The 66,976-nt window shown below is 53.2% G+C and overlaps 5 protein-coding genes across 12 annotated transcripts in view; 4 read left to right on the forward strand and 1 right to left on the reverse strand.

Annotated features, from left to right (window-relative positions):
* The first annotated feature begins 13,094 nt into the window (after positions 1-13,094).
* Positions 13,095-28,368, forward strand: DDR1 (discoidin domain receptor tyrosine kinase 1). 7 transcript variants are annotated; one of them, XM_033102547.1, is made up of 20 exons: positions 13,095-13,189; positions 14,607-14,768; positions 15,605-15,660; positions 17,286-17,415; positions 17,508-17,610; positions 17,804-18,032; positions 19,402-19,549; positions 19,802-19,910; positions 20,352-20,538; positions 20,649-20,895; positions 21,435-21,530; positions 21,651-21,802; positions 22,632-22,797; positions 23,621-23,731; positions 24,828-25,072; positions 25,242-25,369; positions 25,604-25,822; positions 26,315-26,549; positions 27,126-27,275; positions 27,395-28,368. In XM_033102547.1, the coding sequence occupies exons 4-20, from the start codon at positions 17,328-17,330 to the stop codon at positions 27,533-27,535; spliced, it is 2,754 nt and encodes a 917-aa protein (XP_032958438.1). In that variant the 5' UTR covers positions 13,095-13,189; positions 14,607-14,768; positions 15,605-15,660; positions 17,286-17,327; the 3' UTR covers positions 27,536-28,368. The 7 variants fall into 7 exon arrangements, with proteins under 7 accessions (XP_032958438.1, XP_032958439.1, XP_032958441.1 ...); XM_033102550.1 differs by lacking the exon at positions 13,095-13,189 and adding an exon at positions 13,426-13,448; XM_033102549.1 differs by lacking the exon at positions 13,095-13,189 and adding an exon at positions 13,782-14,002.
* Positions 28,369-32,496: 4,128 nt separating this feature from the next.
* Positions 32,497-38,920, forward strand: GTF2H4 (general transcription factor IIH subunit 4). The gene is made up of 14 exons (XM_033102572.1): positions 32,497-32,702; positions 33,341-33,483; positions 33,754-33,858; positions 34,201-34,332; positions 34,560-34,656; positions 34,746-34,834; positions 35,049-35,160; positions 35,294-35,362; positions 35,555-35,638; positions 35,886-36,018; positions 37,128-37,258; positions 37,893-37,940; positions 38,101-38,179; positions 38,638-38,920. Exons 2-14 carry the CDS (start codon positions 33,344-33,346, stop codon positions 38,808-38,810), a joined length of 1,392 nt encoding a protein of 463 aa, XP_032958463.1. The 5' UTR covers positions 32,497-32,702; positions 33,341-33,343; the 3' UTR covers positions 38,811-38,920.
* Positions 38,921-39,021: 101 nt separating this feature from the next.
* On the forward strand, positions 39,022-50,217 carry VARS2 (valyl-tRNA synthetase 2, mitochondrial). 2 transcript variants are annotated; one of them, XM_033102543.1, is made up of 30 exons: positions 39,022-39,144; positions 39,642-39,869; positions 40,005-40,086; positions 40,200-40,300; positions 40,582-40,703; positions 40,794-40,860; positions 40,955-41,052; positions 41,766-41,847; positions 42,015-42,134; positions 42,588-42,699; positions 43,382-43,470; positions 43,947-44,037; positions 44,259-44,386; positions 44,504-44,607; positions 44,776-44,857; positions 45,164-45,240; positions 45,347-45,434; positions 45,683-45,788; positions 45,933-46,003; positions 46,123-46,248; positions 46,437-46,541; positions 46,665-46,733; positions 46,828-46,906; positions 47,009-47,136; positions 47,238-47,390; positions 48,169-48,375; positions 49,056-49,167; positions 49,323-49,498; positions 49,641-49,769; positions 49,871-50,217. In XM_033102543.1, the coding sequence occupies exons 2-30, from the start codon at positions 39,669-39,671 to the stop codon at positions 49,964-49,966; spliced, it is 3,201 nt and encodes a 1,066-aa protein (XP_032958434.1). In that variant the 5' UTR covers positions 39,022-39,144; positions 39,642-39,668; the 3' UTR covers positions 49,967-50,217. The 2 variants fall into 2 exon arrangements, with proteins under 2 accessions (XP_032958434.1, XP_032958435.1); XM_033102544.1 differs by lacking the exon at positions 39,022-39,144 and having other exon boundaries at positions 39,248-39,869.
* A 1,864-nt stretch (positions 50,218-52,081) lies between these two features.
* Positions 52,082-54,255, reverse strand: SFTA2 (surfactant associated 2). The gene is made up of 3 exons (XM_033102633.1): positions 53,929-54,255; positions 53,604-53,692; positions 52,082-53,468 (listed from the first exon to the last, which is right to left on the reverse strand). Exons 1-3 carry the CDS (start codon positions 53,987-53,989, stop codon positions 53,382-53,384), a joined length of 237 nt encoding a protein of 78 aa, XP_032958524.1. The 5' UTR covers positions 53,990-54,255; the 3' UTR covers positions 52,082-53,381.
* A 9,294-nt stretch (positions 54,256-63,549) lies between these two features.
* Positions 63,550-66,976, forward strand: part of MUCL3 (mucin like 3) — an 11,516-nt gene continuing 8,089 nt past the window's right edge. Inside the window, exon 1 of the mRNA XM_033099581.1 lies at positions 63,550-63,712. Within this exon, the coding sequence (XP_032955472.1) occupies positions 63,550-63,712 (163 nt within the window). The remainder of the gene's footprint in view (positions 63,713-66,976) is intronic.

A 66,976-nucleotide genomic window follows, 5' to 3' on the forward strand; every position in this document is an offset into this window, starting at 1 on the left:
GTGGGCTCTGCATTATTTCTGGCAAGACAGCATGTAAATTAGGAGGGCTGATAGAGGAGATGGAAAGACATTTCTATATCTGAGAAATAATTAGGGAGTGAAATCCACAGAAACTGGTGATGGTTTGGATATGGGAATAAAAGAGAGAAAGATGTCAAGGCAACTCTAAGAAACCGGGCTTGTTAGTTGCTTGGTGATGGCCAACTTTCTGAGAGAAGGAACACAGAAGAGGTCCAGTTTGGGTAGCAAGGAGAAGAGGTAGAATTTGATGTGCAAATTATTTTTTTTTTAAGGGGCCGGCTCGGTGGCTCAGGCGGTTAGAGCTCCATGCTCCTAACTCTGAAGGCTGCCGGTTCGATTCCCACATGGGCCAGGGGCTCTCAACCACAAGGTTGCCAGTTCAATTCCTCGACTCCCTCAAGGGATGGTGGGCTCCGTCCCCTGCAACTAAGATTGAACACGGCACCTTGAGCTGAGCTGCCGCCGAGCTCCTGAATGGCTGTTGGTTGGAGTGCATCCTCTCAACCACAAGGTTGACAGTTCACCTCCCGCAAGGGATGGTGGGCTGTGCCCCCTGCAACTAGCAATGGCAACTGGACCTGGAGCTGAGCTGCACCCGACACAACTAAGACTGAAAGGACAACAACTTGGAGCTGAACGGCACCCTCCACAACTAAGATTGAAAGGACAACAACTTGACTTGGAAAACAGGCCTGGAAGTACACACTGTTCCCCAATAAAGTCCTGTTCCCTTTCCCCAATAAAATCTTAAAAAAAAAAAATTATTATTTTTTAAAACTTCAAGAATAATAAATTATTGCTTTTGTGTGTGTATATGTGTGAGAGAATAATTGTTTATTATTGTTTTAAGCTATTAACTTTTGGGGTAATTTGTCACACAGCAATAGGTAAATAACACAATGGATTTTTACCAAATTGGAAGCTTTTGTTTGATAAAATATGATTTAAAATATTAGGTTGGTGCAAAAGTAATTGCAGTTTTGGACTGTGAATTTTAAATCATTATAACTAGGTTCAAACATATCTTTATTAATCAAAATAGGAACCATTACAATCAACACATTTTTGTCAATGAGAAATAAATTTGTTTATTCTTGTAGCATAAAAATCCATGCTTTGGGATTCGACGAACTCTTGGAAAGCATTTTCTGCATCCTGCTGGTTGTGAAAGTATTTTCCCTGCAAAAAGTTGTCGAGATGCTTGAAGAAGTGGTAGTCAGTTGGCGAGAGGTCAGGTGAATATGGCGGATGAGGCAAAACCTCGTAGCCCAATTTGTTCAACTTTTGAAGCATTGGTTGTGCGACGTGTGGTTGGGCATTGTCGTGGAGAAGAATTGGGCCCTTTCTGTTGACGAATGCTGGCTGCAGGTGTTGCAGTTTTCTGTGCAGCTCATCGATTTGCTGGGCATACTTCTCAGATGTAATGGTTTTGCCAGGATTCAGAAAGCTGTAGTGGATCAGATCGGCTGCAGACCACCAAACAGTGACTATGGTCTTTTTTTTTGGTGCAAGTTTGGCTTTGGGAAGTGCTTTGGAGCTTCTTCTTGGTCCAACCACTGAGCTGGTCATCGCCAGTTGTCATATAAAATCCACGTTTCATCGCATGTCACAATCTGATCGAGAAATGGTTCGTTGTTGTTGCATAGAATAGAGAAGACGACACTTCAAAACAACGATTTTTTTTGATTTGCGGTCAGCTCAAGAGGCACCCACTTATCGAGCTTTTTCACCTTTCCAATTTGCTTCAAATGCCGAACGTCAATCGGCCATTGTCAAATTCCGATGGCTAGCCACTATGCTCCTCATCTTCAAGGCTCTCCTCTCCTTTGCAAAACTTTTTGAGCCACCATTGCATGGTACGTTCATTAGCAGTTCCTGGGCCAAATGTGTTATTGATGTTGCGAGTTGTCTCCGCTGCTTTAAGACCCATTTTGAACTCGAATAAGAAAATTGCTTAAATTTCCTTTTTGTCTAACATCATTTCCATAGTCTAAAATAAATATAAAATAAACAGCAAGTAATAAGTCATTAGCAACAGAAACATAAAGCAAGAAATGCGCATTAAAATGATGTATAACACAACCACATTTATTTAAGAACGTATTCCAATATCAATTGGCAAATTTCAACAATGCCTAAATTTCAACAAAAAGCCTAATATGTTATGTGCAAAAAACCTAATATGTTATGTGGCATATACTGTATCTAATTTAGTGAGCTTATTGTGTTACTTCAAAAAATTGGCAGTCATCCACTAAAGCAGATTAAATTTATGTACAACAAGAGGCCTAAAGAAGACATTCTAAGCCTTCTAAGATGCTGTAGACAAAGAAAACTAACTAATATGTCGTGTCCCACGCGATGAGAGTTGTGGGGAGCAAGGAGGGAGGCACAGGGTTAAGAAAAGACAGTAGCCAATAATAGATTATAAGCAGGGCCAAAGGACCCCCAGTCTCAAGGACTGGATACCCCGAATCAGGCCTATGCATTAGCTTTTATTAGTTAGGTCGGGAAGTAAAGGAGATACAGCTTGTCAATCTCAAGATCTGTGAATCCCATGCATCATAATAGGAAACTGATTCAAGCCAATCACCCTTGCCTGCAGGCAGCAGAACCGTAAGTCTCAGGATGTATGTACTTCCCTGAGGTACAAAACCTATATGCATATGACTAGATGGAGAGCACTTCATTGAGTCACTTCCTTTGCAGGTTTTGGGAAGGAATGCAGCCACAGAGGCAGAGGCTTTCCTTAGCCTGGGGAAGGTGGGGGGCTGTGCCCACCTCTATGAACCCTGTGGGTTCTCCTGTTGGTCCCCACTCGACTGAGCCTGGCTTGAGTTGTCCCCCCTGTGGGGAATCTTACTCGTCATTGGCTGACCAGCCATCTTTTGGGGGCCAGACAGGGAGACATGAGGTGCAAGCACAAAGGTGAAGCAAAGTCCCTGAAAAGATCCGTCTCACAGAATCTCCTTTCTTTAGGGGCAAGTACAATGAGACAGACGGGTAGGCTGCTGTGTGGCAACACTAATGCAAGTAGGAACCTCAAATAGAAAGCTATAACTATAAATGCTCCAAAATTGCAGTGACTAATTTGCTGTCCAGCTGCTTTTACATAGGCAACTCCATGGAACCATGCTTCAGGTGGAGTAGGAATCTTTCTAATGCCAATTGATAATGGGGACAACATAGGGTCCAGCTAGACTCTGATATAGAAATATCATCAACTGACCTTCATAAATCATAGGTCTTTATCATGGTCAAAGGAAATAATGTAGAAAAGTTTTCAGGAAGCACAAAAGAGCTATGCAAATGTATCAGGGATTATGTATCTGTCAGGAAAAGTTAGGTTTTAGTATGGTGACAAAAACTCCAAACTCTTCCAGGCTCACAACATCTAGGGTTTATCTTTTGCTCATGCTGTATGTCTATTACATGTTGGTTGTGTCTCTGTCCCTGTCATCTCACACCAGGACCCAGAGGGAGTCATGGAGAACCACACACTGGCCTTTGAAGCTACTTCCTGGATGTAACATATGTCACCTCTGCTCACATTTCATTGGCTAGAGCAGGTCACATGGCCAAACTTGACATTAAGTAGTGAGAAAATGTATTCCTCCTATATTTTTGCTTGTTCCATTGTTCTTCCTTCCTTCCCAATGTTCCAAGATTCCTTCTTTTATTATCTCCTTTTTGTTTTAATAATTTATTTTAGTTATTCTTTTAGGGTGGGCATGCTGATGACAAGTTCTCTTAATTTTCTTCCTCTAAGAATATCTTGATTTCCTCTTCATTCCTAAAGGATATTTTAAATGAACGTGGGATTCTGGGCTGATAGTTCTTTTCCTTCAGCACATGAAAATGCTGTGCTACTTTCTTCTGGCTTCCATAGCTTTTGTCATTTGAATTGCTTTCCTCCTATAGGTAATGTGTCATTTCTTGCTGCTTTCAAGATTTTTTACCTTTGTTTTTCAAGAGTTTCATTATAATGTGCCTTAATGTGGATTCGTTTGACTTTATTCTGTTTCTGGTTTGTTCAATCTCTTGAATCTGTAGGTTTATGTCTTTTGCCAAATTTAGGAAATTTTCAGCCACTATTTTTTCAAATTCTTTTTCAGGTTACTCTCCTTCTGAGACCCCAGTGACACAAATGTTAGATCTTTTGTTATAGTCATAAGTTGTCTCCATTTTGCTGTTGAGCCCATCCAGTGAACTTTTAATTTTCATTATGGAATTTTTCAGTTCTAAAAAAGAGCCCTGTTAGAGGGGTTCTTTGCTGTTGAGCAGGGATGAAAGTCTGGAATCCTCATTTAGTCATCTTTGATCCCACCTCAGGAAGGGAGAGGAGGCCTTCCAGGGGCGTTTTGTTATAGCCAGGTACCAGAGGAAGTCTAGGTTCCTCATTCAGCCCTTGCTGATTGGAGTAGGGAGGGAGCCACATTTTTTTCCATGGTGTTTGGCTGGGATAGGGCCATTATTGTCTCAGTTTTTTTCTCTTGCTAGGTTCAAATGATTATTTTTTAAATATAAAGTTAATTAAGTTCATTATAAAAAAATTAAAATATACAGAAAAGTACAAAGTATAAAGTAAAACTTCATTTCCTTCCCCATCCCTAGGCCTCTATGATTTCCTCCAAATGTTGTTCTATAGCATTCACGTAGATCCACACACATATGTATTTATGGACACATATACAATTCTCAGGTTCCCCAGTCTCTCTGTGTCTCTGCTTGGTGGCTTTCTCTAGTGCCATGCGAGCTTGCTCAGTCATTGAAGGCAGCCTAGACGTTCCAGAGAATTAATATATGCAAGGGCAACCCCGCCCACCAATGAAAGACAAGCCTTTGTGGGAGAAATGAATGTTTGTATCCTTTCCCCCAAAATTCATATGTTGAAACCCTAATCCCAAATGTGATGGGATATGGAGGTGGGGCCTTTGGGAGTTGATTAGATTTTGATGAGATTATATGGGTAGGGGCCCCATGATGGGATTAGTGCTTTTAGAAGAAGAGGAAGAGATTTCCAGACAAGATGGTGGTGTAGGTAAATGCTGTGCTTTCATCCTCTCATGACCACATTAAAATTACAACTACCCTACTGAACAACCATCATTGAGAATCACTTGAAGTCTAGCTTAACAGAAGTCCTACAACTAGAGACACACAGAAGAAATCACTTTGAGACTGGTGGGAGGGGCAGAGACATGGAATGAGCAGATTCTACACCCACGTGTGACAGTTAAAAATCAGGAGAGATATCTCAGCTGTGGAGGTCATCTCTGAGGAGCGAGGGGTCCCAGTGCTGGGATGAGAAGTCCCAAAACTTCTGGCTGAAAAAAACCAGTGGAGATTGTGGCTGAGACAGAGGGCAGCTGGAATCCCAGGCATTCTTATTAAAGGGCTTGTGCAAGGACTTACTTGCTGATGGACTCACTTTCTCTGATTTCCAGTGCTAAAGCAGCAGCTTGAAAGGTGCCAGGGACATACAGGGAGGAACTGAATTGTCTGGCTTCAAGGTAAGGGCTATTGGGGCAGCTTTTTCCCAGACAGAAATTCTGGCAGAAGCCATAGTTTCTTTGTTGAGCCCTCCCCCTACCCAGTGTGCAGATGCAGGCAGTCATCATATCTGAGTCTTCTTCAACCTGGTGGGGTGATTCCCTGAGACCCTGTCCCACCTAACGTGCAGGCCCACTCAAGCCATTTCCAGTGGCTTTTCCATATAAATGGCCTTTCTTGGCTCATGCTGTGGACTTTCCTAAAATTTCTCAAAGGTTTGCAAACCCTAAACAAACAGCATCTGGCCTCAGCATGTCCTGTACCTCTTCCTTAGCACTAGTTGTAGCCAGCCTTAGTTCACAGCTTAGCCTCTCCTAGGCACCTCCAAGCCAAGTGTGGGTGGCAGCCATGTGTGGCTTGCTTTGTGGCTCATGCCAGGTGGCTCTTACATATGCTGTCTACAAGAGGCTCACTTCAGATTGAAAGACATACACAGATGGAAAGTAAAGGGATGGAAAAAGATATTTCATGAAATTGGAAATGAAAAATAAAAATCTGGGGTAGCAATATTTATACCAGACAAAATAGACTTTAAAACAAAGGCTATAACAAGAGACAAAGAAGGACCCAGTAATCCTACTTCTGGGTATTTACCTAAAGAAACCGAAAATGCTACTTCAAAGGGACATGTGCATCCATATGCTCATTGCAGCACTATTTACAGCAGCCAAGATGTGGAGGCAGCCTGGGTGTCCATCACTGGATGAATGGATAAAGAAGAGGTGGTGGATATATACAATGGAATATTACTCAGCCATAAAAAAGAATGAAATCTTGGGGTGGCCAGATGGCTCATTTGTTTAGAGAGCGAGCTCTGAACAACAGGGTTGCTGGTTCAATTCCCACATGGGATGGTGGGCTGTGCCCCCTTAAATTAAGATTGAAAACGGCGACTGGACTTGAAGCTGAGCTGCGCCTTCTACAACTAGATTGAAGGACAGTGACTTGGAGCTGATGGGCCCTGAAGAAACACACTGTTCCCTAATATTCCCCAGTAAAATTAAAAGGAAACACAACATTTCTTTCTTTCAGGAAGTGAAAGGACTTCTCTTATTAAAAAAAAAAAAAAAAAAAAAAAAAAGGGCTGGCCTGGTGGCTCAGGCAGTTGGAGCTCTGTGCTCCTAATGCCGAAGGCTACTAGTTCGATTCCCACATGGGCCAGTGGTCTCTCCACCACAAGGTTGCCGGTTCGACTCTTCAAATCCCACGGGGGATGGTGGACTCTGCCCCCTGCAAATAAGATTGAACACAGCACCTTGAACTGAGCTGCGGCTGAGCTCACAGATGGCTCAGTTGGTTGGAGCACAGGCTCCCAACCACAAGGTTGTCGGTTTGACTCCTCGAATCCTGCAACTAAGATTGAACATGGCACCTTGAGCTGAGCTGCTGCTGAGGTCCAGATGGCTCAGTTGGTTGGAGCGCATCCTCTCAACCACAAGGTTGCCAGTTCAACTCCCACAAGGGATGGTGGGCTGCGCCCCCTGCAACTAACAACAGCAACTGGAACTGGAGCTGAACTGCGCCCTCCACAACTACGATTGAAAGGACAACAACTTGATTTGGAAAAAATCCTGGAAATATACACTGCTCCTCAACAAAGCCCTGATTAAAAAAAAAAAATGAAAAAAAAGAAGAAAGAAATCTTGCCATCTGCAACAACATGGATGGACCTGGATTGAGGATATTGTGCTCAGTGGAGTAAGTCAGACAGAGAAAGATAACTGCCACATGACTTCCCTTATATGTGGAATCTGAAGAACAAAATAAACTAACAACCAAAGCAGAAACAAACTCATGGATACAGAGAACAAACTGATGGTTGCCAGATGGAAGGGGAGTTGAGAGGATGGGTGAAAAAGGGGAAGGAATTAAGAAGTACAATTAGTAGTTATAAAATAGTCATGGAGATGTAAAGTACAGCATATGAAATATAGTCAATAATATTGTAATAACTGTGTATAGAGTCCTGTAGATACTAGATTTATCAGGGTGATCACCTCATAAGTTATATAAACGTCTACTCACTTTGTTGACACCTGAAATTAATATAATATTGTATGTCAACTGAAATTGAAAAATACAAAAATTATTTTAAAAATATACAAATAAAAAAAGAAAGAAAGAAAGAAAAAAGAAAAAGAAGAAAAGGAAGAGACCAGAGCTCTCAAGCTCTCTCTCCCCAATATGAGGATACAGCAAGAAGGCTGTGAAGCAGGAAGATTGTTCTTATCAGACACCAGATCTGCTGGCATCTTGATCTTGAACTTCCCAGTCTCTAGAACTGTGAGAAAGAAACGTTTGCTGTGGAAGCCACCAGTTCGTGGTATTTTGCTATTGCATCCCAAACTGACTATGACAGTGGGTGAAACTTCTCCATCCCTTGGGGGGACAAGTCTGAGGAGCGTTCTATAGAGCTCCTTTGTCCCAACACTTATCAATATACACTGTATTGGCGCTTTTTCCTTCCCCATCTCACTCCTCCCAGCCCTTCACTTGTGCTTCCTGGGCTCCCCCAAATAAACTATTTTTCTCAAGTCCTTGTCTCAGGGTATGCTACTGGAGAAACGTAAATGAAAACAACCACATTTTTTTGTGGGCTATTCACCCCTATTAATGAACATTTAACTGTCTTTCTTTCCTTTTCTTTCTTTCTTTCATTTCAAACAAGGTAATGGAAACCCTGTACAAATTTTTGCAACCTGTACAAATATATCCATCAGTAGGATAAATATCTAGAGGTAGAACTGCTGGGTAAAATTATTATGCATAATTATTAGGTTGGTGCAAAAGTAATTGCGGCTTAAAAGGTTAAAAACAATAGCAAAAACAGCAATTATTTTTGCACCAACCTAATAACATTTTCATAGACACTGCCATTTCCTTAAAAAACTTGTGTATGCTTCTTTGGGGAAAATTCTACACATTCTCACCTCAATTCTTGGTTCTGTCATGTAAATTCTCCTTGGCCTTTCCCCCAGGTGCCTGCCCTAGGACCTCCTGACTTTGTGACCCCCTCCCCCATCTCAGTAACCCAGAGCCCCACTTCTAACTTCCTTGCACTGGATCTTGAGGGTGGGGAGGTTTCTGGCCTTTTACAGGGTTCCATCACCACAGGTTTCCTTGGGAGACTCCCGAAGGCCCAGGTTTAGTTTAGCCCTGCTGTGAGGGCTGGAACTTGAGTAATGTAGAAAACGTTTTAGAAGAAATACAATTCTCATGGACTTGACTTAAATTATTTTTATTACTTAAATATGTGCAAACCATGTGCAAACAAACACAGCTAACTTAAGCAGTTATAAACATAAGCAGTTATAAAACCAAAACAGAGTAGCAATAAATAACACACAAAAGTAGAAAGGCAGTTTAAACCAATAGTCATTTGACGTGATGAACAGCTGTTTTTCTGAAACGCAGTTGCCACTGGCAACATGCACACCTATGGTCTAATGCAAGTTCTTTTGAATCTAACACAATATTCCACTGTGTGCCTGGTGATGACTCAATTTTCCCCCTACTTGTTTATTCAAATTACTAAGAAATCTTTGTCAGTACATGTCCACTGGATTTCGCTTGGTAGAAATGCAACCCAGACAATTAAAGAAGTGCTAACTTGACTATTCAGAGGTAAGACGACTGAGTGCAGGCACATGCACGCAGGGCCGAGATCAGTTACACGTGATCCAGAGCAAGCTTATGATGCTTTTGAAAAACTACCAATGAAACGAAAACATGGAATTTAATAATTTTCACAGGGCACTCATGGGTCCTAAGGAGCCCAGGGACCTCAGTTTGAGAAACACTGTCCTAGCACTGGCCTTGGCCTCCAGTGTGACCTGGAGCCAATCCAATCTTTTGCCATTGTTGGCTCACTGTACATGCTTCCTACACAAACAAGAAGGATTTGGGCCACCACTACTCTTGGGAGATGATGGAAGTTAGAGGATTTTTAAGGACTAACAGGAAGGGATAAAATTTATCGTAGACCTGTAGATTTGGGAAAATAATGACAGCTATGACCCTCCAATCTAGCTTTGGCTTTGGAATCAAAAGGACTCAGGTTTGAATTCTAGATCGCCAGTTGCTGTGTGTCTGTGGGCTCATTACTGGACTTCTCTAATCCTCAGTTTATGCCCTTGTAAAAGTGGGCTTATTTTAAAATGCCACTTCACAGAGCTGCGGTGAGGGTCAAATGAGGCGATTAGGGAAAGTGCTAAGGGCACAGCCCCGCATCTAGCAATCCAGTACTCAGTTGCCATCATCAGGAAGAGGCCAAGGGCAGTTGAGAATGCCACAGGCATTTGGCAAAGGACAATAGGAAAGAGAAAGTGGAGATTCTAAGATTCTGTCTGTAAATTACAACATTTCTGATATGTGCCTATCAGGATATTTCACCTTAATGAGCCCTGTAGCTACCCTAAGCTTCCACTAAGCCTTTCTTATTTCTCCCCCTCCATCTGCCCCCCAGCGGCTCTTCCCCACCCTTCCACCACAGACCTGAATCTCCCTCCAGGCTCTCATTTCCTTCTGCAGTGGTGCCGGTCACCTGTGCAGCAAGCGCCCCCCAGTGTCTTTCCTGGTCATTGCAGGGACCATGAGGCCCACAAAAGACTGATGAAAGGTGGGGTTTGCGAGGAAGGGTAGGACTCAGGAGGCCGTTCTGTCTCCCCCTTCTAGGGAAGAGTAAGGAGGAGGGTCTAGGAGAAGTTCTGGGTGGGAAGCAGAAACTTGCCATAGATCTTTTTATGAAGTGCCCTCCCCCACCCAACTCAGAGGCCCTAGAGAGACGACCGAATGATAGGTGAAAATACCAGGAAAACACCTAGCATGTGCACAGCTTTCCTGTAGGAGCTTCCCGTTTCCTCTCGGCATTACTGGCTGAGGGGCTGGGGGAACACACCGGGCAGATGTGGACAGGATTAAGATGGATTAACTCCTCCCCCCTCAGCTGCTGCTCTGCTTTGTGCACCCAACACTGCCACCAGAAACCACTTTGAAAATAACATAAATCTAGTCACACCATTTCCCAGCGCAAACCCCAAGGCCCTTCCTGCTCACCTTCAGAATAAGCCGAACTACTAATGAGATCCCCTCACCTCACCTTTCCGGGTTTACTCACCTGGACAGACCCTGTGCTCCAGTCCACCGCACGTCTACGTAGCCGCGCTCAGGCCTCCCTGCTGCTGTCCCCTCCCATCTGCAGTTGGCGTTCTGCATCCTCTCCCCTCGGGGGCTGTGACAGGCATCCGCACTGCTCCCTCCCTGCCCCGCCCCTCCACGCCCAATCAGTCATCTTTGGCTTTGGGGGATCCTATTTTGCAAACCAAGAAATGGAGTACTTTGTCTGACAAGGACATTTATACTTCAGAGGGGACAGGTCAGAGTAGTATGTTTAAAATTGGGGCTGTTCTTGAAAACTGAAGGGGGCTTCTGGTCTCGGGTACTTTCTGTGGCCACTGGTACAATCGGGAGCAACCAACTAAGAAACTGGTATTTTGGTTCTCCCCACAGTACAAAATCCCGAAAGATGGAAGTGAATAGTTAGGGACCCAGGAGGTGAGGTCCCTAAAGGACCACCCGTCAATTCTAATCTCTCTTCTCCCACCTCATGACTGTCTGTCCCTTTTGCTTGGACCCTCCCCCTCGGCCGGACCAAACTCCCATTCCAGCACAGCTTTCCCCCTAGCTGCCTTTCTTTATCTCCCTTTGTTCGGGGGCTCTTTGTCTGCAGTCTCCCTCTGGTTCAGTTTCCCAGTCCTCGGCCTCCCCTCCCTTTCTCCCCGGCCAGACTGCTCCCTCCCTCTCTGCGGGGGCCGGGAGGCTCGGCGAGGGGAGCCGGGCTGGGTTGCCATGGTCACATTGAAGCTGGGGCAGCTGGCCCGGGCAGCTGCTCCCGGCCCCCGAAGGGCGGACAAAGCCAGGCGGCCTTGGCAGTTTCAGACTTGGAACCCCAAAGGCCTGAGACTGGGGGGCTGGGACCCAGAATTGAGCTGGAGGTGAGAAGAAGGAAGCCAGAGCTGAACTGTGAGGGCAGGAGTGGGGACTTAGCTGGGCCCTCCCCTCGAGGGAGGGACCAGGCAGTCCACGCTCTAGGTGCGGTGGGAGGAGGGGAGCTTGGCAGGCCTGGCAGGGAGGAGGGGAAGGATGGAGAATAGAGTTTCACACTGTGGGCTGAGGGTCTAGGATGTCCCCAGGGGTAGGTCTGCAGCCTCTGTGTCCTGATGCCCAGAAATAGGTTTCATTCCGTCTTTTACCTCTGTCCCCCCTCCCCCCCCCCAGGTCTGTGTCACAGTTGCCCCGTCCCTTTTTAGCCTCTTACTCTTCTCATCTCCCCGTGTCCCTGTGTTCTAACCCCTGGGTCCCAGTCTTCCTACTCTTCCCCCATCTTTCGGTTTCACTGCAAACCTTTCTTCTGTTCTCTGTCCTTGTTTCTTATACCCTCGGTCTGTCTGTTCACTGCTCAGGGATCTTCACTTTTCTGCCCTGCTCTCCAAGTGTCCCCACCCTTTCCCCTGCCTCCACTCAGTTCACTCTGCTCCGTCCAGCACTTTCCTCCGCAGACCTCGGCTTCATCTCCTTTCCCTCTCCTCTCTGAGCTCAGCTCATCCTTGACCTCACTGTATCTCCTGCCTGTCTGAGTCCTATCGCCACTGTCCCAGCTTTCTCCATGCCCCAGGCCACCCACATCTTTCAGTGGCATCTTTCTCCTCCTTCCACTCGTGGGCCTCAGTTTCCCATTTGTGCCCAGGACTGACTCATGCCCAGGGCTTTGTCTACCCTCTCACCCTGCCCACCACCAGCCAGTTCTCACACTCCCCAGCTGCTGACCCAGCTCGCTTGTCCCAGAGGCAGCTGTACTTCCAGGGAAGGGGACTGCAGCCCTTGGGGGGCTCATATGGTTCATCCTCCCTCTCACTGGTCCTGCTGGGCATCCTTGCCCTGGCCAGGTGGTCTGTAGGCCCGAAGCTATTCTCTCCTACATACCTCTCCTCACATTTTTTTCCCCACTTGTTTCCCCTCCTCTCTGGTGGAAGCCTGCATGGGAGGGCATGGATGGGGGAGGGGAGAGTCATTGGGGGCTCAGGAGGACACAGGGCCTCTGGAGTTGGGAGTGACACAGGAGATGTGGTGTGGGCTCTGGATAGGTGGGTGGACATTTGGTCTTGGTGCTGCTCTGGGGCCCTGGGATGGCTGGGGTTTCCCTCACTGGCCCCTGGGAATCTCGGCTCCGAGCCCCGCATTCCGGTCGGCTCCAGCCCCTTTCCACTGTCACTTGACTCCGCGGGGCCCCAGTCCTGCATCCCTGCCACTCCTCTAGCCCTGGGCGGGTTGAGGTGGGCATCACCGATTAGGAATTTCTCCTGGGGGCGCCATAGGGGGCAAGGGTTTCAAGATTTTATGGTTAACTCTACTATTCGTAATGGGCCCCTCTGTCTGGCACAGCCATGCCACCTGGCCCGGGTCAGCGTGGGCCTGGGGTGTGGAATCTCCCACCGGAGTGTAAGAGCTGCCCAGGTGAGGTTACTAGGGACACCCTGGCCCCACCCCCAGTATGACTCCACCCACTGCCCAGCCTCTCCCGGCCCAGATTCCCCAGCGACCATACCGTGTCCGGAGGGTAGGTGCTCTGGGGGAACCCTGGGGTTTGGTCAGAGGGGGACGATGGGAAGAGGCAATTCTCTGAGTGATCCTGGGCTGTCTGTTAGTGAGTCCCTTAGCAGGTGGGAACCCTTAGATTTGTGTGTTGTCTCCTGGGTTGGAGCTCGTGCCCATCTGTGCCTTGGCTCTCCCAGGGGCCAGCCTCTTCCTGGTGATCTTTTGTCTGGGTGGGACTTTGTGTTTCTTTCTTGGGACTGGTGTCTGGAACTGCACGTGAGGTGAGTTTATATCTGCTGTGAGGTGCAATGGGGTGGAGCTATGCAATGGAGAGAGCTTACTGTGCTGGTGACATTAGGGGTCTGCAGGTGGGGTTTGGAGAGGTGGGCCGCGGGAGTGCCCAGTGCACTGAGCACCTCCCAGCACAGCTCTCTGTCTGACCCACCCCACGCAACAGCTCGCTGTCTGTTGGATTTGTTTACCCAGTCTCCTTGTGTCTGCTTTTCTCTTTGCGCTGTCCCCCTCCTCCCCACCACTCATCTTGTCGAGGTCTATTCTTGCCATTGATCAGAACCTCCAACCCCACCAGGTCCAGAGCTGGCTGGGCCCGAGGGAGACTTGCCCTGAGGAGGACTGCTGGGCCTTGAGCAGGGAGCCCAGGGCACCAGGGTCTGGGAGCCTGGACTCCAGTAGAGTTGAGGGGAGTAACTGGAAGGCGGAAGTAGAGAGAGGAAGGGGCTAGCCGAGAGGTGCAGGCCAGTCAGGCTCTGGAGCAATGGAGGTTGGGGTGTAGAGTACCAGAGGCCCAGAGGGTGCCGGAAAGAAGCAAAGATTGGTATGAAAAGTGGGTCTGGAGGGCTTGGGGGGCTTGTTGGACAGGTGAACCCTGCTCCCTTCCCCCATTCACACTCCTGCTGCTGGGCTGGGCCCGGAGCCTGTGGGAACCTGCTCCTTCCCGGTGCCCTGGGGCTGCTCCCCTTCACCTCCCTCTCCAGGAACTGAGCCCAGAAAAGGAGGAGTAGGAAGGGGGGTCATCCCCTCACGGGGCCTGGGTGTGTGGGAGGCCCCAAGCCGGGCTGCAGCCGGCCACCGAGGCCTCAGCTCAGCGGGTCTCTCTTGTGGGAAACCTGGAGGGGTGGGTGAAGGGAGCTGTGGACACCGCACCGCGGGAGGGGACCGCAGGGTGGTTACCAGGGAGGCTGGGCCTGGGGATGTGGGTGGGCGGGGCGCGGCGGGGCCGAGCGGAGCGCGGGGCTGGTGGGCGGCGCCGGGCGTGGGAGCGGCGGGGCGGCGGGGCTACCGCTCCGGGAGGGGCAGGGAGGGCCGCGGCGGGAGCGCGCCGAGCAGGGGGAGCCGGCAGGGAAGAGGAAGGGGGGCCAGGCGAGGGAGGCGGCGCCTGGGCCAGAGCCGCCCAGCCCTGGCTCCTCTCCCCGGAACAGGCCCCCGACAGCTGCTCTGGGAGCCGCCGCCGACACCCGAGCCCCGCCGGCGCCTCCACTCCCGTTCCCGGCTCCCGCCGCCTCCCCTCCCCTCGCCGGGACGCCGCCACCGCGGCCGCACTCCGGGGCCGGACGGCTGGGTCGTGTGAAGAACGATGAGAGGTAGGGAGAACGGCGGAGGAGCCTGCGGGGCGGAGGGGCGAGCGCGGCGGCCGGAGGGCGGGGGGCCGACCCGAGAGGCGAGACGTTCCCGGCTGCACTTGGTTGCCCAGCTCCTCAAGTCCGTCCCTGCGCGCCTCCCCGGTGCTCTGGCTTACTGTCTGCAAATGCAGGAACCGCCTGACCTCGGGAAAGTGTGTTCCAGCTTTGAGGAAGGACCTCCCTTACTCAGTATGGAAGACAGGTGCTCTTATGTGGCCGCACTGAATCATCTCCTCCTCCCTCGGAGAAGTGGGCCCGCCCTCCCACCTGGCCAGTCCCTGCGGCCTCCACCCAACCCGCTCCCCGTTGGGCAACCTGACCAATGCCCAGCAGAGAGGGACTGGCAGCCTGGCCTGCCAGTGGCAGCTCAGCCACAGTGGGTGGCCAGCTGGTTCTGCCGAGAGATGAGCACCACCCTCAGTGTCCCGACCCCCGCGCCCTATCCCCAGCCTTCACCCCACAGGTCCCCTGCTGGCTGGACATTCCTTTTCAGCACCTCCACCCCAGCCAGAGTCTGGTGCTCAGACTCACTGTTGCTGAGGGCACGTAGGCGTGTCCAGACGTGAGTGGTAGAGTGGAGACAGGTGAAAGCAGGATGGGGGCTGGATGGCTCACCCTTACTGCTACTCCAGCGTCCAAGTTCCCACCCCCTGACTTCTTTCTGGCTTGGTCACTGTGTGTGTTAGGTGATGGGCCCCAGTTCTATGGGGATCCTGCCCTCTAGGGCCAGAGTGTGTGTGTCTTCCACAGTCCTCTGATCGCAGGAGCATGTGGTGTCTGTCATTTCATGTTCACAGGTGTCTGAAGATGGTTCTTCACTAAGTGATAGGCTTGGACTTTAAAGAAGACCAAGGTGTGGATGGAGCGGACGTGTGTATGAGCGTCTGTGTTTGCCCTGGCTGGGTGGGAGTCTACCTGTGTAATGGGTTCATGTGGATGTCACACATGTCTGTTACTGAAAGCCTAGGGCAGGTTGTCTGTGAGACACAGAGGTGTGTGCTACAGCTATCCTGTGTTCACAGCAGGCTCTGTAAGTCCGCGAGTCTGACCATGTGTGTGCATGTGTTTGTGTATATACACAGCTGTGCGGGTGTTGTCCGTGGTGGGGTAGGGGTGTGGGTTGGGCGAGGAGGTGAAGGACCTGCCTCAGTGTCTGGCCCCTGGTGTGTAATTGGTTATAATGGGGCAGGGTGGGCTGGGGTTGGGGTAGGTCTTCTGAATGGGGGTGTCAGAGGATTGCCCCAGGCAGCTGTGCGGTTCTCTGCTGGGCTCTGTGCTGCTCTATTTACCTCTTGCTTTGTGTTTCTCGCCCTGCCTCCCCCTGCCTCCTATCCTCTGCCTGTCTTTGTATCTGTGCCCGGGCTCCTCTTGCTCTGTCTGGCTCTGATGACTCATCCCGGATAGGCATGAAGGTTACTCAGGGGAACAAGGGCCCGCTGTTCCCCACAGTGGTGGGGGTGGAGAGTGGCACCCAGGAATTCCAGGCCCCTGGTCCTGGCTCCTGGACCCCCAAGGGACCAGGCATGTTGCCTCCGGTTCTAGCTCTCCTTTGATAGCAGGATGCCCCCCGCAACTCAGCCCGCTCAGCTGCTGCTTCAGAGCTGTGGGGTCTCAGCTGCCTCTTACATTCCTGCCCTAGAGCATTGTGGGAGCAGCTGGAGGAGGACAAAGGGATGGGGGAGTATCCCCCCACTCCTACCTCCTGGGGTGACCTGGCTTCTCAGTCTTTAGACCCGCCCTCATCTCCAAGGCAACTCAGCCTTTTCCTCTGCCCTGGGCTCTTCCTTCAGAGGCAGCCCCCTTCAGAAAGTGGGAACTGGGGGGACAGGTGGTCTGGTCTTAGGAAGGGAAGGCAGGGCAGGGAGAGCTGGGGTATGAGGGGTGGAGCTAGGGATCCCTCAGGATTCCAGGGTCTGGAGGAGAGGATAGGTCAGAACAGCTTTTCCTGCACTGGGCTGGGGAGGGTAGTACCCCGGTTCACAAGGAGGTTTCAGTTGGAAAGGTCTTAAGTCAGAGGAAAGCTGCTTGGTCCCCAGTGAGGAAGAGCAGGGGTTTTCAAACATTCATGGGCACAGATCACTGGGGGATTGTGTTAAAATACAGATTCTGACTAAGCAGGTCTCGGGTGGGCCTGAGACCCTAAATTTCTCCCAAGCTCCCAGGTGCTGCCTAGGTGGCTGGTAGAGGGACCACACTGGGCCTAGCAGGGCTACAGGGGACCATGAGGTTGGAAGGAGTTGGGGTCTCCCACTTGTCTTTGAATTCTGGGCACCTAGGTGGGCAGCGTTTAGCCCAGTGTCTGGCACATGGGAAGCATTCTAAAAATATAGCTGATGCTGTCACACAACTCCCATTGTCATTTTACTGCTGTTATCCCCAAAGTTGCCCATTCTGTCTCTCTGTCTACTATTGCTGGTTGTGACCCGGTCTCCCTGATTGCCCTTTAACTTACCCCCCTACCCACTTTGTCCCTTACAGAGATGCTGCCCCCACCTCCCTAGGCCCGAGGGATCAGGAACTATGGGGCTAGGGGCCCTCTCATCTCCGCTACTGCTGCTGTTCCTGGTGGCAACTGGAGATGCTGATATGAAGGGACATTTTGACCCTGGTGAGGAGACTGGCTCCTGGGTCCCTGAGGGGTGGGGCTTGGGAGACAGAGAGTCAGGCGCCTTGACCCTCTATGTGCCTGTATTCACCCAGCCAAGTGCCGCTATGCCCTGGGCATGCAGGACCGGACCATCCCGGATGGGGACATCTCTGCCTCCAGCTCTTGGTCAGACTCTACCGCTGCTCGCCACAGCAGGTATCTGGCATAGCGGGGCTGCCCTGGAGGGAACTCCTGGGGCCTCTATTCCAACCCCTCTGCTCAAGCCAGGTGGCTTCCGAGAGGGCCAATGCCAAGGAAACCCCCACAGTCCTGGGGGCGGGCTTCAAATACTAGAGCCAGAGGCAGACCCAGGGCCAGATGTTCCCCGTGACCTTCTGCCTCCTCCTAGGCTGGAGAGCAGCGACGGGGATGGGGCATGGTGCCCTGCAGGGCCCGTCTTTCCCAAGGAGGAGGAGTACCTGCAGGTGGACCTGCGGCGGCTGCACCTGGTAGCTCTGGTGGGCACCCAGGGGCGGCATGCTGGGGGCCTGGGCAAGGAGTTCTCTCCCAGTTACCGGCTGCGGTACTCCCGGGATGGCCACCGCTGGATGGACTGGAGGGACCGCTGGGGTCAGGAGGTGAGGCTGAGAGGGTAACACCTGGGAAGGGTAGCTCTCCTCTCCTCTAGCGGCACATGAAATGCCACCTATCCACTGACAGTTCTCCAGTTCAGACCCTCTCCTGCCCTTGAGCTCCAGGTAGTGATGCACACCTGACCAGGCGCTGGACCTTTCCATCTGCATGTCTATGAGTGTCTGGAACTTGCCCTCAACTTCCCCAGCTGAACTGGAGTCCCATTCCCATCCCAAGCCTGTTCCACCCCCAGTGTTCTCAGCTCAGGAAATGGTGCCACCATTTGCCCAGTTGTCCAGGTCATGAGCTAAGATGATAGCTCTGATTCCTCTTGTTCTCTCACCTGCTACTTCCAGTGCCTTAGCAAGTCCAGTCTGTTACCTCCACGATGTGTCCTGAATCCAACCACTTCCACCATCCCCGCCACCCTCCCTTCTTAGATGAAGGCCGGCTGTAGTCTCCACACTGTTCTCCCTGCTTCTGCCCTTTCCTGCCTAGGGTCTCACCCCAGAGGCTACATCCAGTGTACCTTAGAAAATGTGAGACAGGTGCCTCACATCTGACTCACAGCCCTCAGTGGCTCCCCACTCTGCCAGAATGAAAGCTGAGCTCCTTCTTTAGTCCGAAGCTGGGCCTGCCGTGTCCCTTGCTGCATCCCTTCCTTCTGCCTCCTGTTCTTGCCCCACTGGGACCACGCTGGTTTTCTTGCTGTTCCCGGGACAAGCTAGGGCTCATCCCACAGCTGCGGGACAATTTCACTTGCTGTTCTCTGTGCCTGGAAAGCCCCCATGTCCACAGGTTCTTCCTCACTCCACTCAGTGTCGCCCTCTACCCCCACCCCCCATGGCACCTCCTCAGAGAGCCTTTTCTGACCTCCCCCTGCTGCTCTGGCCCACATCCGGCCTCTTGTTCTTCACAGCTGCTTCTTCTGGGGGACTGTCTTATAGGGGAAAGGCTGGTGCTCACCACTGAGACAAATGTGCCTTGGGGCACAGAGGGCTCTGGGCCAATGCCTGTGGAGTGAACAGGGGGTGGGGGAAGCCTGAAGCTGGGGTGCAGAGCTGTGAGGACTGGGTGGAATCTGGCACAGTGGGATAAGTGGCTTTGAGAGAAATGGATGGAGCCAGGCAAGAAGTGGGAGAGCTGACACTGGAGTGGGAGAACAGACCATCAGCTGAGAGTGGTGTCAGAGGTCTGTGCTGCAGCTCCTCGATTTCCAAATGCCTGGCAACCCCACAGCCTGTGTGCTTGGCGCCCCCCTTCTTGGGTCTCTGTGTGGCTGTTGTGGGCTGGGCCCGGGAGCAGCTGGTGATGAGGAAGTTAAATCTGACCGGGAGCCTTTCCCACGCATCTACCCTGTTTCCTGGCCCACAGGTGATCTTAGGTAATGAGGACCCTGGGGGAGTGGTGCTGAAGGACCTGGGGCCACCCATGGTGGCCCGACTGGTTCGCTTCTACCCTCGGGCTGACCGGGTCATGAGTGTCTGTCTGCGGGTGGAGCTCTATGGCTGTCTCTGGAAGGGTGAGTTGTTCAGGGTTCTTGCCCCTGATAATTCGTTTCCTGTCCTGGGGAGAGGGGCACGGGCTTGGGGAGAGGGACATCCAAGATCCTCTTTCTCCTGTTGGGAAGCGGTCACTGAGTGAGGAGGAGACTGGCCCGCATTGTGTCTTCCATGCCAGTGTGTCTGTGGGGGGTGGTACGAGAAAGGGGACTGGTGCAGGGGTGGGGGACAGAGGCTGGGATCTCTTACACCCCTCCTCCACCCTGCCCCAGATGGACTCCTGTCTTACACGGCCCCCGTGGGGCAGACGATGTACTTAGCTGAAGCCGTGCCCCTCAACGACTCCACCTACGATGGACACACCACACACACAGTTGGCGGGTGAAAACAGCAGGCTTTGCAGGACACGGAGCCTGGGATGGGAGGGAGGACCAAGTGGGTGGGGTGGGGGTTGGTATTTCTGGTCTGTGACATGGAAGAATGGGGGGAGGGGGGTGGATTAGATGGGGCCTCAAGGGACAGAAGCAGTATTGAAAGGTAACAAGGCAACCACTAGCTCATGTGATGCTTTGTATGAATTAGAAGAAGGTACCCCTTTGCTAACACATCTGTTGGAAATTGTCACAATAAATACCACACCATAGGGTAACTGGTGTGTGCTTTGTGCAGCATGTGACTCAGAGTACCCATCATAGTCTTGGGGGTGGGAAGAGAGCGGCATGAGGTGGGCCAGGCCACTGCCCGGGTCGGGGTTGCAGAGCACCTGGACAGGCGACACTTCCTTCTCTTCCAACATCCACTTCCTCGGCCCCTCCTCTTTAGGCTGCAGTATGGAGGTCTGGGCCAGCTGGCAGATGGTGTGGTGGGGCTGGATGACTTTCGGAAGAGCCAGGAGCTGCGGGTCTGGCCAGGCTATGACTACGTGGGTTGGAGCAACCTCAGCTTCCCCAGCAGCTATGTGGAGATGGAGTTTGAGTTCGACCGACTCAGGGCCTTCCAGGCCATGCAGGTAAGTGTAGCCAGCTCCCAGGCAGGGCTCTGAGACCAGGGAGGGTGGCCCTGGGGAGCTCACCTGGCTCTCCTGGCCTTGACCTTGTGTCCCTCCTTCCCTTCATCCAGGTTCACTGTAACAACATGCACACCCTGGGAGCCCGCCTGCCTGGTGGAGTGGAGTGTCGTTTCAAGAGGGGCCCGGCCATGGCCTGGGAGGGCGAGCCGGTGCGCCATGCCCTGGGGGGCAGCCTGGGGGACCCCAGAGCCCGAGCTGTGTCAGTGCCACTGGGCAGCCGCGTGGCCCGCTTTCTGCAGTGCCGCTTCCTCTTTGCTGGGCCTTGGTTGCTCTTCAGTGAGATCTCCTTCATCTCTGGTAAGCCCCTGATGTGGGCTCAGTGCCCAGCCTCTGCCACCCTTCAGTGCTCCAAGGTACCCAGCCCTGACCCCATATCTACCTATTACCCGTGAGACTTCCTAAGCCATTTGGAGCCCTTCCTCCCCCTTCTCCCTCATCTGTTTCTGTCTTTTCTTTATGAGCCTCTCACGCAGCACTGATGTTGAACGACTATGACAGTGCTGCCTATTAAAATATTGAAATACTGTGCGCAGGTTGGGAAATAGCCTCTTCTCTAAGCCTCCTGATACCAGGGTCCCCGCCCTGCCCTCCACACCACCTCCCGCCCTACATCTCCCCACAGTCCAGCAACTGAAAGGTTAACGTGCACCACAGTCAGGCACCTCCAGACCCCTAGGATCCTATTCACACACCCCTTCTGATTGGCTGGGACACGTGTTGAGTATCAACCCTGCTCCCACTCCTCGCGGGTGACTGAGTTCCCTGGGTCTCCTGCAGTATGTCTCCCTGCGTCTCTCCTCCTGTCTGACTCCCTGTCTTCTCTTCCTTCTCCCCAGATGCGGTGAATGACTCCTCACCGGCGCTGGGGGGAACCTTCCCACCAGCCCCCTGGTGGCCACCTGGCCCACCTCCCACCAACTTCAGCAGCTTGGGTGAGCAGCCCTGGGGCCTCCTCCCTCCTCCGGGTGGGTCCTGTGCCGCCGCTTCTCCCTGGGCACCCTCCAGCTTGGGTGAGAAGCCTCCTGCCGTCCTGACCCCCCTGCCTCCGCCAGAGCTGGAGCCCAGGGGCCAGCAGCCCGTGGCCAAAGCCGAGGGGAGCCCGACGGCCATCCTCATCGGCTGCCTGGTGGCCATCATCCTGCTGTTGCTGCTCATCATCGCCCTCATGCTCTGGCGGCTGCACTGGCGGAGGCTCCTTGGCAAGGTGGGCGGGGCAAAGTGGGCGGGGCAAGGTGGGCGGGCCACGTGCCTGCAGAGTTGGGGTCCCTGGGGACCCGGAGAACAACCTAACTAGAGTAGTTGGGGGAGGGCATAGTAAAGAGACTACTTATAAAAGTGAGGGTGGAGCGCATGGAAATCAAGAGTAGTGCAGTTCCCCAGGGCTAGACACCACAGAGCAGTCACCATCAGGCACCAGGGGACATCATCCACGAGGACTTGAGAGGAGGCCGCATTTACCAGAATCCGGGAGCGAGTCTATGGAGAGGGCGCCTCCCGGGGGCGGCAGACTTGGGTTCAGGAATGCAACTGGCCTGAGTCCACCCCTCAGAGAGGGGCTGGGAGAATAATCACCCTGATGTCACTTGCCACCCCCACTTTCCACCATCACTTTGCATCAGCCCTCCAAGCTCCTGCTGGGGCTCCTCTCTGGCCAGCCCAGACCCCACCTGTGGATGCAGTCCACACTGGTCAGCCCCTTGGGACAGCAGCTGTGTGGGAAAAGGTGGAGATTGGAGCTGGAGGAGTGAGAAGTCTGGCACCCCCCAAACCCGTAGCTTTTGGGTGCTAATCCCTGGTGGTGACGAGCATTATTATGGACCAGTCAGATTTGGGTGTGATTCCATCGTGGGATATCATGGAATTCACTTAAATGCTCTTGATCCTGTTTCTTTACCTGTGAAGTGAATAGTAGATACAACTGCAGGACTGTTGTGAGGACCGAAGGAGAGAACATGAGTATAGCATTTCACAAAGAGCTGGGATGTACGTGTTAAGCAGTAACACAGGTCACATTTTACCTTCCCCATGACAAGGCTGAGCGTCGGGTATTAGAAGAGGAGCTGACGGTTCATCTCTCTGTCCCTGGGGACACCATCCTCATCAACAACCGTCCAGGCCCTCGAGAACCACCCCCTTATCAGGAGCCCCGGCCTCGTGGGAATCCACCCCACTCTGCTCCCAGTGTCCCCAACGGCTCTGGTAAGACCTGCCTTGTTCCAGTTCTACCTCACTTCTCTGCCTGTTTTCTTATTGTGTTCCTTTCCCATTCCTTTCCTATTCCCTTCTTTTCCTGTTCTTCCCCAGTTTCAACTCATTTTATATCTGTGCCCCTGGTCACCACCCACAATATCATTCCATGTCCCTACCATATAATCTCCCTCAAGAATTTCCCATGTATTACCCATAATCCCCAGGGTCTCATCCTGTCTCTATGTCCTATCTTCTCTGTTGTGCCCTCTCATTGTGTCTTCCTGGCCCCTCTCCTTTCTCCTAGACTCACTATGTTCCTTCCTTCCTTCCTTCCACCCATCCATCCATCCATCCATCCATCCATCCATTTATCCACCTATCATGCATCCATCTATCTATATTCACACATCATTCATTCATTCATCATGTATCTATCATTTATCCATCCATCCATCCATCCATCATCTGTCCATCCATCTATCCATTCATTTATCCTATCCATCATCTATTCGTCCATCCATCCATCCATCTAACCATTCATCCATCACCCACCTATCCATCCACCTATCCATATATATTCATATATCCATTCATCCAACCATCCATTAATTTATCATCCATTCATCATCTATTCATTTATCCAGCCATCAGTCTATCCATCCATTCGTTATCCATCTAGCTACCCAGCACTTTTCAGATCCTTGTTTTATCCTGTCTCTCTTAGTGCATTTGTTCCTGTCAGCCCTGGTCTTGCCCTATTCCTGATCTCCCTGTCTGTCTAGCCTTGAGTCTCATCCCTTCCCCGTGTCTCCCCCCCTCCTTCTCCCGACAGCGTTGCTGCTCTCCAATCCGGCCTACCGCCTCCTTCTGGCCACTTACGCCCGTCCCCCTCGAGGCCCGGGCCCCCCCACACCCGCCTGGGCCAAACCCACCAACACCCAGGGTAAGCCCCTCTGCCCCTGGGCTCTGCCAGGCTCCCCGTACCTCTACTGGGGCAGGGAAAAGTCCTCACACCTTGCACTCCGTCCTCTCCTCACTGTGGCCTCTTTTGCTCTCCTGAGTTCCCACAGAAGATGCTCTTGTGCCCTTAGCTGTCCTCTGCTGCTGCTTGCTCCTTTTTAAGGCCTTCCCCTTGAGCTGAGGAGTAGAAAGCTCGCTGGTTCTCAGCTCCGCCCTCTCCTCCTCTTCCACCCCATCTCTTCAGCTCTCCAGAGCCAGAGAGGAGGTTTCGGTGGTGGCCCAGGTTCTCCTGTAACTCCTCCTTTGTTCTCCCGTCTCTCTAGAGCTGCGAGGAGGGCCTCTCACCCTGGGTGCTTGCCTTCTCCCCCCATGTGTCTTCTCTCTGCAGTCCCAGAGGTGAAGGCTCATGCCCCTGCCCTCTCTGTCTGCTCTCCCTCCCCTTGGTGTTGCCTTCTCATTGTCACCCTTCTCCAGGGCTCAGAGGGGACAGCTCTGCCTCCTCTCCTCTGTCTGTAGACCCCTTGTTGTGCGGGCCGTGAGGAACTGTTCCCCTCCCCCCTCTCTGTGTGCCCGTCTCTGCTTGTCTTTGAGCTTGGTGTGTTGGGTCAGGGAGGGTTTGGATAACCATGGCAGGGAGGGGCCAAGGCTGAAAGTGGGGGGGCAGGTGGGGAGAACAGCTAAGTGAAAGGGAGAGGCTGGCAGTGAGTGGGACAAAGGTTTAGAAAGTGGAGGGTGACCGTCCTCCTTCAGATGGTGGGAAGAGCAATTCCTCTTCCAGACAAGACTTAACCTCACGGTCTCTTGGGATGTGCTGGGATTCCTAGAGAATAAGACTTTATGATGCTTTTTGCTCAGCCATCTCCAGTGCCCTGAAAACTCTGGAACGGCTAACTCTCATCCCATGCCAGTGTCTCCTCTGGTTTGAGGGTGGTGGGTGGAATACCAGGAAGACGAGGGAGGGTAGACCCAGTCTCACCCAGCTGGGAGACAGGGTGCCCCTGGGAGGCGGGGTGTGGAGGACACGGCTTTCAGGGGCTACTCCTGACGCCTCTCCTGTCTTCTTTCCCTCACCCCTCCAGCCTGCAGTGGGGACTACATGGAGCCTGAGAAGCCAGGCGCCCCGCTTCTGCCCCCGCCTCCCCAGAACAGCGTCCCCCATTATGCCGAGGCTGACATTGTCACTCTGCAGGGCGTCACCGGGGGCAACACCTATGCTGTGCCCGCGCTGCCCCCAGGGGCGGCTGGGGATGGGCCCCCCAGAGTGGATTTCCCTCGGTCACGGCTCCGCTTCAAGGAGAAGCTTGGCGAGGGCCAGTTTGGGGAGGTAAGGAGGGTCCCTGCCGGCCCTCAGCAGCGTCTGACTGTATCTGGGGCTTGGAAGCCATGCCCACACATCCCCCTGGCCAGGAACCTGTTGTCTGTGACTGTTACCCCAGTTGACTGTGACCTTGGTGAACCTTGTGACCCTCTAGCGAATGACTTTCTTTCTCCAGGTGCACCTGTGTGAGGTAGAGAGCCCTCAAGATCTGGTCAGTCTTGATTTTCCCCTTAATGTGCGCAAGGGACATCCCTTGCTGGTAGCTGTCAAGATCCTACGGCCAGATGCCACCAAGAATGCCAGGTGAGGACCAGGGATGGCATCTGTAAGAAGGGATGGGAGGTCATGACGAGAGGGAGTGCTCTAGAGAGAAGTATGGGAGGGACGACAGCGGGGTGTCTGGGAAGGGGGTGCCCTATTCAGGCCCCACATCACCAGAGAGAACGTGGCGGGGAGCGGGGGGCTCTGGTCCGTGCGAGTGGGGGAGGGGCAGGTCAGTGCCTCAGGGTCCCCACTCCCTTTTCCCTGCCTCTGCAGGAACGATTTCCTGAAGGAGGTGAAGATCATGTCAAGGCTCAAGGACCCAAACATCATCCGGCTCCTGGGCGTGTGTGTGCAGGATGACCCCCTCTGCATGATTACCGATTACATGGAGAACGGCGACCTTAACCAGTTCCTCAGCGCCCACCAGCTGGAGGACAAGGCGGCCGAGGGGGTCCCTGGGGACGAGGAGGCTGCACAGGGGCCCACTATCAGGTACCCACTTGCCCAGGCTGGCTCTTCCCTGAGAGTCCCAAGAGGGTCTCCTCTCCCCTTGCTCCAGCCTGGTGGCAAAGAGGGGAGCAGGGGCTGAAGAGGCAAGTCGAGCCCAGGCGGGGGCCTGGGATGGGGAACGTGCTCATCCACGAGCGTGCAGGGCACAAAGGCTGGGGATGACCACAGTGACGGTGCTGAAGGGGCTTGCAGCCTGTCAGGAATTTCCCCACGTCCACCGTCACCCTCACTGCCCGAGTCCACATCGGGCCGCGTAAGAAAAGTGCTAGCTCTGGGGTCGGATGAGCCAAAGAAAAGTTGTGTGGGCACCTATCTGCTGGCCTCCACCTGGGCCTCCCCCCTCTGCGTGGGAAGTCGGGAAGTCGGTGTAGCCTGGTCATGGGGAGGGAGCCGCGCGCCTCCTCTCCTGGGGATCTGTGGGGTGGGGACGACCAGGGCTGCCCCCCACCGTCTGCCTGTGACGCCCTTACTCAGCTACCCGATGCTGTTGCACGTGGCGGCCCAGATTGCTTCCGGCATGCGCTATCTGGCTACACTCAACTTTGTGCATCGGGACCTGGCCACGAGAAACTGCCTGGTTGGGGAAAATTTCACCATCAAAATTGCTGACTTCGGCATGAGCCGGAACCTCTACGCCGGAGACTATTACCGCGTGCAGGGCCGGGCGGTGCTGCCCATCCGGTGGATGGCCTGGGAGTGCATCCTCATGGTGAGAGGCCCGAGAGAGGCAGGCAGGGCGGGCCACGGACTGCCACTTGGAGCTCTCGTAGCACTCAGTCACTTGCCTTTCCTGAACTGCAGTTTCTGCAGCTATAAAGTGAGGGTTTGGTCCAGTGCTCGGTAAGGGTCCCTCTGGCTCAGGGACTGGAGAAAGGAGGGAGCTATGGCATGATGGGAAAGGGTCCAGGAGCCAAGAGTGGGTACGAGAGGTGGAGCCAGGGTAGCAGAGCAAGAGAGACAGAGGGAGAGATGAGGCTAGAGATAGGTGGGGATGAGTTGGGAGCTACTCAGGACCAGAAGATGGGGGGCAGGAGGATGGAAAGGAAGGCCGGCTGAAGAAGGAAGAGGTGAGAGGGAGACGACGAGAGCCCGAGAAGGAAGGCAGAGGCTGAAGGAGGGAGGGACAGGCTATTGGGAAACAGCCAGCTGCGGAGAGTGGAGCACCTAGGGTTGGGAGAGAGTCAGGCTGGGCAAGTGCTGAGTGCACGTGACCTTCTGCGGGGAAGGGAGGAGGGTCTGTGTTGCCTGATGCCTTTCTCTGCCTGTTGCGTTATCCATGTACCAGGGGAAGTTCACAACCGCGAGTGACGTGTGGGCCTTTGGGGTGACCCTGTGGGAGGTGCTGATGCTCTGCCGGGCCCAGCCCTTCGGGCAGCTGACTGATGAACAAGTCATTGAGAACGCAGGGGAGTTCTTCCGGGACCAGGGCCGGCAGGTCAGAGCAGACGGGAGCCCGGAAGATGGGGCCAGGGGGCTGGGCGGGCCAGAGCCTGTCACCCTGGGACTGAAGAACCTTTGTTCCCTGCCTTTCGTCCACACTGTTGCCCCATGTAGGTAAACCTCTCGCGGCCACCTGCCTGCCCACTGGGCCTGTATGAGCTGATGCTTCGGTGCTGGAGCCGGGAGCCTGAGCAGCGACCGCCCTTTTCCCAGCTGCACCGGTTCTTGGCCGAGGATGCACTCAACACCGCGTGAATCATGACCCCCAGCCACCCCTCCCTCCTCAGGGAGGGTTTCGGGGAAGCCAGTGGCACAAAGAAGAGGAGCTAATGGCACCTCCACTCTCCCCCTAACTGCCCTTCACCTCTGAGAGAGGCGCAGTGTGACCGAAGGTGGGCTGGGCCTGCCAGGAAGCTGATGACCTCCCTTCCTCCTGCCCCCCCTTCCTGCTCCTCTTCTAGAAGCTTCTGCCACCCACCCAGCTGGCCCTGTGGATGGGACCGTCTCGGACCTCTTCTAGCCATCCCTTGGGGAGGGTGGGGGCAAATACAGGGCAGACACTGGACATGGCCCCCTGGAGCACCTGGGCCCCCTTGGACAACACTGGTTCCTGGAGGGAAGGCTGTGCCCCGCAGCCTCTCTCTTTCTGGCACACACTGGACCCCACTGGCTGAGATTTTGTGGAGTGAGGAGGACAAAAACGGGAGAAAGATGTTCCCTTGTGCCTACTCCTGGAATTGTCCTCAGCTTTGGCTTTTCCCCCTCCATCCTCTGAAACACTGGACCTGGGCTTGATTCCTGCCCCCAAACCCCACCTCCCATCTGCCATGTTGTAGCTAGAACTTCTCTAAGCCTGTATGTTTCTGTGGAATAAATACTGGGATTAGGGGGAAAGAGGGAGCAAAGGCCTAGGGCCCGGGGGTTGGATATCTCTATCATAGCTGCCACATTGGTTTTTCTATAATCACTTGGGTTTGTACATTTTTGGGGGGAGAGAGACAGATTTTTACACTAATATATGGATCTAGCTCAATGCAATTTTAATCCCCTGCACTAGGCAGGTAATAATAAAGGTTGAGTTTTCCACAGCTGTGAGTAGGTTTCTTGGGGTTTTGGTAAAATCTGCCTCCTGCCCCTCCCTTCCCCCATCCCATTTTCTTCTCTTTTTCCTCCTCCCCGTTCCATTTCCTACCACGTATTTTGCCCAACATAGTGTTCTGTGTCTCCATAAGCCAGGTCCTTGCTTGTGGGACCTGAGGTCCCACATGAATGTATGAACCTTGTCAACTCCAACACAAGCTCTGCAGGAGGCTGGGAGGGAGGTGGAGTAAGCCTCCAGTCTTAACCTCGTTTGACCCACTGACCCCTGTGGCAGCCTGGCGAGATCTGATTCCACCTCAGAATTATGTTTTAAAACCCATTAAAAGGAGGGTGTGTATGTATAGATACATGATTATAGAGGAAGTCAACTGAAAGAGTTTACAAAAATGTTAAAAAATTATATATTAACGTGGTTCTTTTAAATATATTTAATAACAAGATCTAGCAACAACTACTGACATTTCCAAATAGTATAACGATAAATGACATTCTGAGATTTCTACAACTACAGTGAGATATGAAAATAGCTGCGATGTCTATTAATGTAAGTCACACGCTAACACTACTGAGGGTTTTGCTCATATTCATACTTGGAGGGAATGCTAAATTTCAGTTAGAAATTTAGAGGTTCATAAAAATAGATGTGTCGTTTTTTTCCTAGCCCACATTCTAGGACACACGCCCCCCCCCCCCCCCACACACACACGAGTCTGGAAGTCCCCAGTGGAGAATCCCTGGATTACGCTGATCAAGTGTGTAAATCACCCAATGGGTGTGAGCTGTCTCGCTGGGAGCCAGAAGCAAGAGCCTAAATGATCTCAGGCTTGGAAGGATGAGCTACAACCACCAAAAAAACATTTAACAAAGTTAGAAAGAAAAAGAAAAATCAGTTGCAAATATTAGGAAAGACATGATGGTAGTCCATGTGAAACAAAGGTCATGGTTGATAGTCACAAAATGAGCCAACTGGATAATGAGGATAAAAATAAAGACAATTTAATCTTATGTTGAATTATAGGCCGTTGGGGTCCAGGACACAGATCTGAGTTCTGCTGAAACCTACGCTGGCCAGGTCACTGTGACCCATGATTTAAGACGGGCACTGACAGGTCAAGAGTTTCGAAGCCAGAATGCATAATGGTGAGCAATGGAAGCCGTGCAGTGAGCGGAGAACTCCCGAATCTCTAGCTCAGAACTCTCTATGAAGCTCTAAAGCTGTGCAACCACCTAGAGGTCCACCGAGAAGTGCAGATCTGTCAGTCTCAGCGTGTCCAAGCTGGCCCCTCCCATGTCATCTCCTGCCTCACTGAATGGCAGCACTATCCACTCAGTTGCACAAGCCAGAAACCTGGGGATCATCCTCGACACCCTTTTCCCTACTCTCCCCTCACAAATCCAGTCTATCACGTAGCTCTGTCGATTTCGCTTCCCCACTTTCCCTTCAATCCCTCATTTCTTCCCATCTCCATCTTGCCTGGTCTCTCCTAGCATCTGTTTCCGCTCCTCTCCAGTTTGCTCCAGTTTGGTCCTTGCAGCCAGTGACCTTGAAAACACAGAAATCCGACCTCATTCCGTTATTTCAAACCCTTGAATGGCTACCCATTGACATCAGAATAAGAACAAAATCTTCTTGGCCAACTTTAGCGCCCCCACCCCATCTTCAGGGTGGGTCCTTCCCACCCTCTCTTTGCACCACTGGCCTTTCAGTCCTGCCTGCCACAAGGACTTCATAGCATGCTGTCCCCATCTGGAACACAATTCCCTGCTGTCTTTGCTTTGATAACTCCTGCTTGTCCTTCAGCAGCCTTCCCTAACTTGCCAACCAGGTCAGATCTCCTCTTGAGGCTTTCAGAGAACGGGACTCGCTTCTTTATAGCACTTACTACGGGGGTGCCATTTTACATTTTTTTTTGTTAAGAAAATGTTTATTGAGCATCTACTATGTGCCAGGTGCCATGCTTATTACATATCATATCTTATTTAATATCACAACATAGGAAGTAGCTAAAACTATTGCCATTTCACAGAGAAGAAAACTGTTAGGTTAAGCCACTTGCCCAAGGCAGCACAATGGTAAAGGGTGAAGCTGGTGGGAAGCAGCCCACGACTCCTGGATCTCTGTTCTCTCTCCAGGATGCTGCCTGAGGGGAGGAGGTCATGAACTCTACATCACAGGAAGTTTTCTCAGCACAAGCTGGATAGCCTTATTATGTCAGGGGGCTCTTTCTGCATTTCAGCTCCCAGGAGACCACGCTGATTTTCTTCTTGAAGGCCAGTTCCAGGAACTCAGTCTGCTTGGTTCCTGCCATCAGACACCTGCCCTCATCCACTGCATCCCTCCAAGCAGGGGTCAGAGCTCCTTGATGAGGGAAAGGTCTATATCTGCACCATCCAATCAGTAGCGACTACTGAGTACTTGAAATGGGGCTAATGTTGACTGAGGAACTGAATTTAAATTTTGTTTGAGTTAATTTAAATGTAAATAGCTACAGGTGGCTAGGCTCCTATTCTGGACAGTGTAGCCCGAGTTTTCCCCACATTGTAGAGAACTGTGACCTGATCTACCCAGCTTCCTTTGCTTGCTCCCATCAAAATGACCTCTCTGAGTTTTACACACACATGAAAGCTTCTTACAAATATGGCATTGGATTGTGTACGCCATTTTGTAATCTGCGTTTCTTCCCCTCATGACAGGTCGTATGCAGTTGTCAGTATGCATAGTGACCTCCTCTCTAAGTGTTCTCCAGTATTCTACATGTAACGATCCACATTTCATCTAACCAACTCCTAATAATGGACACTTAGGCTGTTTCCATTGTTTTCATAATGCAACAACAGATACACTCCAATAAACATCTTTGCACCCAGGTGGGAGAATTTCAGTATGATGCATTCCTAAAAGTATAGCCACATTAAAATCCTTGGTATATACAGCCAAATTGCCCTTAAGAAAGCATGCTTCCATTAACCTTCAACAAAAGTATATGAGTATCCTCATAGTCTCATATACATCGAGGTAGTCAATCCTTAATCGTTTTTTAATTGGATATGTTATTGTTTCTTTAATTTGCTTTTCCTAAATTACTAGTGAAGTTGAGAGTTTTCATTTGAAGTCATTTGTATTTCTTCTGTTTATCGCCTATTTTCTATTTTGTCAATCTTTCCATTGTGATGTTACTTTTTCTTATTGCTTTGTAAGAGTTCTTTGTATTTTGTCCATTTTATCAAATACTTCTTTCCAGAATCTAATTTTAACTGTACTTAACACAAAGAAGCTTTCTCAGTTTTGTGGCATTCTTTGAGGATTTTAAACATTGATTGCTAAAGAAACGGAACAATGAAACAAACATGGGTGGGCTACAACGCACGGCAAAGTCTTACACAGACAGTCCTTATTACCATTTTAGTCCCTCGTCCCTGGCAAATGTACTTAATATTCCTGCCTCGGTACTTTCTAGTCCAATCGCGGGCAAATTTTCTCTCACTAGACTTTGGTCTTCCGGTCTGTAAAATGCGAATAATAAAACTTGCCTCATGAGAACTTAGGAAGCCTGTAGCTCCGGCCTTGGCTAAAGACGTTCCCTTCCCTTTCGCTGCAATAGGTTCATAAATCAAATCAAAGCGTACAATTTTTAAAATTGTATTTACTAGTATCTTTTAACTAAACGGGAGGCGGGAGCATGGTGGACGTGGCAACTAGATCCAGTTAACTCCTAACTCGCGAAAACGCTCTGTAGAGCGCTTTAAGCCAATTTCACCTGGATCAGCTGAGCTCAAGGAACCCAGTTTCGTGCGTGTCTAAAACTAAGCGCCTTACCATCCAGCCGTCTCCACACCTCCGCCAGTAGGTCCTCGGGGTACTTCTTCTCCCAGGGTCCCGCCTCCCGTACCGGTCGGTTAGACATGCCGTTGGAGGCGTGCGTGGAGAGAGACGCGGAACCAAGTGACCCGGCCTCCGGTGTCCTGAGCTCTCTCAATGAAAGGCCAGGCTCTTTCCTCGCTGTTTCCCCGCGGTGCCTTTCGGGAGCTGTAGTCAGACGCGCTTCAGCCGGCTCTGGGGTGAGGAAGGACAAAACTCCAATTCCCAGTGTGCTCCGCGCCGGGCGAGTGCAGCGCCCATTCTTATCCTACCCACTTTTTCTTTCCTCTTCTGAATCCCCTGCTCCGAACTCCTGTCTGTGAAATCCTTCGTCGCTCTCCCCATCTTTTTCTCTCATTTTCACCATACTTTTCCCTATTTCCCAGAGCCAGTGCAAGGCCCTGGTTCCGATTAAGCGACTGCTTGAGACTCGGGTGCACGAGGGGGAACTGACCCAGAGTGGTAAGGGGGCCGGGAGAGAGCGGGTGGCGGAGTGTACGAGTTGAGTAAGAGGCGAGGAATGGGAGGAAAGTAGCGAAGTTAGGAGGTCGAACGGTATGGATCAGGTTGAATGGGGTGAAGTGGTCTTTGGAGGGAGGAGGGAAAAGGAGAGGAAAGAGGTGGAATTAGATTCGGGAGACATGGAGGGGAAAGGTAGTTTATTGCCGTACCCAGCAGAAGTGGGATCAAGAAATAGATGGGAAGGTCTGACAGATGTAGAGCTTATAAGTAGATCCGACCAGGAGAGGTGGTAGGGAGAGAGGATTGGGCTCAAACAAGTCTCTTTGTCACTGCTTAGTAAAGATGAGCAATCACTGGCACACAAAATGATTTTGCAAATATGGGACAATGAAAAATTCTGTTACTTGGAAATCAAGTGAAGACTGGAGCTGAGGCCAGAAGTGGGGTGAGAAGGCAGGGAAAGAGGGGAAGTCAGTCAGGTTTGGGAGAAACTAGAGGAGATGAATGACATTCAAAAGGGAACCATAGAAAAGATGGGTTATTGTGGGGGCCAGTGGATCTGGGATCGGAATGAGAAAGGTGAGGGGTGACACTGGCATGGATTGAGGGATTGCGTTTCTAACGCTTGCATCTTTCAGGTGATGGAGAGCATCCCGTCAAGGGGTGGGCTGAACCGAGTACACCTACAATGCAGGAATCTGCAGGAATTTCTAGGGGGTCTGAGCCCTGGGGTATTGGACCGATTATATGGGCACCCTGCCACCTGTCTGGCTGTCTTCAGGTGAGGGTGCCCTTCACAGCAGGGACCATGGTGGGGAAATGTAATGGGGCCTGCAGACTGGGATAAGTTATCATGGATAGAAGCTTCGTTCTACAGGGCGTAAAGATTAAAGTGTGTCAGGCCAAAACAGATGGTGTTTGTTGGGGCAGCAAGACTGGTAAAGGGGTGGAGGGTGAGATGAGATGTTTGAGAGGCTAAGACACAGGTTGAGGGCAGAGATGCAGATCTAAGGCAGTTGCTGACAGTAACATTTTTCCTCTCCCCCTGCAGGGAGCTCCCACCTCTGGCTAAGAACTGGGTGATGCGCATGCTCTTTCTGGAGCAGCCTCTGCCACAAGCTGCTGTAGCCCTGTGGGTAAAGAAGGAATTCAGCAAGTGAGTGCTGTATTCCCAGCCAGATACCAATTTCTCAATGGCTAGATTTCCCCAACTGCTGTTCCTTGGAACATTTTTCAGGAAAGATTAATGGGTACACCATAAGACTTGTAATTAAATAAGTTTGGGAAACTGTATACTGTATTTTCCCTCTTGGAGAGTTGTGAGGTCTATAACAAGGCTCTGGCAGGCGTTACAGTAAAGAAATTTGCCTTAAGACATTGATTTCACTCTGTGAAACAGTAATCCAAGGACTACTAGTTCAAAAGCAGAAATGGAGGCCTTCATGGGCCTTCTTTTTGTTCTCCAGACACACCTGTCACCTCTCTGCTTCTGTTTCAGAGCTCAGGAGGAAAGTACAGGGCTGCTGAGTGGCCTCCGTATCTGGCACACCCAGCTGCTCCCTGGTGGTCTCCAGGGCCTCATCCTCAACCCCATCTTCCGCCAGAACCTGCGCATTGCCCTTCTGGGTGGGTATGTCACTCCATCTCCTCCTAAGCTAGGCCGGGGAACTCCTTAGGGGCCTCTCTGGAACCTTGTGGGCTCCACCTTTGGCAGCTCCTTAGCAATAAGTTGGACCAGATGCATGGTGTAGGGAATGCCTCCCACTCATGGCCCATGGGGACAAAGGTAGAAAGAGGGCAGAGGAGTGGGCAGGGGACACAGGCAGGGCTCCTTACTCTTGGCCCATCCTGGCATAGGGGCAAGGCCTGGTCTGATGACACGAGTCAGCTGGGACCAGACAAGCATGCCCGGGATGTCCCGTCACTTGACAAGTACGCCGAGGAGCGATGGGAGGTGAGAACTTGCGACTCTGTGTGTGTCTCTGCTTATGCTCCTGCTTCCCATGGACCCCAGAGGCATCTCTATTCTCCTCCATTCCTCAGGTGGTCCTGCACTTCATGGTGGGCTCCCCCAGTGCAGCTGTCAGCCAGGACTTGGCTCAGCTCCTCAGCCAGGCTGGGCTCATGAAGAGGTGAGGAAGCCCGAGGCACAACAGCTCCCGGCTTTGCCATCTCCTTGGGTCGCTGCCAAACTGAGTGTCCAGGCGGGTCAGGATTGGAGGGCGTTGAAGAAGGACAGCTGAGTGGAGTACAGCGAGAGATAAACCAAGAGCAGACGTGAGCGGTCGGTGGGGCTGGTGGCCATTCTGTGCACACCTGTCCCATTGTCCCTCTCCACGTGTCTAGTACCGAGCCCGGAGAGCCTCCCTGCATTACCTCTGCTGGCTTCCAGTTCCTGCTGCTGGACACCCCTGCCCAGCTCTGGTACTTTATGTTGCAGTATCTACAGACAGCCCAGGTGAGGAGTGCAGCGTCTGCTTGTGGGTGTGCTCTGCTCTTCTCAGGACACACCGAGAGATTACTGCCTACAGACTGCTCCCTGATTTTCTCCCTCCCATCCCGTCCCCTTGTCTGTGCCCATTCCTCCCTAGAGTCGGGGCATGGACCTAGTGGAGATCCTCTCCTTCCTCTTCCAGCTCAGCTTCTCTACTCTAGGCAAGGTAAGCAGGGGCTGGAGCTGGGGGGTCGGGTGGGTGGGCCGAAGGGGAGCGAGATGGGGAGGGCAATGGGGCTATGGGGCAATAGAGTGAAGTAAGAAGGAACAGCCAGAGGTGGGAAGACGGAACGAGCTTGTGGTTTGGGAGAGGGACATGGGATGTGTTTGGACCCCAGCTGCTACCTCTCTTCCCCAGGATTATTCTGTGGAAGGGATGAGTGATTCTTTGTTGAACTTCCTGCAACATCTTCGTGAGTTTGGGCTTGTTTTCCAGAGGAAGGTATGAGCACCCAAATACATGGCTTCTAGGGAAGAGGCAGGGTGGTATGGGCCTTGGCCTTTAGAAAGGTGTGGGGTTTCAGGAGGCAGCGGGAAGCGGTTGCCAGGACTGAATACCTGGGTCCCTTGGGGGAGAGAAGTGGGGAGTTGAGGTTCTGCACTGGGAGGGATCTGATGTCTTAGGAAGGATGATGTCGGGCGGTGACACTTGAGAGGGAGCCCTCTGCCTTTCTCTCCTATCCTTTCAGAGGAAATCTCGGCGTTACTACCCCACCCGCCTGGCCATCAATCTCTCGTCAGGTGTTTCTGGGGCTGGGGGCACTGCGCATCAGCCAGGCTTCATTGTCGTGGAAACCAATTACCGACTGTATGCCTACACGGGTGAGGCAGCAGAGGGCCCCTGGGAGAGCAGGTTGGGGGTGGGTTGTGAGAACAGGTTGCGAGCAGGTTATGGAAGGCTAGCACCAGGGGAAGGGAGCGGGAGGGAATGCCAGTTTTTGTTCAGATTACTGGGTACTTTATCTTTTCTGACATGTCTCATCACACTTGAAGGAAGGGATCCAGGGAGTCTGGGTATGGGGTCAGCCCCCTCGTCTCCTCTTCCTGTCCCTGGGCATGGGGTCAGTCTCCTCGTCCCCTCTTCCTGTCCCTGGGCATGGGGTCAGCCCCCTCGTCCCCTCTTCCTGTCCCTGGGCCTGGGGTCAGCCCCCTCGTCCCCTCTTCCTGTCCCTGGGCCTGGGTCAGCCCCCTCGTCCCCTCTTCCTGTCCCTGGGCCTGGGGTCAGCCCCCTCGTCCCCTCTTCCTGTCCCTGGGCCTGGGGTCAGCCCCCTCGTCCCCTCTTCCTGTCCCTGGGCCTGGGGTCAGCCCCCTCGTCCCCTCTTCCTGTCCCTGGGCCTGGGGTCAGCCCCCTCGTCCCCTCTTCCTGTCCCTGGGCCTGGGGTCAGCCTCCTCGTCCCCTCTTCCTGTCCCTGGGCCTGGGGTCAGCCCCCTCGTCCCCTCTTCCTGTCCCTGGGCCTGGGTCAGCCCCCTCGTCCCCTCTTCCTGTCCCTGGGCCTGGGGTCAGCCCCCTCGTCCCCTCTTCCTGTCCCTGGGCCTGGGGTCAGCCCCCTCGTCCCCTCTTCCTGTCCCTGGGCCTGGGTCAGCCCCCTCGTCCCCTCTTCCTGTCCCTGGGCCTGGGTCAGTCCCCTCGTCCCCTCTTCCTGTCCCTGGGCCTGGGTCAGCCCCCTCGTCCCCTCTTCCTGTCCCTGGGCCTGGGTCAGCCCCCTCGTCCCCTCTTCCTGTCCCTGGGCCTGGGTCAGCCCCCTCGTCCCCTCTTCCTGTCCCTGGGCCTGGGTCAGCCCCCTCGTCCCCTCTTCCTGTCCCTGGGCATGGGGTCAGCCCCCTCGTCCCCTCTTCCTGTCCCTGGGCATGGGGTCAGCCCCCTCGTCCCCTCTTCCTGTCCCTGGGCATGGGGTCAGCCCCCTCGTCCCCTCTTCCTGTCCCTGGGCCAGAGTCAGAGTTGCAGATCGCCCTCATCGCCCTCTTCTCGGAGATGCTCTATCGCTTCCCCAACATGGTGGTGGCGCAGGTGACCCGGGAGAGTGTGCAGCAGGCCATCGCCAGTGGCATTACAGCCCAGCAGGTATTCTCACTGGGGAAGGGGGTGGCAGGAAGGCAGGCTGCACTGGGCTGTGGGGCACAGGGGTCAGCGTATGGAAGGCTAGCACCAGGTCTGACATTAAGGTGTGGGGAGATGGCTGAGCAGACAAGGCACAGGAGGTGTCAAGGTGTGGGAACAGGCAGACGCGAGGGGGGAAGAACATGGAGGGAGGAGGTGTAGCTCTGGATTTGTGTCTTGGCACCGCCACTTCCTAGATGCATAAAGAGCCTACTTGCTTCATTTCTCTCAGCTGTAGTTTCTTCAGCTGGAAAAGGGAAACAATGAATTTTCATCTCACCGGGTTGTTGGGAGGATTCAGTGTGAGAATAGCAGTAAAACATTTAGCTCAGAGCCTGCCACACAATAAGTGCTGCTATTTTAAAGAGAAACAAAAGAGACTACGCAAAGGGCAGATGTGCCAGAGAAGGAATAGCAGACATGACCAGTGGGAACAGTAACTTGGGACAACAGCTGAGTAAGGAATGGGCTGACAATAGTCATGTACCTATGAGTTTTTAAACAGTAAGTGGATGCTCCCGTGATATCGGGTGACGGCCAAAGTGGCTTTCCTGCCCTCTTATTCGAGTCTTTGATTGCATTCTTGTCTGTTTTCTAGATCATCCATTTCCTAAGGACAAGGGCCCACCCAGTGATGCTTAAACAGGTACAAACAGGTACCAAGCTGTGGGAGGCTGACAGCCCCTGGCACCTGGTGATGAAGTGATGGAAAAGAGAAAGGAACAACCAAATCTGGGGAATGCGTGGAGGGCTGCGGTTGTTCGTGCAGTCTTCCAGGATCTTACAGCCATGCCTTGCCCCTGCAGACACCTGTGCTGCCGCCCACTATCACGGACCAGATCCGGCTGTGGGAGCTGGAAAGGGACAGACTCCGCTTCACTGAGGGTGAGTGGCTTCTGATGGTCGGTTGTTGGTCGTTGGCCAGAGGAAGGACAATTCAGTCGTGATCATTTTATTTACTTTTTGTTTGCTGTATGAGCTGGGAGAGCAAAGCTGGCAAGATACTTTTTATTTTGGGGTGAGTCGGTGGTAGTAAATAAAATGTCTCAAATCACTGCAATTTGGATTTAGCAAGAAGAGGGAAATTGGGAGGGATAATTCACAGTAATTTCTCTAGGTTTGGTGAGCAGTGGGTTTTCTTACTGTATTTTATTGCCTTCCTGAATATGGTTGGATCACACTAGTGTTCAGATGAGCCCTGGAAGAGACAAGCATAGAGGATTCGTTTTTAAATGGTGGTGGGTGACAAGGCCAGCCCACTGCCCTGAGGCTGCCACAGAAAGGCTCAGCGCCTCACGTTCTGGCCTTCTCTCTCCCCACCTCTCCCTTCCTGCGGACCCCAGGTGTCCTGTATAACCAGTTCCTGTCGCAAGTGGACTTTGAGCTGCTGTTGGCCCATGCGCGGGAGCTGGGCGTGCTGGTGTTCGAGAACTCGGCCAAGCGGCTCATGGTGGTGACGCCTGCTGGGCACAGTGATGTCAAGCGTTTCTGGAAGCGACAGAAGCACAGCTCCTGAGAGCGCGGACTAGGACCGGGCGGGGCGGGAGGCGGGCGCGGCTCCGGAACTTAGGGTTTTTTAACTCACACCTGGGGACTCTAATTGTTTAATAAAGTTGTGAAAATGAGCCTCGCAGCCCCGGACGCCTCCCCACCGAGCTGCAGCTTCCCGCTGCCGACGCGCTGGCACGGGAAGGGGGTAGGGCCGAGCAGCCCTCGCGCATGCGCCGGGCCGGGGCCCTGCCTCCCGGCGCCGCGCGGTCGGGTTCCGGGGTCGGTTGCTGGAGTCCCATCCGGTGCTGCAGCCGCTGCCGCCGCCGCTGGGCGCCCTGGGGTAGCGGAGGGCTCGCCCGGTGAGCGCGCGCCAGGGCGGCCTCCGGGGTGCGGGGTGGGAGGCGCTGGCGAGCCTGGGCCCCCACGGTGGGACGCGTGGGAAGGCCGGGCCGCGCGGGTCTGGGGGCAGCGCGGGCGGCGTCTGGGCAGGCCGAGATCGCGGTGACTGGCGGGACTCTTGCCGGCTCTCGGGTGCGCTGTCGGTCACCTCCCCAATACCGAGTCCTTTACACTCCTGTGTGCCGGCGGTCACTCCCACGTCGCACATTCATAGGTTGAGGGCCAGAAATTAAGTCTTCCCCAGAAGAGCCCTGTTTCTTGCGGCTCCAGGATCCTGTTACTGTGGACACCACGCACTCTAGTCCACATGGAGGAAAGGTTGTGTGGGAAGAGCTAGATACTTAAAATAACAGACCAGATCTAGTAGGCGGCAGAGAGTAAGGAATAGGGTGTGACTTCAGGGGATGTGACCCTCCCACGCCCCCGTATCCTAAAGTGCTTTGTCTGTCGGGAACAGATCTTGGCCCCGTTCCAAGCACTCCTGATGCCTCATTTGCCTCCGGCCTCCTTCCGACACTCACTCTGGGGGCTGAGGTCCTCACGGGGCCTCCCCAAGTCCCATCCACTCTCTACACAGTCAGAGCCCCATGGTTCCCCCATCTCCCGGAGGAACCGCGAAGCCAAACAGAAGCGCCTGCGGGAGAAGCAGGAGGCGCTGGAGGATGGATTAGCCTGGAAGAGCAAGGTTAGAGCACAACTTGCCCTTGGGTCTGAGAAACTTGGTGGGGGGATGGAGAAGGGCTGGAGGAGAGACTGGCTGGATCCCAGATGCCTGGGGTATACTGGGAACTGCATTCCTCCTTGTGTCTCCTCCCCGTAGTCACCTGCAGAATCCAGTAAGGCCTGGACTCCTAAAGAAATAGTGTTGTATGAAATCCCCACGGAACTTGGTGAAAAGAAAGGTAACTAGGAAACTTGAAGGCCTTTTCGCTCACATTTTCGTTTCCCATTTGGTCTGCTGAAATGCAGTCGGGGAACAAAGTTGAATTAGTGGAGCTCTGCTCTGCCTCCACAGATGTCTCCGGGCCACTGCCTCCTGCATACAGCCCCCAGTATGTTGAGGCTGCCTGGTACCCTTGGTGGGTACGAGAGGGCTTCTTTAAACCGGAATATCAGGTTAGTGCCTGGCAGGGAGGGGTACTGAACAGTCCCCAGGACAGATTGGCCCATGAGATTGGTGGGTGCAACTGAGCCTGAGTCTGGAGCTCACAGCCACATTGGAGAGCTTGTCTCCTGCCCCTGGGCTCTCCAGAACATTCTCTTGGCAGGTTTCCCTTTCCCTGTTATTTGCTGGACAGTTCTGCCCTGCAGAACTGCTGTGGGGACACCAGAGGGTACTATTCCTCCAGGTAACATCCAGTCTTCTCTTGCCCTTTGACTGTGCTCCTTCCTTCTAGACCAGGCTGCCCCAGGCCACAGGGGAGACCTTTTCCATGTGTATCCCCCCTCCTAACGTCACTGGCTCCCTGCATATCGGGCACGCACTGACCGTGGCCATCCAGGATGCTCTCGTGCGCTGGTGAGGGGATGCGGCTGCCTGGGTTCTTGAGGGGAAGGAGGGAGGGTAAACATGTAAGGTCGGATTCGTGTGAGGGCATTTCTGTCACAGGCACCGGATGCGTGGAGATCAGGTGCTGTGGGTCCCGGGCTCAGATCATGCAGGAATTGCTACCCAAGTATGTCTTTTGCCACTTGTCCTTTTCTTGGGTGAGTTTTCTTCCTCCAAAGCGACCTGATTCTTTGTTTATTTGCCCCCTAATCTTACTGTAGGCTGTGGTGGAGAAACAACTGTGGAAGGAACGAGGAGTGAGGAGACATGATCTGAGCCGGGAAGATTTCCTCAGGGAGGTGTGGAAGTGGAAGGAGGAGTGAGTATGACGGACATATGAAGGGGCTGAGATCGCAGGTTTGGGTCCTTGTTTCCTAGTCACGCTTCTAACTCGTAGTCACTCTTCCCATCCAGCCCTAATTTCTCTAACTTCCAGAGACTTAAGCTCTGGAGCCTCTTAGCATTTGGTGGGGTCGCCAAGCTGTGTGTGTGTGTATGTGATACATGAGGATGTGTGTCTATATATGTGTGTATGTGCAGACACACACACACACACACACACACACTTCCCTCCCACCCCCACTTATCACTTATCTCATTTTCCCATTCTCTCTAACTCACCCCTTCCCACCTTCCATCTACTTGAAATTACCCTCATTTAGGTGTGTTACTACATGCCATCTTCTCTGTACAGTTTCTGTAGATTTCCCATGAATCGGCTGCCCCTTCCTCTGTTACTGTGAACTTTATGCTTTTGTTTTTTAAGTGTGTTTTTCCAGGACCCATCAGGTCCAAGTCAAATAGTTGTTTTCAATGTAACTGTGGAGGGTGCAGCTCATAGTAGCTGGCCACCCCCTTTATACTTCTTTTAGTCATAGAAGGTTCCATACTGGGTTCATGAGTCTGTCTCCATTGGCTTCTGGAGGCTAGATCAGTGCCATACTCACTCCAGCCCCAGCATTGCTGGGGTGTCACTGGCCTGGTACATTGTTGGTGCACGACACGTTTGCTGACAAAAGTCTCTCGGCACAGGAAAGGTGGAGAGATCTGTGAGCAGCTGCGAGCCCTAGGGGCCTCCCTGGACTGGGACCGAGAGCGTTTCACTATGGATGCTGTGAGAGTTCCACGGCTGGTTCTGTGGGTGTTGGGGAGGTGTTAGAGATCTGTGCAGGGAGGCGGGTTGCTGTGTGTGCTGGGGTGGCAGGATGGGAGTGCCCGGGTCCCCAGGGGGGTGAGGGGCTGAGAAGGGACTGTTGGATGTGGACACACAGGCCATTCTAGGGCTCCGCAGTGGCTGTGACCGAAGCATTCGTGCGACTCCACAAGGCAGGGTTATTGTACCGGGGCCGGCAGCTCGTCAACTGGTCATGTGCTTTAAGATCCGCCATCTCGGATATTGAGGTGAGGCAGAGAAAGACAAGCCGGTTGCAAGACTGGGTTTGTGAGAGACTCTCCGGCGGGTGAAAGCTCAGGGTCTGGAGCCAGCCTGCCTGGATGTAGGTCCAGGCCCTGCCACCTACCAGCTGTGTGTTCCCGTGGCTGTTAGCCTCTGTAAGCCTCAGTTTCCCTAGTCTGTAAATTAGGGCTGATGGGAATGCCTGCATCCTGGGATGCTGTGAATGAAATGAAAACTCGTGGAAGGTGCTCAGCTCGACACCTGTATGTGGTTTAAGTGCTCAGTGAATATTTACTGTAACTGACTGCACAAGAATTAGGCGAGGGCAGAGGCAGGTGGCTGCCGGGTCCTCTGAATGGCTGCAGGGAGGCTGGCTGGCGGACGAGTGGAGGTGGGGGCCCTGGCTGGGAACCTTGCAGGAAGGCTGCTCTCAGACCCTGCTTCTTGTGCACCTGCAGGTGGAGAGCCGACCCCTGCCTGGCCGCACGGAGCTTCGCCTGCCCGGCTGCCCCAGCCCCGTGTCCTTCGGTCTCCTCGTCTTTGTGGCCTTCCCTGTGGATGGAGAGCCTGGTGAGGGTGGTCCTGGGAGTGGTTGCCCACTCATCTCTGCTTCCCCTGTTTTCTTGAGCCCCTGTTGGGCTGATGGGAGCGAGCCCACAAGTCTGTTTCCCACATGACCTGGTAGGAGGGGCATAAGGAACCTAGGTCGTGTTTGCAGTTCTGTGGACACTCTGGGCCAGGAAACTGGCCACAGCCACTGCTCTGTGGGAGCTTGGTGTCATTCTGCAGGAGGCTGCTACCCTTGAAAGAGAAAAGATTAGTTCTGAAGTGTGGTTTGGACAGTAGGTGTTCTGAGGAGTTCAGAGAAGGGGAAGGCAGATGTGCTGGAGCAGTCAGGACATTTCTCGTAGGAGGGGCTGGGCTAGCCCCAAAGAATGTACAGCGTTTGTGATTAGGGCACCAAGAACCCCCAGTGTCCTCTGGGCACCCAGCAAGGACTCTAGTTGCCTTTATTAATGCCGTACCCATTTCTCCCATGCCAGCTGTCACGCAATTCCTTAGCCTCAGATACCCTCCTAGGCCTGTGGTCAGCTTACACGGACACCCCAGGCTTCTATGGACATAGTCCTCATTTGGCCTGCTCAGCCTTGACGGCCCCCACCTCCTTCCTTTTCCAGTTCTCCTGACTTTAACTGTGTCTGGGCTGGGGGGTGAGGATGACTAGCTATACGTGCTTGAATTTTGTCTTCAGACGCAGAGGTCGTGGTAGGAACCACAAGGCCAGAGACGCTGCCTGGAGACGTGGCTGTGGCCATTCATCCCGACGACTCCCGATTCACAGTAATACCCCGTGCTCCCTGCCCGGCCTTCCTACCCCCAGCTTTTTCATCCCTTCCTTTTAGATGGCACCTCCTTCTCTCCTGCCTTCACTTCCTTTTCCTAAGACTTTTCTCAGCTCCAATGGCTCTCAGTCTGCTCCCTTCTACTCCAGCTCAGGGGTTGCGAGGACTGCCTGTGGGCTGCGTCCACGCCGCTGCCTGTGTTGTCTGTGCCACCCTCGTGGGCTCAGTCTCACTGCGCCTGTGACTCCTCTCTGCCGCAGTGGCCAGTGGAGTAACTATATAGACTACATCTGCCTCTTGGCTACAGAGCCTAAGAGAGTCACACTCCAGCCCCTTAAGGAAATGTTTGTTGACCCCCAGCTCTGGCTCTTTACCTCTGGTTCTCACCCACTTACTTCCAGGGCTCTCACGTCCTGCCCAGACCTTTCTACCCCACACATGTGCCTGTCCCTGACCCCTCTTCCTTCCCTTCAGCATCTACATGGGAGACAACTTCGTCACCCCTTGACAGGGCATCTTCTCCCCCTCATCACAGACGCCACTGTGGAGCCACACGTGGGCACAGGTGAGTGGAGGTCAGAGGAAGGAGAAAGCCAGGCTGCTGGGGGTGGGAGCAGGGCGAGAAGCAACGTGGGGAAGGGAAATCTCTTGTAGATTGGGTGGGTGAGGAACGGAAGGGAGGCACAGAGAAGGGAGGGAAGGGAAGGGGGCGTGGGCAACGACAGTACCTTTGGAAAGCAAAAGCCAGGCTCCGGGGTCAGTGCTCACTGCAGCTCTGCTCCCCAGGGGCAGTGAAGGTGACTCCGGCTCACAGCCCTGCTGACGCTGAGCTAGGGGCCCGACATGGCTTGCACCCTCTGAGTGTCATCGCGGAGGATGGGACCATGACCTCCCTCTGTGGAGACTGGCTGCAGGTGGGAGCGGCCTCAGTGTTACCCCATCCTTTGGGGGCACCCTCTGCCCTCTGCCCCTCTCCCACTTTCTTATTTCTCTAGAGGCCTTAACCTTGACTGTTGCCACTTTTTCCCCAGGGCCTTCACCGGTTTGTGGCCCGGGAGAGGATTATGTCCGCACTGAAGGAGCGGCGTCTGTTCCGGGGCCTCCAGGACCACCCCATGGTGCTGCCCATTTGCAGGTAACCCCGTTTTAACTCCTTAGGACTACCCCCGGAGGGAGTGGCATGCGGTGGGCTCTGTCCCCTTTAGAATATGGGCTCTGTCAGTTTCATTTGCTGCTGTGTCCCGTGTCCCTGGGAGAGAGGCACGAGGCTGGAGGGGCAGTGGACTCACCATCTCCCTTTCAGCCGTTCCGGGGACGTGGTAGAATACCTACTGAAGAGCCAGTGGTTTGTCCACTGCCGGGAGATGGGGGACCGAGCTGCCCAGGTGAGGCTGCCTTGCAAGGAGCGACTGGGGCCTGGGGACGGGGTGCCCCCTGAGAACTGGAATGAAGAAACAGGCAGGCTGGAGGCCCTCCTGCTCCACAGAACTGTCTAGCTGTGACAGTGGGGGACAGCGGTGGGGAAGGTGGCCCAGAAAGGGCTGGCTTATGTCCTCCCTCAGGTCCCGAATCTTCTCAGGAGGTTTGGGAGGTCCTTCCAGAACTTAAGAATCACCTCAGAGGCCACTGGTCCCCTCAGGGAGGGGTGTGGGTGCGGGAAGGGAAGCAGTCTAAAGGCCCTCTCCCTCCAGGCTGTGGAGTCGGGGGCCCTGGAGCTCAGCCCATCCTTCCACCAGAAGAACTGGCGGCACTGGTTTTCCCACATTGGGTAAGGGCGGGGGTGGGGGGGGAGGGCACTCTGATGGAGGTGGGGGGACCCACTAGTCATGCACGGAACGAGAAGTCACTCGTTCATGCTCTTGCATTCTCGGCAGGGACTGGTGTGTCTCCCGGCAGCTGTGGTGGGGCCATCGGATCCCAGCCTACCTGGTTGTAGAGGAGCAACAGGGGGCAACCGTGAAGGTAGGAGGAAGCGCATGAGAGGGCCGGCGAGGACAGGGCCTTAGGCACCGCAGTCAGAGGGCCTTCAGTGCCGGCTCAGTTCCCTGTGCTCCCGGCCTTAATCCTGTAACCTACTGCGTGATGGCTCTGGGCCGGCCTGGCGTTCTCCATCTCACCGCCAGAGGGCCCCATAAAAGACCATGAGACTCGGAGGTTTCCCACCTGCCAGGTGTTCTTCCTCATGCCCCCAACCCTTACTTGTGCTACAGGCTGACAGGGAGGACTGTTGGGTGGTCGGGCGGACAGAGGCTGAGGCCAGAGAAGTAGCTGCAGCACTGACGGGGAGACCGGGGGCGGAGCTGACCCTGCAAAGGGGTGAGTGCCTGGGCTGGGAGGGCGCCTGGGTCTTGGAGATGTAGGTGGGGGTGGAGGTGGGGCCAGGAGGACGGTGGGCAGCAGCGGGCTGAGCTCCTTGGAGGTGAGGTTCCAGTTGTCTCCATTTCCTATTCCGTTTCCCAGACCCTGATGTCCTGGACACATGGTTCTCTTCAGCTCTTTTCCCCTTTTCTTCCCTGGGCTGGCCCCAAGAGGTGAGGCGGGCTGAGTGGAAGAGAATGAAGGTGGGGATGGCGAGGGAGATGCTTGGGCCCCAGACAGTCTTGAGGAGATGGAGCCCAGGGCCTCTTATTGATTGTCTTTTTCTTCCTAGACCCCAGATTTCACGCGTTTCTACCCCCTGTCCCTTTTGGAAACGGGCAGTGACCTCCTGCTGTTCTGGGTGGGCCGCATGGTCATGCTGGGGACCCAGCTCACAGGGCAGCTCCCCTTCCGCCAGGTAACAGCCCCTCGGTGCCCCGTCCCACTCTGTAACCGCCAGGTTCTCCAACCCGACGTGTTTTCCACATGCCCGATTCCTGTTTCCTGATTCACTTCCCACCCTCACCCTAAAGCACCACAGATCCCAAAGGGTCCTCCAGAGACAGGCTCTCCAAGCACCCCCTGCCGGCCCCTTCATGTTCCCAGGTACTTCTCCACTCCATGGTTCGGGACAGGCAGGGCCGGAAGATGAGCAAGTCCCTGGGGAATGTGCTGGACCCGCGGGATATCATCGCTGGGGTGGGGCTGCAGGTCAGGATACGGAGCCGGTGCGGGTGGGGTTTACAGGGGGGAGGAAGGGAGCCCTCGGCGGGGGACAGTGGGCGGCACCCTGGGGGGGCTCGGACTGAGGCCATTGCACACTGACCCATCCAGGTGCTGCAGGAAAAGCTGAGGGAAGGGAACTTGGACCCCGAAGAGCTGGTGATCGCAGCTGCAGCGCAGGTGGGTCCCGTGTGTGCCCATCTGGCCTCGCTCACAGCCACTGGCCCTGCAGCCTCATAGGCACCTGCCATCCCTCCTCTCCCTCTGCTTGCAGAGAAAGGACTTTCCTCACGGGATCCCTGAATGTGGGACCGATGCCCTGAGATTCACCCTGTGCTCCCATGGGGCCCTGGGTAAGCCCAGGCGAGGCCGTGTGGGGTGCAGAGGGGCTGGTGGGGCCGAGCCCTCCCTGTGCCCCCGATGTCTACTTGCACACTCTCTCCTCTCTGTCCCAGGGGGTGACTTACACCTGTCTGTCTCTGAGGTCTTGAGCTCCCGCCATTTCTGCAACAAGATCTGGAATGCCCTGCGTTTCATCCTCAGTGTCCTGGGCCGGGGGTTCGTGCCCCAGCCCTCAGAGGAGGTGAGAGAGGAGAGGTGCTTGGGTGGGGGGCAGGGGGCAGCTGGGAGGACAGGCAGAGGAGTGGGAGTGGAGCCGTGCCCACCTGCAGCCCCTGCCCGCAGCTGTCCCCCTCGTCCCCCATGGATGCCTGGGTGCTGAGCCGCCTGGCCCGCACTGCCCACGAGTGCGAGCGAGGATTCCTTACCCGGGAGCTCCCGCTTGTTGCCCACGCCCTGCACCACTTCTGGCTCCACAGCTTGTGTGATGTGTACTTGGTGAGTATGGCGGTGCCCTCCTCGTCCCCCGAGATCGGGCTCCCCGGCACAGAGCTCTGAGCTAGGTTCCCGGTATCTCCCTCAGTGAGAGCACAGAAAGATGGCTGAGCCAGGGGGATCCCAGTTCCCCTCCTCCCTGGGACTGGCCTAGTCACTGCTCCCTGCCTGTCACCTGGGGAGAGAGGAGGAGGTAGGGACACTTCTAGAAAACAGAGTCTGACAGAGCAGGGTCAGGAGGCAGGTGAAGTTTCCTTCTCAGTGTGCTCGCTGCGATCTGTGCAGGCCGGGAGCTGTGAGTGATGGGAGGAAGTGTGGAGGTCTGTAGGCCAGGGGTTCTCACACTTGATCCCGTGGGAGAGTCTCGGGGTGGAGAGCTGCTTAAGCACCAGTGCCGGGCCCCACCCCACACCCCCAGAGCGCTCATTCACCAGGTCGGGCGTCGGGTGGTGAGAGTTTTCATTTCTCGTCTTAGGCCATGCTGCTAGCTCAGGACTGCTGCCCTAGATCACTGTTTCTCAACCTTTTTAAAAACCTGTCTTTTTGATAAGTGGAAAACTCAATGTTTTTCTTCATAAACTGCACAACCTTCCTGATAATTTTATTCCCCACCCATTTCTGAGAATCCCTGCCCTAGATTTTCCCTTTTCATGGGACAGCCAATGGCATCCAAGATGGTGTGCAGACCCACAGCGTTCCCGACTAGTAGGGCAGCAGGTGTGTGGAGGAAGGCCATGGCCATGGCCGTGACCCTGACCCTGACCCGCAGGCCTTTCCCTAGGAGGCTGTGAAGCCTGTGCTGTCGCACGCACCCCGCCCGCCAGGGCCGCCTCAGGTCCTGTTGTCCTGCGCTGATGTCGGTCTCCGCCTCCTCGCCCCGCTGATGCCCTTCCTGGCTGAAGAGCTCTGGCAGAGGCTGCCCCCCACGCCTGGTGGCCCCTCTGCCCCCAGCATCTCTGTCGCCCCTTACCCCAGTGCCCGCAGCTTGGTGAGCCCTGTCCCTGGTGTTTGGGAGTGGGTCCACTGCTGAGGGGTTGGGGAGCAATCTTCTAAAGGGGGCTGCTGCCGTGGGGTCATTGATAGCAGTGGTTTGTACTTTACTACAGAGTCTCTGTAGTAGAGAAGGTTGTTTCTGCAGCGCTGTCTTGGGGCAGTATTAGCACAGGGGACAAGAGCAGGACTCTGGCGCTGGGCTTGCCAGCTGTGTGGCCATGCCTCAGTTTCCCCATCTTTAAGCCAGGATAGTAATAGTCCATGTCGTGGGTGTGACAAGGATAAGATGTTGGAGACGGGCTATCCCAGGAGTCTCAGCGCAGTTTTAAGCTTTAATAACTAGAGAAGGAGAACTACAACAAACTTATCCAAAAGATCATTTTAAAGCTTAACTAAATTTCTTTTATACTTACTTGGTTTTGTGAGTTTTGAAGAATACATTTTAAGTTTTATTTTTGATTGTTTGCCGTCTTCAGTCAGGCTGACCAAACAGACATCAACCACTGATCATCTAAGAACCTCTTAGATGACTCCCCAGTTTTTGTCGTGTTCCATCCTTGAGGTGGTGAATTTAGTGTGTGGTGGCGAGGACGGGTCCCACTGCCCTGAGGAGATGGGAGATGGGGTGGAGAGGAGAGTCAGGAGAGTTGACACGAGTCTCCCGGGACTCTGCAGGAGCACTGGTACCAGCCCGAGCTGGAGCGGCGCTTCTCCCGGGTCCAGGAGGCCGTGCAGGCGCTGAGGGCTCTCCGAGCCACGTACCAGCTCACCAAGGCCCGGCCCCGAGGTGAGGCGTGTCCTGGGCTCCTGAATCCCCGCAGAAAGAAGGGACTGGCTGGGCAGAGGGGAGAGCCTGAGGGCAGGGCCCAGAGGCAGGAAGTGCAGGGCAGGAAGGGTGGCCGCGTCTCAGGCCTTGACCCTGACATCCCCTTTCTCCCACAGTGCTTCTGCAGAGCTCAGAGCCTGGAGAACGGGGCCTCTTTGAGGACTTCCTGGAGCCCCTGGGCACCCTGGGCCACTGTGGGGCTGTGGGGCTCTTACCCCCAGGTGTAGCGGCTCCCTCCGGCTGGGCCCAGGCCCCACTGGGGGACACCATTCAGGTCTACATGGAGCTGCAGGTGCCCAGGGGAGGTGTGGGGAGGGGACAGAAAGGGTGTTGGGAAGGGGTCGGGGGGTGAGTTCCATAGAAATGAGGATGGGTCTTAGCATGGAGAGGAGGGAGGTGCTGGGCGGGCTGCTGATGTCTCCCTTCTCCCGCAGGGCCTGGTGGATCCCCAGACCCATCTACCTCTGCTAGCTGCCCGAAGACACAAGTTGCAGAGGCAGCTTGACAACCTTATAGCCCGGACCTCATCAGTGGGAGAGGCAGAGACTCGGAGGCAGCAGAGGGTGAGGCTGGGAGAGGCCACCCAGGAAGTCCACCTCCTGGAGGGAATGTGGACAGGGGGTGGGCCTCATACTGGATCCTGTGTGCTTCTCTCCTCGTCCAGATTTCTTCCCTCCAGCTGGAATTGTCGAAACTGGACAAGGCGGCCTCTCACCTCCGACAGCTGGTAGACACGTCTCCCAGCCCCAGGGAACCCTGAGCTCTCACCATCCTTGGAGGATTTCCTTCCTCCCAGACCTGCTTTTGAGGACAAACTGATCGGGCAGCTGTCGGCGTGGTGGCGCCTCAGAGACTATGGGTCCACGTCCCTCATTCTGTAAATGAGGAAACAGACTGGCTTGGTCAGAGTGGCTGTGGGTCACTCACATTTCTACCCCAGCTTCCCTCATGTGCAGTCCCACCTGGAAGTTTAGGAAAGAAGAAATTTACATAAGCTTTTAAAATTTCAAACATGTCTGCCTGTGGTTCTTCTATTCCTCTTTCCCTTTTTGGTGACTTTCTTTTCCTTCTGTTGTTCCCTGAGACTCTGATGATCTGGGAAAGGAGGATGGTGGCCTCTTAGCCTCGAGCTTGGGTCGCAGGGGGAGAGTGGATGCTGGGCGGTGCCAGCCTTGTGAGAGGAAAGAGGAGCTTTCTAGCCTGGCCTGGCGTAGTGACCAGGGTGCCACCTCCTTCCCGGACTTACTGACAATGCTCCAATGTTTGCAGCCCTTCCTTCTCTGCTTCTTACCAGATGGAAGCTTCCCTGCTCCTTGGCCCTGTCCCCAGGGGTGCTGAAAGGAGCAGGGACTTCCTCCACGCCTGAGGTGCTGCAGGGTGTGCTGGGGTTGAGTGCCCTCCCCACTTCTGTGTACCTGAGACCAAGGTGCCAGGGACACACTGTCCAGCCCCTGATGGAGGGACACACATGCGCAGACGCCCACCTGTCCACCCCAAACACCTTGTCTCATCTCAGTGGAATTCATGGGCCTGGCCCCTCCACGCCCAAATTCCATTCTGTCCAGCAGCTCTCAGTAGCTATTTATGGCAGGACTGTCACAGGCTGGGGCCTCCCTGATGCCACTTAATCCTCCCAAGAACCACAGAGGTGGGTGTTCTCTCCATTTTAGAGATGAAGAAGTGTGCTCAGGGAATAAAAGTAGCTTGCCCAAAGTATCAACTGAGATTCAACTCAGTAAACTTTGTGCAGGTTCTTTCTGGCTGCTGAAACCAAGCTTCAGATTAGCCAAGTGGATGACTGGGAGCAGTGTTCCAGGTGGAGGAAGAGCCAGAGCAAAACCAAGATGGAAGCACTCCTGGAGTGTTCAAAGAGTAGCAAGGAGGCAGGAAAATAAGATGAGAAGGGCTGTGGGCCCCATTATGGCAGAGCCCTGCACTGCTTCTGCCCAGCAAAAGAAATGTCCATGTCATCTAAGCTGTCATGTCTGAAGGGGAGAGGAGTGGGAAGTGAAGTCAGGCGTGAGCAGTGGAGTAGGGGTGGGGAAGGCTCAAGGTGGGGGCGATTATCTAGGGCTGTGCTGTCTAAAATGGTAGCCATTTGACTATCTAAAGTAATTAAAGTTAAACATTCAGTTGCTCACACTGGGCACATTTCAAGTGTTTCATAGCCACATGTGGCTAGTGGCTACCATATTGCTCAGCGTAGGTTCTGAAACATTTCCGTCATGGAAAGTTCTATTGGAAAGCGCTGGCCTAGGACCATGTAGGCTGTTGTAAGGACTTTGTTTTTTTCCTTCTGAAATAGCAGCTCATTTCCTTTGCAGGTTATTACCAGAAAGCTGCGTATTTTCTTTATACTTGCATCCGGTTGGACAGAACCTAATTACGTGGCCATGCCTAGCAGCAAGGGAGGCTGAGAAATGGAATGAGTCAGATGCTCAGTCAAAATGGACACTACTGTCCAAAAGGAGGACAATGTTTATTGGGGACAGTTAGCAATCTCTGCCACCCCCAGGTCTAATGAACCCAAAGCATTCTTTGCCCAGCTCTGTCTTGAGTCTGGAAAGAGAATTCTTTGAGGAAATCTGGAAATCACAGCCTAGTAATCCCAGGTCCTGAGATTTAGGAACCAGGCTCAGGAGCAGGTATCTGTCTGTTCCTCCAGACTTTTGAAGATCCAGACATCAAGTCCCTCAACTTGTTTGGGGCTTACACACACGACCCGTGGGTGTCACCTGCCCACTGGTGCAGGCTAGGGGCAAGTCATGAAATCCTGGGCTCGTTGGGGCCCTCAGTTACCTCTCCTCTGGGCTGTTCCAGGGTAATTATAAAGGACACTGGAGGAATTTTGTGAGTTTTTATTTTTGCTCTCCCACTTGTGCTTCCCCTCATCTTCAGGGATGCTCCATAGGAACTGTTGCCTTCACCTCCCTCCAAAGGAGTCACGCTCTAATTTCATATGATGGTGTTGGCGGCAGGGTGGGGAGTATGGTAGGCAGGGGCGGGCACTGTGGAGAACAGGAATCACTCATATCAATACCCCCAAGTGGTCAAGTCTTGGCTGCATGTTTGCGTTTTGAGATAGCTGGTAAGAAGTCAAGATAACCTTGAGTGGGAAGTCAGGTGAGTGCCTGCCTCAAGAAAATCAGGAGAAAGAGGACCCTGGATCCTGAAGGGACTTAAATGCTGGGACTGGGTTTCTACTCTGATGATCCCTACTGTTTGTGCCCACTTATCTGACAAGCACAGTGGCATGTGTCTTAGGTAGTTTGTGTAATCCTCACAACAATTTTATGAGGCAGGTACTCTCGCTATCCTCATTTTGCAGGTGGAGAGGATAAGAAACTCAGCTAGGACTCAAGTGTGGGCTTGTGTGACTACACGTCATCATGGTTAGACAGTACAAACTCCGCTAGCACCCATCGTCTTTCCCCCACCACTTACACCAGCTGGCCATCCTTTCCCAAGCTGAACCTCTCATCTCTCACCTGAGCTGCCTCCCACCCCACATCCTACCCTGACTGACTTGTATGGATCCTTGAGTCAGAAGGCCCATATCCTGGGGTGTTCTGTCCACATCCCTGTCTGGATGCTGAGCTCCCAGCCCCAAAACTTAAGCAATGGGAGAGGAAATTAAAATCTTGCTTAAGCCAAGACTTTTACCTGGTATCCAACCTTTCCACTGCTAATAGACCTCAGGTGAGTGGCCTACTCTTTCTAAGCTTTGCTCATCGGTAAAGTTGGATAATGACACCTATTATGCTACATTTAAGATTGCTGCAAGCATTGACATGGGAAAGCGTCATGTCTGGAACAAAGTAGGAATTTAATACATGTTTCTTTCTCTTATTCCCAGGTGTTTTGAAGTATAAGTTCCGCCCATGTGTATGTCTGTGGTGTGTGTGTCCCCAGACAGTTAATTCCCCAGATTCCTTCTAGGCTTTGACACTGGCATTGAGGGAGAAAGCGTCGAGAGTCAGAGACTTGGGCATCTGATTCCTTTTTCCTGCCAGCCCTCTGCTCATGAACCCACAAAGTCATTGAATTCAGCATATTTACTGACACTCAGCAGGGTGTCTTCCTGTTGGAAGGTGGGGCCAGGGCACCCCCATTGAACCCTGGGGGACAAATGCCCCAGCGGGCTCCCCCCAACCCCCTTGCAGGCTTGATTGCTCTCAGACTTTGCAGATGACGTGGAGTGGGGATCCTGGCTGACGGAGGGTGACGTTGGTCCCTGACGGGAGATGGAGGAGGAGGCAGAGCTAGGGAAGAGAAGGGGTTCGAGGGGGAGAAGGGGTTAGAGGGGAAAACGGCCTGGCACCAGCAGAGGCACAAACCAACTCAGAAATAAACTCGGGGTTCACACAGCCCTATCCTTTCTCCTCCCAAAGAACTACCTTCTGGAGCAATTCCAGGAAGCTGGACTCATAGGAGGAATTTGCCAGAAAGGAATCCTTCAGCTGCAGTTGCAAAATCATTCCTGGCCCTAGGGATCCAAAAGTACCGTTTAGGACCCAGCCAGACTCCCTGAGATGTGCGACCCCCTCCTGCCCGCCCTCACCCCAGTTCCTCTTCCCCAACAATGGCCTCTCAGGCCCTCTCCAGGCAGGCATTCAGCCTGAACCCTGGCTTGTTCAGGACTGGGGAGCCTCCGTTTCTCTCGCTCCCCTCCTTGGCTTCTTCTTGCTGTGAGGACCCTGTCTCCAGGCCCCTAGCCCTTACCTGTTCCATGTGCGCTGCCAAGGATGGTCAGGAGGAGGAAGAGGGGCAGCCTGGCCCCCATTGTGACCACCTCACTTCTCGGATGGACAGAGAGATGTCTGAACCCCCGTCTGCCTTTCCACAGCTACTCAGTCCTTAGCACAGGTATTTGGGGGAGCTGGCAGGGGGAAGCTGGGTAACTGGATTTTCCAGTTCTCCCAATCTGGCTTCGAGGACTTAGGAGAGGGCCATTCACTGGGCTGTTGGGAAAAATAGTGGGTGGGCCCCTTTCCTCAATCCTGTGCCCCCCGGGTGCCTGGTCCTGCAGAGAGGGAAGTTGAAGCTGTGTCCTTCCTGCAAGTGTCTGGGCCCTGCCAAAGCCTGGGCCTCTCATTGCTCTTTAGGGATTAATTATTAACTGCAATTAATTCCCATCATTCATGCCACCAAAGGGCTCAGGAATGTGGGTCCAAAAGGGAGGGGTAGATTAAGCCAAGTTTCTTCCCAAACCCAGGTATCCTGCTCCCCCCGCCACAGTGGCTTTCTAGGTGAGAAATCTGGGTAATGGGGAACTTTCATCTTCCAATGTTTCGTTTTAGTTGCTCTAAAACATCCCAGATACTCAGGTAGAGACATGGGTTTCATCAAATCTCCCCACCCCCACCCCACTATGGCATCCCGCACCACGAGGGCTGTGGGGAGTGAGGAGGGCGGTGCAGATTTAAGAAATACAGTAGATGCGGCCGGCCCCGTGGCTCAGGCGGTTGGAGCTCCGTGCTCCTAACTCTGAAGGCTGCTGGTTCGATTCCCACATGGGCCAGTGGGCTCTCAACCACAAGGTTGCTGGTTCAACTCCTCGACTCCTGCAAGGGATGGTGGGCCCCGCCCGCTGCAACTAACAACAGCAACTGGACCTGGAGCTGAGCTGCGCCCTCCACAACTAAGACTGAAAGGACAACAACTTGAAGCTGAACAGCACCCTCCACAACTAAGATTGAAAGGACAACAACTTGACTTGGAAAAAAGTCCTGGAAGTACACACTCTTCCCCAATAAAGTCCTGTTCCCCTTCCCCAATAAAATCTTTAAAAAAAAAAGAAGAAAAGAAAAAAAAAGAAATACAGTAGACAAGAGTAGAGTGCAAGCGGGGCCAAGGGGCTTCAGCCTCAAGGACTGAGCCCTGAATCAGGCCAATGCATGGCTTTTATTAGTTCGGTGGGGAAGCCAAGGAGATAAAGCTTGTCAATCTCAAGATCTGTGAATCCCGTGCATCATAATAGGAAACTGATTCAAGCCAATCACCCTTGCCTGCAGGCAGCTGAACTGTGAGTCTCAGGATGTGTGTACTTCCCTGAGGGACAAAACCTTTATGCATATGAATAAATGGAGAGCACTTCATTGAGTCACTTCCCTTGTAGGTTGTGGGAAGGAATGCAGCCACAGAGGCAGAGGCTCTCCTTAGCTGGGGAGGGGAGGGATGGGGGGCTGTGCCCACCTCTATGAACTCCGTGGGTTCTCCTGTTGGTCCCCACGCAGCTCCGCCTGGCTTGAGTTGTCCCCCCCATGGGGAATCTTACTCCTCATTGGCTGACCAGCCATCTTTTTGGGGCCAAACAGGGAGACATAACGTGCAAACACAAAGGTGAATCAAAGTCCCTGAAAGGATCCGTCTCACAGACTCTCCTTGCTTTGGGGACAGGTACAAGGAGACTGACGGGTAGGCTGCTGTGTGGAAACACCCCACCTTGTGCACTCAGGCCAAAGGGATACGATACCTTCATCCTCCCAATCACAGATACTCAGAGTGATAAACACAGGAGAGTTGTGTAGAGGGAGTTTGGAACCCATCTGGTTTACCACCTTTCTTTAAAACTAGAGAGGGAAAATGACTTGCTAAGATCATACAAGTCAGTAGCAGAGATCAGAACTCATCCCTCATTATGCCAGAGACAGGGACAAACTCAACAGATTGACACATGAGTCATATAAGCCCCTGGAACACACAAAGGCACAGGCTCTGTCTGCCTCATTATGTATCATCTCCTCCCTGCCCTGAAAACTAGAGGCCCAAGTCCAGTAGGATGGAGGCAGTGAGACGGAGGGAGACACTGTCTACGAGGTCAGACAATTAAGTTTGCGAACTCATCCTAGAAAAAGTGCTACATACCTCATTGTTGAATATCACTACGGTCACCTTCAAAGTGCTCCCCTTGGGAAGCTGCTATGCACTGACACCAGTGCCTGGTCCACCCTTCAAAGCAGTTTTGGAACTCTTTCTCTGGAATGACCATCAGAGCTGTCGTCATATTACCCTTGATGTCCTGAATGTCATCAAAATGTCTTCCTTTCACTATTTCCTTTATCTTTGGGTAAAGAAAGAAGTCATTGGGGGCCAGATCAAGTCAGTAGGGAGGGTGTTCCAATACAGTGATTTGTTTACTGGCTAAAAACTCCTTCACAGACAGTGCCATGTGAGCTGGTGTATTGTCAAGATGGAAGAGCCATGAATGGTTGGTGAAAAGTTCAGGTCGTCTAAATTTTTCACGCAGCCTTTTCAGCACTTCCAAATAGTCAGCTTGGTTAACTGCTTGTCCAGTTGTACAAATTCATAATGAATAATCCCTCTGATATAAAAAAAAAATGTTAGCAACATCATTGCAACAAGTTCGTGAACTTAATGGTCAGACCTCGTATACCATAAATGTGAATATGATGAGATACCCAGGGACTCCCAGATTTGCCCTGGAGATCAGGAAGGCCAGAGTGGTAAGAAGAAATGGACAGAAAGATCAGCGGACACATCAGGTATGAGCAGCGGGCAGAAGGTGGGAACACAGGAAGATGCTTTGGGGTATCTGAGTCTTCTTAGAAGGAGAGTGGGAGCACCCCTGTGTCTTTCCCTTTCTATGTAATCATAGCTGACACTGCTGGGTGCTGGGCACGTTAGAAGTATTTCTTTTAATGCTCATAATGACCCTTTGAACTAGTTTCTAGATCACCTCATTCTAGGGGTGACTTGCCCGAGCCAGCTTGGCAGCGGTGGATTCCAGCTCAGTGGATTCAGGGCAGTCAGGATTCAGACCTAGTTCTGAACTTGGGCATTGCATTGTCCCCCACCCCCACCCAATGCAATGTGGGTCTTCCCTGGTGTTCCTCTTCTCCCCTCCTCCACCCAAAGAATGGAAAACGTTGGGGCTGCTGCTGTCTAGATGAGAGATGACTCAGGTTTTACTCTCTTGCCCTGTCTTGGGACTCCTAAGGGTCAGATGCAGTCCTCAGGCCATGATGTTCTTCCTCCCCACCCAGCTCCCAAATCCTGCTTCTCCTAGAGACCCATATATCCGATCTCTGATAGTTGTACTTCTAGCAGCAAGAGGAAGACCTTGGGATAGGACACCGGTCTCCTACCTCTCAGGAGGGTCTGGGTGGGGACTGACTCAAGCCTGGGGGGTATGGGTCCCTAGTCCAGGAAGAGCTAGAGGACCATGTAGGGGAGTCCAGGCTCTTACTCACTCTCCCGCTCACCCAGTGCTTCCAGGGATCAGGCTAGGACAGATTAATCCTCGGGGACAGCTTGGTGACCTCTCCCTGGGAAGGAGAGCCTAGTGTTGATGGAGGTCCCGGCACACCTGGCTCTCCAGAGACTCATAATGGGCCTCGGAGCCTTTAAAAAGCTGGGGAGATGGGCCTGGGAAGGCATGGACGGCACCATGGACGCGGCCCTGGTGCTGCTCCTGGGCCTGCAGGCCTTGGCTGGACACGGTGAGCACCAGGTTCCATAGGGTGCTGGGTGCTGGTGCTGGTGCTGGTTCCACTCTTCTAACTTTATCATTCATTGTTCTTTTTCCAGCAGCTCAGATAACCCCACTGAGGACCTCCAACACAGCATCCAGGGGCACCCCGATTGTCTCAGACTCTCTATCTTTGGGGATCTCTCTGCAGTTCTCCCCATTGTCTCTGGTGGTCTCCCCACTGCCTCTGCAGGTCTCCCCGCTATATCTGTGACTCTTCCCACCATCTCAGAGGGTCTCCCCACCATGCCTGGAAGTTTCTCAATAGTTTCTTCAACCTCTGAATGTCTTCCCAGCAATCCTCAGACTTTAGCCCCAACCGTTTCTGGGAGCGCTTCAGGAACTGTGTCACCGTTGCCAGGTGATATTTCTGTTGCACAACCCATCTCTGAAGCACTCTAACTGGGCCTGCAGCTCTGGGTGGGGCTTCCTGGCTGGGCCATGCGTAAGTCAGAAGGTCCCCAAAACCTTATGAAGCAGTGTCCTGGCTTTGGTGGCTCTACAAGGACCCACTTTCTGCTCTTTAATTTATCAACTTTTTGTCTTGTAGTTAGTGCCTTTTGTATCCTGCCTACGACATTCTTTTGCCTACTTCAAGGTCATGAAAATATTCTCATACGGGTTCTTCCAGGAGTTTTATTATTTTAGTTTTCACGTTTAAGCCTATGACCTATTTCAGATTAACTCCTGTGCCCATACACAGGAGGTACAGGTCAAGTTTCATTTCTTCCCCTTATGAATAACCCTCTGTCTCTCCCCACCATTGCATTGTGTCAGTGCCTTTACTAAAAGTTAAGTGACCATAAATGTGTGGTCTCTCTCTGGACTGTATGCTGTTCTGTGTGTCTGTCCTTTCTCCAGGGCCACTGTGCTTAGTGACTGCTGCTTTGTTAGCAAGACTGAAAATCTGCTAGTGTGGGGTCTTCCACTCTGTTTCTCTTTAAGATTGTCTTGGCTGTTCTCAGACTTTCCATTTTTATAGAATCAGTCCATTAATTTCTACCAAAATCTTGCTAGGATTTTGATTGAGAGTGCGCCTGGTGTAATTTCTGCTTCTGCTCATGCTTGGATCTCTTCCAGCCGTTTTCCCCTCTGCCCCAGCAGGATCTGTGTCCCCCACGACAGCTCCTGGAACTGCTTCAACTGTTCCTGGGACTCCCACGTTGAGCGGAGCTGTCTCAGGAGGTTCCAATCCCACAGCAGCTGAAGTGGCCACCACATCCCCGGGGCTCAGTGTTCCGACGAGTAAGGCACACGTATTTGCCTGTGGTCGTTAACCAGTAAGATATTGGTCGGGCCCATTGTCTCCTACTCTTCTGTGGGCACCTCTAGTCCTGGAGAGAGAAGTGGAGGTTCAGGTGTCAAGCATTAGTGCCTGCTTTGAGCTTTGTTTTCAGTATATTGGGGGCTGTCTCCAGTTCTTTTCTTTTTATTATTAAATTTATTGGGGTGACAATTGTTAGTCTCCAGTTCTTAAGGAGATTTGGTGCCTCTCAAGCCTCTGGTTAGGCCAATAACCAGATATCTGTTACCTGATCATTTCCTCAAAAGGTTTTCAGAGTTCTGAAAAGATGGAGAGATGTGACGTCGGTGAGAAGTTTAGAGACCGACAGACCTGTCCGCAGGTGTCGGGGAAGAGGACATGGGACTTGGATTGAAGCCCTTTAAAACCCTCTCCATTGAGACTCTGTTCCCGAGAGAATAGGGGAGAACTGTACAGAGAAACGTGGTCTTAGAGTTGCATAAACAGGAGTGTCACAGAAGGAAAGTGGGAAGTCATGGAGGGCAGTGGGGAGTGGGTGGGTGAGGTCCCACCTGCCTCCGTCACTTTCCCTCTCTGCTCCTCATTCCCGAAGCCTCAGGAAAAGGGCTCTGTCCCAGACCGGGCCATTGTGTTGATCACTCTCACTGTGGTGACAGCAATTGTCAGCTTGCTGTACGGTCTCAAGAAGGTAAGTGAAGCTATGGTCTGAATGCATGGGTCCCCAAGGCCAGTGGGGCTGGGACCTGGTGCCCCAGGACTCTTGAGAAGAACAAGGGCTTCAGGGAGGCAGATGACAGCTTGCCACCCTTAGGAAGGGGCAAGGGAAAAAGGAACGCCAGTCTGGGTGGCTGAGAGGAAACACTGACCAGGCAGAGATGGGGGCTTGGGGCCACTGAGATGGAGGCCATCCAGCCCATGGAAGCACTAAATTCCGCTCTGGGCAGTGAAGTATCAGCTCTGTGGAGCCACAGTTTGAGTCCTACCATTATAGCTGTGTGACTTTGTGCAAGTTATTTAACCTCTCTGTGCTCCAGCTTCCTTATTACTACTACTACTAATAGTAATATTTAAATAGCACTTATGTGTCAGGTGCTGTATCTGTTTTAGTTCACAGCAACCCTGTGATATAGATAATACTGGGATAACAGAGTCTTAGGTAAAATGAGAACGATAGTAACCATCTCAAAGGGCTGTTGGAGGATGAAATGAGCTCATGTACATAAAGCACTTAGCTGCTTGGCGCATAGTAAGTGCTCAATAAATTTGTCTGCTTCACTAGTATTACTGTTTTTGCTGGCAGAGGAGTGCTGAGAATCTGAGTTATGGAGGGAAAGAGGCAGTCCAGGTTCCTAGGGCCCTTGGTTAACCATCCTATCTACCCTTCATCTCACAGGCCTGCCAGTTCCAGAAGGAGATGAGTGTGGGGTGTGGCTGTGGCTCTGTGACCCCTTACAGCTGCCACCAAGAGGCCACCGGCCAGCGCTACTCTGTTAAGTGAAGGGACGGGGCCAGGATGGTCAAATGCCACTCTACCTTTGGCCTTCTTTCTTCCTCTCCTAAACAAACTCATTCAATAAAACAAAACAAAACAGTCAGACAAACAAAACAAAACAAAAACGAAGTCAGAAGCAGATAATAGACTGGTGGTTACCAGAGGGGACGGCGGGGAGGGGCGGGGGTGAGGGTGAAATGGGCAAAGGGGGTCAGTTTTATGGTGAAGGATGGAACCCGACTTGTGGTGGGGCGCGCACTATAGTAGTGTATGCAGATGTCAAATTCTAACGTTGTGTACCTGAAACTTATATAATGTTATAAGCCAATGTTACCTCAATAAAAACAGAGACATTTGGGGCACCATTAAGCAAAACTAAAAGAAATAAAAAGCTTTCTTCTCACACTAACTGGGACGGACCATTTCCTACGGGCAGATTCCCGGGGCCCTGGGTCTCCCCCACCAACTGTGTGAGGGGAAGTCCACTGCCCCTCTCCCAGAGGGAGGCAGAGATTGTGTCTTGGTCCTGCCTTCAGCCTGCTGTCGATTCACTGGCACAGTTTTCTCATCTGTAGAAGGAAGGACCAGGACATATGTCTCCAGGGGCCTTCCAACCCTCACAGAGCCTGGCTCTGGGCAGTTGGAACCTTTGCTCCCGTTTCTCCTCTCTTCTTATTCCCATGCTCTTCCCCAACTCTCAGAGACACTCCTTAGCTCAGGACACTTTGCTTGGGTTCCCCAGGACACAGGACAAGGGTTCCCCCTTCACATTTCTTTCCATACGGAGGCCCCTTGGGCTGGTTCCTACCTTCCCCAAGACCCCCTATTCTCCCAACTCAGGACAGGTGAGGGACCCTGCTCTGTGATGTCCCTTAGCTCACTCTGGGTGGGTGGTGGACACAATTCTTGCTAAGTAAAACAGCATCTCCTCCACTGGTCTCCCAGCCACTGCATTTGCCCAAGAGCTCGGGCTTTGCCATCAGGACGGCACCAGCCACATCTGGCCTCTGCTGCTTACCAGCTGTGTGACGTTGGGCAAGTTGTTTTCCTGATCTGAGGTTGTTTATTTTCATCTGTCAAAGGGAACTGATGTTGCTGCTGTCACAGGGGATGAGCATGCTGCTCCGTGAATGTTTGCGGGTCAGTAGCTGGTGAGGCTGTTTTGTGACCAGCCCCTCAGCTTGTAGCTCAGACACAACACACTTGTTATACTTGAGCTTCCACCTCTCTCCAGGTTCCTCCACCCCAGACACCGGGGTCCTCTGGGGAGATTGCGGCTACAAAGAAGGGGGGATATTTACTTACATAGTGAAAGCAGAGAGTCTCAGCCTCAGCACTACTGACAGGGCTGCGGAGTGCTTTGCTGTGAGGACGGGTATGTACATTATAGAGTGTTTAGCAATATCTTTGGCCTCCACTCACCAGATGCTGGCAGCAGCCCCCTCCCAGCTGTGACAAGAATGTCTCCAGATACCATCAGATGGCCTCTCCTTGTTGAGAACCACTTTCTTAGAGGCCTGGCTCCCTGGGGAAAGGGTAGGTAACAGACTAGCGGAAAGGGGGTTGTCAGTCGCTTTGGAGTCCGGAGGAAGTTGCGTGGGCGGCCTGCCTCTGCCTCGGTGTCTGCAGCCTGCAGGCCGCATTGCCTGGGAGGGAGGTTGCCCAGTTCCGAGCAGTCATTCCTGGCCTGAGTCCATGGAGACTCATTAATCTCCCATGAATCGCATTAATAAGCAGTTGGCCGGTTCTCCTCTTCCCACCCATTCCAGCCCTGCCTAGGGCTGAGGGACTAGTCACGCCAGTAATGGGAGGAATTCACATGTTTGGACCTCATGTCCCCCCATGAGCCCCATTGCCCCAAGGCCCTGGCCTCTCGCCCTCTAGGTCCTGGCCCTTTCCGTTCCCTGCGCCTGCGCCGCTCCCCCAGAGGGGCAGTAGCCAGCCCTGGCTTCCCCTCCCTTCAGCCTGCTGAACACTTACTGATGGTCTCTGGTGTGCCAGGCACGGTCCCAGGGGCCAGGGAGGCAGCAGTGACCAAGGCGAAGGCCTTCTCTGCTGGGTGCTTACTTAGCACGACAGAAGACCCACCATGAACAAATTGAGTGAGAGACAGGGGTGGTGACTTGGCCCCTGGACCCACAGCTTTCTCTCTTCTTAGAGCACTGCTGCCCCCGCCCCCCAGTCTGTCCTCCCCACCCTAGCTCCAAGCACTGCCACTTGGTGGCCCCGCGTATGAATTTGGGCAGTCTCTGAGCTAATGCTTTCTTCAGACAAAGACTCAGGAGGAAGGGAAGCGGGAGACTCCGGGAGATCCTAGAAATGAGGGATCTGCATTTCTGTATAGGGTGGACAGAGGTGCGGGCTCTGAGACAAAGAGGGGGCCGCCGGGCTGAGGTAGGAGAAGGGAGTGTGGGGGAGGCAGAGCTCTGCCAAGGATCTCTGTCTCAGTCCTCTGGGCGGCCTGGACCGGTCTTCGCCCTGGTGAGGCGTGTGACATCAGTTCCTGGGTTCTGGGTCTGCCTTGTCTCTAGTTTCCGTCATTGACCCCACTGTCTCCACATGCTCTGTCATCTCTGGACATCCGGAGGCGCCTGTGTCTGCAGTGGCAGGCCATGTGAGGGTTCCCCTTTGCTCTTTCACCTGATACTCGTGGGTGCTCCACCCAGGGCAAAAAGAGCGGCCATGTGTGAGTAAGGGGTGTGGAGAGCTGGGCTGACGTGACAGAGATGGAAGAGGGAATGCAAAGCCAGAGAAGAATCAACTACAATCTCCTCCCGAACCCAAACCGTGCATCCAACCTTCCCCCTCCCTGTCCTGCCCAGGCAGCACTAAGTCCTTCTAGAACCCCACCATCTGCTCCCACCTCCCCAGGACCCTGGAGGCCGCCCCAACCCACCCCCCTCCCTCCGCTGGGGCTGGGTTGGGAGTCTGTCCCCTCCCAGTTTCTTTTCCCTCCCCTAGATCCCTCCCCTGTGGCAGGCGCCCAGGTACCTGGCTCCCTGACATAGCAGTTGCGGTCTCCCGTTATCAGGGCACCCCTGTGGGGTGGGGCTGCTCCATTTGTTTAAGGTTTAGGCCTGAGGGGCCCCAGCCCCCATGACGCCCAACCTGGCCCCATATAAGCTGAGGGGCCCCAGCCCACAGCCTAAAGCAGTCGTCCAGCGCAGTCCGTCCGGCATGGCCCAGCTGGCCCACTGCGTGCGCCCCACCTTTAGCCTCCACTGCTGCCTCCTCTTCCTTCTAGCTTCTCGAGAGGCAGGTAAGATGCCCTCAGAGGCAAAGGGGTCCCCATGACATAGGGGGATAGAAGACAGAGAGGAGTTGTTTCTTAGCATTTATAGTGTTGAATGACCAATCACAGAAATGGACAGCAGGTGAATGTGCGGTGGGAAGGGGTGGTGTGGGGCTGCTGCCTACAGCTGTCTAGGGTGTTCACTGCTCAAGTTTGCTGACTAAAGGGCATGTTGGAGAGGAAGTCTAGTGGACGCTCTGCTCCTCGCAGGCACCCAGAGGGGGCCTTCTCCTAGCTTGCGTGAAAACACTGTATGGGCTGGCAGTCCTCGGTGGGCAGCAGTGGGGACCTAACATTCCCTGAGCATCTGCTGAGCGCAAGAAACTCGCAGGTGCTCAAGGTACTTCATCCCATTTTATCTCCTCAAATCCCCTGGGGTGGTTAATAACATCCCATTTTATAATGAGGACAGTGAGACTCAGAGAGGTTAACGGCCTTGCCCAAAGTCGTGGTGGCAAGCAGGGTTCCGGCACTCCACACTGGCCGCGGCCCTCGGGAGGCCGGGTGCACTTCTCCCGTGAGAGTCCTGGTCAGTGCTGACCTGGGGTCCAGGCCTAGCTCCGGCCCATTTAATTTGCCGTACATCTGTAAAGTGGGAGGAATGCGCCCTGGCCGGTACCAATTGTCGGTGCCTACTGAGCATTTACTCTGCGCCAGGCACTTACACAGGCTTACTTACTAATCCTCACCGCAACTTGATAAGGAGTGTGCGGTTTTGTCTCCACTTCACTCTGGGAAACATTCCAGGGCTTCGATGAGAAAATGAATGTGTGAAAGTTTGACGAGCTAAGCAGACCCTATAAGATAAAGTGAAATCACCACATTAGTTCACTTAGTTAAGAAACAGTTCTGTGACTGAACCCAGGGAGTGGAGACGCCAAACCCAGGCGCAGTTTAGAGGAGGCCTCTGTGACTCGCAAGAGGGTCTTTACAAGGTAAACACACAGAAACAGACTCTGAGAGACTGTGTGCTGGGCAGGGTCACCCACGGTAATGGCGCTGTTGCTGGGGCCAGGCCAGGAAAGTCGTGAGTCTCGGAGCTCTGGGCAGTATTTGGGGTAGGGCAGGCAGCAGCTCCTCCTTCCACGTGTGTTTGACTGAGGGTGAAATTAGAGGAAGTTTCCCCTTCCCTGAGCTCAGCGTCATATAGGGGTCAGAACAGGGGGCTGGGAGGTTGAGAGGGACAGTGGCTGAGGAATCTTCAAGTTGCCTCTGCTAGGTCTCAGCTGTGCCTTCCGTCATCTGTGTCCTGGTTTGATGGCTTCCCCAATTCGAGGGTCTGGGGACAGAGGCACCAGAGCCACCATCAGCCCCACATGCCACCACCTTCTTATCCCCTTCCTGTCGGGCTGATTGTGCCCTGCTGCTCTGCACCACCTCCTGTCCTGTGGAGGCCCAGGAAGAGGAACCTCTAGAGGCAGAAGGGAACGAGTCATGAATCAACGCCACACACATTCACTCTTCAGGGAGTTTTGCTCGAGGGCACAGGGCTGGCTCAGGGCAGACTGGAACCTGAATTTTAGAACAGGACACTCTGGGCTGGGTGCGTGTGGTCTGGGAGATGCCGCATTAGAGCTTGGCTGGGTGGGATAGAGGGGAGGGTGGGGAAGGCAAGGGAAGCTGGATGATCAGATCATGAGAGGAAGAGCGCATGCGAGGCGGGGAGGGCTTGAGGCCGGGCTGGGGTTGGGACAGGGTCAGGACGTGAGCACATGACTGTATCCGGCAGAGAGAGAGGCTGGAGGAAGAGGGCAGAGTGACGACTGGAGTGGATGGAGACCTTTAGCCCACAGTTTTGGGGGATACCTGTCATTTATCCAAAGGACCAGTCAGTACCCAGGTGGGGCCAGAGCCCTGGGGAGACTCTGAAAAGGAACTTTTCCTACAGTAAATGCTATTTGATTTAATTTCTATGACAAAAATAATACAGTGGTACCTTGGTTTTTAAACATAATCTGTTCAGGAAGACCGTCTGAGTTCTGAAACGTTCGAAAACCGAGGCACAGTTTCCCCATAGCAAGTAATGCAAAATGGATTAATCTGTTCCAGACCTTTAAAGTCAACCCCTAAAACTGCAAATTTAGCATGAATTTTACTATCTAATGATACCATAGATCCATAAAATTTACAGCGTTCGTAAACCAAAATGTATGTCAACGGAGACTCGAAAACTATATATGCTCATTCTAGAAACTGAAAAATAGAAAAAACTAGAAAGAAAAATAAAATCTTTTCTAATACTTCCTGGTCACCCTGGCAACCAATTGAGTGTATTTCTCTTTAATTTTTTTTTTATGTGTCTGTGTGTTAGGTCACATATTGAGTTTATGCTGTATTGACATTTTAACAAGCATTACACACATTATTGCAAATTTTTGAGGTGCAGGACAGCAAGAAACACCAGAAATGCTCTTTTGGGGGAGGCTTCTCTGCTGGCATGAGTCACTTAGTAGCATGTCCACTTTCTTTTCAAACAAGTGAATAAAGCAGATTCAATAGATCTTTGGAATTGTACATAGTTTTGATGTTGTGGGATTTGTTTTTATTCTTCTTTGGCAGTTTCCATCCCATTTTTATTGAAGTACAAAAAGTGCAAAGGTGAAATATAGGATTGGTGTCAAGGAAATCATTAAGTGTGAAGGTGAACACTTGATTCACAGTACCAGCCCTTCCCCCCACCCTTTCCCACAGGTACAGAGCAGTGGAACAGGGGACAGGGGAAAGGCCAAATAGATCCACAGGCTCCCCAGGAAACAAGGCTGGGAGGTTTTTAGTCTTTTATCCAGGCTAAGCATCCACCTTCAGTGTCTTCTGCTGAAGCCCGATTTTCTCTCTGCCTATACCTCAGTACCAAAAGAGTCCTTTATAGGCCCTATTGTAGTTAGGGAAATGACTATCTCATGGTGAGAACTTCCTAGGGAAATGTAGCTGTCACCAATAGCAGGTCTACTAGAAAGAAGAGATGGTCATCTTGTCCTGTGGGTTTAGTCACTGATTTGCCTCACGGCTGGCCCAGGACCAGGGAATCCCTGGAGCTCTGACTAATTGTCAATGGAGTAGCCATCTCTGAGGGGCAGATATTACAATTGCTGTCTCCACAGCTGTGTGATGTGGATCTGAATTCTAAGATCTAGTTGTCTGAGTCTGTGTGGCTCCTGTGGCTAAATGACAACTGGTATCCCGGGAATGGTGGGCTAGAGGCCTTTCACCATCTTTTCATCTCAGGGGCTC

The sequence above is a fragment of the Rhinolophus ferrumequinum genome, chromosome 3 (assembly GCF_004115265.2).
Source record: "Rhinolophus ferrumequinum isolate MPI-CBG mRhiFer1 chromosome 3, mRhiFer1_v1.p, whole genome shotgun sequence".
NCBI lineage: Eukaryota > Metazoa > Chordata > Mammalia > Chiroptera > Rhinolophidae > Rhinolophus > Rhinolophus ferrumequinum.

Excerpts from the sequence above, each read along its gene's own strand:
- DDR1 (XM_033102547.1), top strand. The coding sequence starts at position 17,328 with ATGGGGCTAGGGGCCCTCTCATCTCCGCTACTGCTGCTGTTCCTGGTG. Across the intron at positions 20,539-20,648 it reads GGGCCTTCCAGGCCATGCAG|GTTCACTGTAACAACATGCA; the intron begins GTAAGTGTAGCC and ends CCCTTCATCCAG. Across the intron at positions 25,073-25,241 it reads GCGAGGGCCAGTTTGGGGAG|GTGCACCTGTGTGAGGTAGA; the intron begins GTAAGGAGGGTC and ends TTCTTTCTCCAG.
- GTF2H4 (XM_033102572.1), top strand. The coding sequence starts at position 33,344 with ATGGAGAGCATCCCGTCAAGGGGTGGGCTGAACCGAGTACACCTACAA. Across the intron at positions 34,657-34,745 it reads ACGCCGAGGAGCGATGGGAG|GTGGTCCTGCACTTCATGGT; the intron begins GTGAGAACTTGC and ends TCCATTCCTCAG. Across the intron at positions 35,161-35,293 it reads AGTATCTACAGACAGCCCAG|AGTCGGGGCATGGACCTAGT; the intron begins GTGAGGAGTGCA and ends ATTCCTCCCTAG.
- VARS2 (XM_033102543.1), top strand. The coding sequence starts at position 39,669 with ATGCCTCATTTGCCTCCGGCCTCCTTCCGACACTCACTCTGGGGGCTG. Across the intron at positions 40,861-40,954 it reads ATGCAGGAATTGCTACCCAA|GCTGTGGTGGAGAAACAACT; the intron begins GTATGTCTTTTG and ends ATCTTACTGTAG. Across the intron at positions 42,135-42,587 it reads CCGCCATCTCGGATATTGAG|GTGGAGAGCCGACCCCTGCC; the intron begins GTGAGGCAGAGA and ends GTGCACCTGCAG.
- SFTA2 (XM_033102633.1), bottom strand. The coding sequence starts at position 53,989 with ATGGGGGCCAGGCTGCCCCTCTTCCTCCTCCTGACCATCCTTGGCAGC. Across the intron at positions 53,693-53,928 it reads TGGCAGCGCACATGGAACAG|GGCCAGGAATGATTTTGCAA; the intron begins GTAAGGGCTAGG and ends TTGGATCCCTAG. Across the intron at positions 53,469-53,603 it reads TCCTGGAATTGCTCCAGAAG|CTCTGCCTCCTCCTCCATCT; the intron begins GTAGTTCTTTGG and ends TCTCTTCCCTAG.